The sequence below is a fragment of the Meleagris gallopavo genome, chromosome 5 (genome assembly GCF_905368555.1).
Source record: "Meleagris gallopavo chromosome 5, MGAL_WU_HG_1.1, whole genome shotgun sequence".
Lineage (NCBI taxonomy): Eukaryota > Metazoa > Chordata > Aves > Galliformes > Phasianidae > Meleagris > Meleagris gallopavo.
This window is the reverse complement of record NC_139408.1, coordinates 31441481-31513569: the sequence shown is the minus strand read 5'-3', so window position 1 is coordinate 31513569 and position 72089 is coordinate 31441481.

Genomic DNA, 72089 nt, shown 5'->3' with positions numbered 1-72089 from the left:
TATAGGGTGTGCGCGCACACACACGTATTTATACTCAATAAAAAGAAATACGTTTTTAAAAGTATAGTTACGCTTCCAGGACTATCAGAAAGACAATAAAAAGTGTACTAAAAACTCTGCAACCAAGTTTAGGTTAGGACTAGGGTTACAGCAGGGAGAGGCAGAAAGCCAGGGCTCTTTGGGAGTGCGGGGCTCTTAAGAGGCTGCTGAAATAAAGCATGAGTTTCTACAAGAAATACTGTGCACCCAGGTCTTCCCTGTGTATTTGATACCACCTGTGGCAAAAGTTTCCTGCAAAGCTCTGGGCTACAGCTAGAACAAAATAGTCAGGACGCAGAACTCCCTGCCACTGATAGGAGAGACTTGTTTTAAGAAGCTTCAACTGGCTTTGGAGTTCTCCAGAGATGATCTGGAAGTTGCAACAAGACTTTCTACTTCTGCTTCAATACGAATTCACCAGAAGGTCTCATTTTTGGCTTATGTCTGGATTGTGTTGCAGCTAGTCTATGGTAATGCCTAGCCTGGTCTCGTGCCCTTTTGATCTGGACTCTGACCCTGACTTACAAGCTAACTGTCTTAAGTACTATAGGACTGAAACATTCTGTGAGTGGGGCCACAGCCTCTGCCTGCCTTGCCCTGATGCTTGGCTCCCACATCCCTGCCACTGCACACTAAGCAGCAACTGCTGATGTTATCTGGCCAGCAGGTCAAGGGAAGTGATCCTCCTCCTGTACTCTGTCCTGGTGAGGCCACATTTAGACTACTGTGTCCAGTTCTGAGTTCCCGAGTTCAAAAAAAGACAGGGGTCTCTCAAGAGTCCAAGAGGGAGTCACAAAGATGAAAAAAGGCCTGGAGCACCTCCCATATGAGGACAGACTGAGTAACCTAGGTCTGCTCAGCCTGGGGAAGAGAAAACAGAGAGGGGATTTAATAAATGTTTATAAATATCTAAAAGGAGGTAGGAGGTAAATGGCTGAGTCAAGACTCTTCTTGACGGCATTCGGCAATAGGACAAGGAATAATGGCCTAAAACTTGAATATAGGAAGCACAATACTAGTTTGCAGAAGAACTTTATGGTAAGGGTGATGGAGCACTGGAACAGGTTGCCGAGACAGGTTGTGGAGTCTACTTCTATGGAGGTATTCAAGACCTATCTTGACGCCTACCTTATTGTATGCAATCTATTATAGGGTACCTGCTTTAGCAGGGGGATTGGACTTGCTGATCTCAAGGTCCCTTCCAACCCCTGCAGTTCTGTTATATGAGACCCACAGCAAGAGTGTGGCTGCAAAGAGACTAAGGGCTTCTATTAAAAACTCTCCCGCTTGCATCCTTCTCACTAGGGTCTTCAACATGTCCCACCGTAGAATAGTCAATCCATACATAGGGTTAAGCATGGGGATTAGGGTTAGGAAATAAAAGATTTCAGACCCACAGAAAGAATGAGGCTGCAAAGAATTTCCTAAAACATACCAGCAGCATGGGCCACTGTGGTAACTTTCTCCACTTGTATTTTCAGCTTCAGTCTATCCCTCTACAGAAATTTCTGTCCCAGACTTAGGTCTTGGACTAGATTTATGAGCAGAAGAATCAGATATATCATTCTTAGACAAAAGCTTTAAAGCTTAGCTGTACACTTAGTTGTTTTATCCCATGTTTTGAAAAATTATCCAAGTAGATCCAGGTAAACTTTTCAATTCAAATTAAAACATGCTCATATGGAAATCCTCAGTGAAGTGAGGGCTTCCTATCTTAACTGCTGTTTGAATATCCTACATGAATTAGAAAATGCTTTGGGGACTATTTTTTTAGTATGTATTTGTAAAGTTTATAACTTGATATTTATAATAAAAAATGATTTAGCAGAAACTCAATAAAGAGTAACTATAGCTCTGATTCTCATTCTTGTATTACGGGAAGACTGCCATTCATGGCTTGAAAAAATATTGATATATCATCTTATCTAAGCTTGATACTATAATTTTGACAAACCCATTCCAGAATCATTTCAAAGCTGACTGCATGCCTTTCCTCCTGTCTTGTTTCTTCTCTTTCCTTTGATTGTTTGTTTTCATGTGATTTCTCCATTTCAGTTAGAAATTTTAGAATTGCAGTAGCATTAGGTCTAAGTGAAATTTAGCCATTAATCAAGAATGCTTGCAAGGAATTTCAACAACTCATGTTGGACATAACTGTTTATTTTAAATTTGATCTTAATTATTGTGAGATCCTAGGCTCTGCAAAAAAAAAAACAATGACAATGTAAATCCTAATATTAGTCAATAGAGAAGGTTAAATGATTAATCTTGGAGGAGAACTACCATTCAGTAATTGACGCTCGTTATTCTCATTGACACCTCAATAAAGAAAGAAAAAAAAGTCAAGATACTAAACGGGGCAAAGACAACAACTACCTTACTTTTTGGGATGTTTAAGACATCCCATTCATCCAGGTCATCCCTTTTTAGCCTATTAAAAGGTAGATTAACTTCATATTGAAATAGACATCTTGCATAAGAAAGGACTGCTGTTTTCCTATTATTTTCATGACTTAGAGTTGTTGCCAGATTTACCTGAAGAATAACAAATACAGCTGCCAAAATTGAACCACAATATTACTGTCAGAAGATTGTTGTAGGTGTTAGGTCTGTATTTTTTTTTTATAGTTATAGCACTGTTGACTAAATTAATATATTTTTCTTTATAGTATACTAGTAAAATGGAACTTCAGAATTGTTTTATTTCTTTAAGACAAACAAAAAATTGTTCAATGTCAGTTGGCACATTATGGAAGCATCAGGCTTAGAAAGTAAGGATGTACTGACGCGTTGGAAGCTAGACTAGCATTTTTCTATTAGAGATTTGATTTATTCTCTAAATATGTAAATATTCCTTTTTAAAAAGATAATTGCACTATTGCTTCCTTAATATATTTTTAAAAAAACTAATTTTGATGAAAAAAGATTTTCAGAGCATTATCTTCATACATGTTTTTTCTGTTTAAAAAAAAAAAAATTACACTGTCCCTGTGACTGAGCACAAGACTAAGAAGAACATCTGCTATATGTCTGGTATATAACTCTGTGAATGGGAGTATTTTAAATCAACATTCAGCCTTCTTGCTAAACTCAATCCTTCTAAGTCAGAGTTAGAAAGAGTGCTAGAGATTCCTACAAAGGAGGAGGACATTGAGGTTACCTCTATTTTGCTTCAGACCGCCCCTCAACTGCCATTTTGTCACACAACAACAAAATGTATTGGATTACTTCCAGGAATACTCTACCATTATTTTCAGGCCACCAACATCAGCCTCTTATGTCATGGATCAACAAAACAAAATGGGAGGCACCACTTTCAGAGCAACTTTCAAATTCATAGTAACTTTTTGTCTTTCAGGGCTATTTCAATCCATTTCCTAGATGAAAAAATTTAAATCTTTTAAGTTGATAAGTTCTCTAAGTCATACTTTTTTATTAGTTATTTTCAAGGTTGTTTTTTTTTTTTTTTAAACTTAGTTTAGAGTTCATTCTTTTCAATTATGTTTTTAAGTGTTGATACTACATTTGGAGATGTGCAGGAGTCAACTCTTGCAACAATAATGCTGAAGACACAGAGTTAGACAGCTGTTTTCATTAACCTAAGTGTAATAGATCTAGTCTGTGATAGGATTTGAAGCCATATCTGTGCAAGCACTCCCACCCTCCCACCTATCATTCTCCCATCTGTCTACATAGTTCCAGAGCTTTGAGGACTGTTTTGATTTATATTGCTTTACACAGGTAAAGTGATCTCTCACTTGAAGATTTTAAGTAGCAGACTGCTGTCCTGCTTCTAGAAACTTCCCCCCTTCCCCCCCCCCCCATATTTCACCACTGTTTTCCAGTACTCAGTTCCTAACTCACACGGAAGGATAACTGGATATGTGAAATGACAATTCATTGTCAGGATCTTTATCGTAGGTTAAATAAAAAACAAATCTCATCAACTGGCTATTCTCTTCGACATGTGATCTCTGAATGCTTCAGCTTTCTGTTCAAAGAAGAGACTACATTTGTTCATAATATAAAGACGACCCTTTTATGTCATTTACTTTAGCTTAAAATATTTCAAGCTGTTATGTCAGAAATCCAAGATTAAAACATTATATTTTGCTTGCCAAGAAAAGAAAGAAAAGAATGAAGAGGAAATACTCTAAGAATTAAAAATACTGGACCTCTTTGAACATACTACCCTATGCAGTTTTCTGGAAAACATAAAAAGAAAAAAATACTTGGAAGAATGTTTTCAAAGTTGCTTTCTTACAGCAAAAGTGCCAGTATTTACATTGTTGACAAACTAAGTTTGCATTCATTTTAACTAACCTCTTTTCCTGCTGATTTATTTGGGGTGTTTTCCAGAAATTAACTGATGATATCCAAATATGATACTTCTCCTGTTCTATTCCAGACAGGACTTTCAAAGAAACACATGGAAGTGCTAACATTGAGTGGTTACAGAATAAGGCCGAAGAGAAAGAGGAAGTTGTATATCCTGACAGTTCTGCAATCCACCAAGTCTGTTATTTCTGTTCTGTCTTTATAATGGCTATAAAATATGAGCTGGGAGTATGATGTCAATGCATCCACTTTCAATAATTGATATGATGAATAATCTCAACCTTCTGACACCTCCTGTATCTCCCCTCATCTCAAGAAACTTCATTCATCAGCCACATTTGAAATGTTTAAGTAATCTCAGTGATGTATGAAGCACTGAAACTCCCTTGTTAGAAATCTATGCTACTAACATTCTATCAAATTAAAAAGCCACTGAGCTCTTGTGCATAAAATTATCATAAATTATTTCTGAAGGTTCACTGCTGTTTGGAATGTTTAATTGCTCACTCAGCTGAACTTCAGCAGCTCTGGATTATTAATCAATTTTTGAGAAGGTTTCTCATAATGTCTTCATGCTGCAGAGAACCTCTGCAAAAGAGTTTTATGCAGCAAACCAATAGCAGACATCCATATCTTTAACAACATTTCTATATTTAAGAATATGTTGATTGTTCACTTATCAGAAGATTGCAAAATTGTAAGTAACTCAGACTAATTTATTTGAATGAGAAAATAGATTCTTCAAAACAATATTTATAAGTAAGAATGAAGGTAGATAAGACAGACATTTGAAGAATTTAATCCAGGTCTTGCTGTGGCATCAACAAAGGTCTTTTGAAAAAAAAAAAAAAAAAAAAAACAACCCTAAATTATGCATTTCTTCATCCAGTTTTCTTACTGGAAAATGCATCTTTTAAATTTTTTTTTTTTTTCCATGAGGGAATTTGATTTTTATGAGCTATCAAAATAAAGGTTTTAACCTTAATTGAAATGTGTTTCATTATAAATTTTAAAATGCATTAATTATTAAAAAAGAAATCATGTTGTATGAATTCATCCTCTTACAGTTTCCTTTCCTTTTTTTTCTTAACACGTTAAATGAAATGTGTACAGTAACTTATGAGAGGGCTGGTAATAGTTCTATTTCTAATTTTTTTTTTCTCTACCAGATTTTTTTTTTTTCCAGCACCACAAATATAGAGGATTCTAGATTCAAATATTTTGTAGTAATATACGTAAGGGTCTTTAAGTCACTTTTCTTAAGCTAAAACGTCACAGAATAGGAATAGAAACATTCAAAAATCTTTCCTGCTTCATGAAGAATCATCATACTCTTTCCTATGCATGTAGAAAGGTAGAGGATGAGTGCTATCGCATAGATATTTGAAATTTATCAACTATCTGAAATTAGATAGTTGGAAAATACAGCACAATAGTGACATGGTATTTCCATCAAAAATTGAAAGTGAGCCATAGCATCAGTATCTTTTGGTCAAGTTCCTTTCATAGAATATATAAGGAATATGCTCAAAACTAGCACTTTTTTCCTGCAAGTACTCTCACTACGAGCCTTCAAAGCCTTTCTTACAGCATATTAACTCCATTAGCAGATGATAGAATTGGAAACAAAACACCAGTAATAAATATAGTGCATCTCTATTCTTTCTGGTATCTGAGGATATCAAAGCACATCACAACAAATGCACAACTCCTCATTGAAATTTCACTGTTACTCACCTCTACTGTACAGAACCTCTAGCACCAAAATATTTAGATTGTCATTATCATTGGTGCTGAATCAAATCCAAAATGATGCATTGAAGATCATGTATGAAATCTTTTGAGGAAATTGAAAAAGCAACCAGATCTTCAGATTCCCAATAATGTCTGAATGCATTAATACTTCCTTCATCACCCTCTTCTGAACAGTGATGCCTTATAGACTTTCTAAACTGTGACCAGATAGATCACAAACTTCTCAGAATTTTAGTCTTTTGTCCTTTTCACTATACAAATTTGTCATATTGTATATTACAATAAGAAAATATAGCACTGAGCAGTATGGATATGAAAATAAAGTGCACTTTATATAGGACAAATAAACAATTCTACAAATTTTCAGTTCGTAAAATAAGAATACATAAAGAGTGTATGTTCTTTTTACTTCCATCTTTTTATCTGTTCACTTATTACTTCATATCAGATTGGATGTGAAAACAGTATTATTTATGGTCCCAAACCTACAAATTTTTGGCTCTAGTTATCTCATGAGCTTTGTGAAAATAAAGTCATCAGTAAGAATCAAGATTGTTGTCACTATTTCAAGAAATGAATTTGAGTAACAGATAACAGTTCTGTATTTTACAAAAAAGGTTATGCATCTTGAGTCACGTACAGTGAAAAATAAAGTGTTGCTGTAATTGGCTCATCAATAAATCAATGGAAATGTGATAAGTAATGTAGTTTGGGTGTCAGTGAACCAGAAACATACGTGTGTAGTAAAATAAAGAGTAAGAAGACAAATATTAAGTCAGTCTTCAGCTTTACTTATTTTCATAGTCTGTTTCTTTTCCTTTCGTAGCTACATCCCTTTCCTCATTTATACTTGAAAGTAAGAATGACTTCTATCATCATTTAGCCATTTAGACTGACTTCCTGGTGGTTAGGTTTCTTCATCATCCATATCAACTTTGAGCCTGAATCAGAAATTCTAGGGATGTAGGTGTCTGTCTTGCCCAAAATACAGGTAAGGATTGTTGGTGCAGATTACACCTTTGCATGTGTCAAAGCATCTAAAAATCACATAGTAACGCTTGCTTGCATATCAAAAAGTGTATTAGACTTTGATGTCACTGCCAGTACACGACTCATGAATTTAATAGTTTATAACACTCTACTGTGTTAATCCATCTATGACATTTAGGTTACTGTATGCATGAAAGTATCTTATGAAATGTTTACTTGAATAAACTTTCTGTATCTAAACAAAATCAATTGTAAATTATATTCTGTGATAATTTTACATATTAAAATTATTTTTGGTCATGAATATGTATATACTTTATATCTAAAGGGAATAATTTCTTTGGTCTGTGAATTGAAATCCTGAAAAATCATATTTTAACTGAAGATAGTGAGTTACTGTCATGGTTTTATGTTTTAGGTTATCAATAGTCCACATCATAACATCATGTAGTCCACTGGGAGTTAAAGAGTTAATGCTCCAGGTCTGGGTACCTGTCCCAGAAGAGAACTACATTCCCCAGAAGACTGCTTGCTGTTCTGTTCCATTCCTGCCCAGAGAGAAGACATATAAGGCCTCAGTAGGTCACCTGATGTCCCTCTTTTCAATCATCAGGCTCTCCTCGCTGCTGCTCGACTTGACTACACATCTCACCTCAGTGTATGGTGAGGCCTTCAGTTCTCAGACACTTTCTCTCTTATTATATTTGATTAATTTGCTTCAATTCTAATTATATAGAATTATATATATATATAGTGTGTTATCTCATATTCAGATACCATATTTGATGAATTAGTTTGTCTCTCCTCAGATTGTTGCTGATGTTTTTAATTATTTGGGGGTCTCCTGTTTCCCCTTTTCAGAGGCACAAATCTGTGGATCCCTCTGCCCCGCTATCACAGAACTGGGCTGAACCAGACCCTAAACTGTTGACGTTCTTGGTGGAGAAACCACATTGAGATTGAGGTAAGATACACACTCAGACATCAATTTTATTTTGTGTCAGTAGTTATCGTAGTGTTGAATGAATAATTTAAGTTAAATAGGATTTATTTCCCTTTCTCTGTAACATTCTAGAGTAAACAATTTTGTTTTAACTGACTTTTGAGTATTAATTGTGCAAAATCAATTAAAATTACTTCTTGCACATAAACATTAAGGAAAGTTTTTTAATAGTCTGAAGAAAGGCAGTGATTACCACATATAAGGAAAAGCAACAACAGATATTATCCACCTCTAAATCACTCAATAAAAGGGTGAAAGTCACAATTCAGTCATAGATAAACAAAAATTTAATTACCTGTCCCAAGGATGAGGGCTTAACAAATACTCCAAAAGAAAGGATATCAAGGTAGAGAACCTTTCTAGGCAGCAGACAGCCCTTAAATGAGGCTTAGGGTTCCACCCCTTCCAGTGGCACAGGTGAATTACTTTCACCTGTGCTCCCAGGGCTGGCTGTGTACCTTCACCAGGTGCTCAATGATTGGTTCAGGCTGTGACTTAACAATTCCTATATACCAACGCTCACCTTATGCTATAGTAGTTTTATTTGCATTGTCACCATTTCATAATTTTTTTGTCTGTTATAATTTCTAAAGAGATCCTTACCACATCATGAAGGAGATTTCTATGTGCTGCCTTTGAGGTTAGTCAGAGCCAGCATGACAGTACATTTTGAATCATTCTAACATTGGGAGTGTTTTAACCTTCAGGTATCAGCCAACAAAATACATTACTTATTTGCACTATCTTAGAAAGCTTTGATAATCAGTATAGTGAAACTTTCATCAATAAATACATGATTTTAGAATGTTGAGTATTTGATGGATTGAAGCCATCTGAATCAAATAGATAATTGAACATTCAGTAATTTCTGTCCATGTGTATACCAATGAATAATGACTTTAACTGAGAAAGAATAAATTGTGATCACATAAAAACTTGTTAAGAAGAATTCAATTCTCATCTCATTCCTTCTCTTTCAAAATATTCTGCACAAGTACACTCAGAAGACTCAGAAACAATCTATGCATTTCAGAATCTTGAATTTGTATAGTCCCAATGAAAATTCCAGCCTGTTTTGGGAACTATGAGCCTTACCTTACACTGGTACTGTGCTGTGGCTGCAAGGGTAGCAGCTGTCTCACTGACAACTAAACAAAAGCTTGCACTGTAGTTCAGGTTTCAGTATTAGTTGTTTTAGATTCATAAGTTTAGTTGAGTTAGGAAAAATAAGGTGTGTTTCCTATGAGACTGAAAGATGTAAGACTTGATGTATTGGTAAAGAAAGTGTTTATTGTGCACATAGGACTCACAAAAGAATGAATCTTTGTGCTGATATTTTTCCTATCAAGACCCACAGAAGAAACATATTTTCTAAAGCAAATTTCTAATACTGCTTTTGTTATTGATTTTGTCATTTTTTCTCAAAAACCACTAACAAATTAAGCTAAACATTTTTTTTTAAATGTAATATTAAAGGTAGTAGCAAAGAAGCAAATTGTAGGTGTTGCTTAAACACTACATTGTAAGAATAAATTAATGTGTTGAATACAAGAGACCAGATTCATTAAGATAGATCTCTTTAGATGATGCAAATCATCCAGAAAAGGACACAAAGTGTTATTCCTGTGTTTTTTTTTACACTTAACTGAGAAATGTTACTCACCTGAAATCTTTAGAGACCTTACTTTGGTCATTTACCACTTTGCCATCTTTTCTCTTTGAATCCTGTGTAATGCACAGCAGATTAAAATGATCATTCCTTCACCAGAGTCCCTTAGGAAAGGATGCAAGTGAAAGAAATATTTGCATGTAGAAAACTGCTACTATGTAATAAATCTCATGCCTAAAAGTGTGGTTCTTCTGAAGCATTCTAGTGATTTAAAAACCTTTTTTTTTACAAAAAATAGTGCAAAAGATAAGCAGACATATATAGTTGCATTCTGTGTCTAAAAGCATTTCAAGCATTCATTTTCACTTACATGTTTAAGAACAAAGGCTTTATCTTTGTGGGTTTCTATAATGTCACTGCAGGCTACTCATGCTTATCTTGATGGCTAGAATGGTACTCAATCTTTAGTAGTTAACATAAGGCTGTTTAGGCAGTTGGAGACATTTTCATAATAAATAAATAAATAAACATAGATATATTTAGGGGATGAGAATTCTTCCAGAGCTTGTGCTTCTTGTGAACAAGATATCCTAATATCCAGGAGTGATGTGACAGATATAAACACAATCTTCTCACATCAGTTGGGTTCCATTGCATTCATACTATAAAATTTGCAGGAATAGCACAGATGGATAATTAATTGTGACACCTGAACAAAATGTTTTGTGACTTTTACCGCTTCTTTTTTACTTATCTGATAATAGCTGATACAAAGATGGTCCATACAAGCAAAAGTAAAACTCACTCATCTCTTTTGTCATCCCCCGATTATCTCCTCCTACTCCCAGAACGTACAAGTAAACAACAGCGGTCTTTAAGCAAAACTGATGAAACCAATCATCTGAAAGTCATGCCTGAAAGATGATAGTGGTTGAGGACATACAGTTGATAATGCTGGTTTAACAGAAAGGCGGTCAGGCTATAAATATAATTGATTCAAGCTTCCACACCTTTAAAGAAATAATATGGTGCCAGTACTATTTTCTGTGAAGCTACCAGCAGTAGGTCTTCAGCCTGGTTGTGTTCCTCATGGACTTTGTAGCTCAGCTGTTCTGGCAGTTCAGTACATTGTATCACTGTGATACAGTCTGCTAATAATGAATGTAGGAAATTTCTTGTCATATCTGAACGGCTCTAGAAGCTACCAAAACTACAACAAGTAAGGGATTTGATTTTATAAAATGTTGTTTTCTGAAACCTTAACTGTCCTGCTACTCTTAAATATTTTTGAGAGAAAAAAATTGGCCAGAAGCACTAGTTAGACAACTTATTCTTGACATCGTACCACATAATCAGACATTAGTGTGGAAAGAATCCAATCTTTCTTCTGCAGCTTATGTTGATACATCCTTTGATTTACCCAAGGAATGTTTTGCTTCACTTAACATTTCTGATTGACTCCATGAGCTAAGCAGTACAGAGAATGTATCGAAATGTATTCTCATGTATCGAAATGTATTCTCATTGTATGTGGATGTTGAATCTAATAATGTCAACCATAAAAATAAATAATTTTTAATGTATGCCAGAAATAAATTTTTTATTACTTCAATTCAAAACTTATTTTTCTTTCAGGTCAAGTAGTATAAAGATTGCTTACTGAACATTTTAAAATGGTCAATATAACTAGTCTATACAGAAATACATTTGTCAATGTTCAGTAAGCTGAGTTAAAATTTCTTATTATTATCATTGAAATATATCTGTTTGCTAATTAGAAATTTTTTAGACTGCTCTTTATAGTTATTTTGGACATTCCTGAAAATTCTGCTGTATGAAGCATTCTGTGGCCCTGCTTCACTGCTGGTGTGAGTCATTGGGCTTACAAGACAAGCTTATTACAGACACAGTATGCTCAATACTTTTATGCAGAAGTTACTAATAGTTACTGTTACAGTAATACTATATACAACTACTTCAGTCAGTTACATATATCTGCAAACAGTGTACATATTATAATATTACTTAAAAAAAAATGATTATAAACATCTTTGCTTCCACTCATTTTCCTAAAAAGGGAGATATTCATTTGAAATAGGTTAATATCCTTAAAGAAATGGGATCCTATAGTCATGTACACAGTACAAATTATCTTTTAACTAGTACAAATAGACCTTCCTGTCCTGAGGGCTCACTTTAAATAAATAAATAACTAAAAAGACAGAATTTATATCATTTGATAGCCTGGATGCATGATTCATGCTTTTAATTCTTGATTTATTTATTTATTTATTTAATGAGAAAATAGGAAAGTTCCATCAATAACAAGCTTGATCACTGACATGAATAATATAGAAAAAATAGTTCTAGAAAAGCAAAACATTCATCATAGCTAGACAATTAGTAATTTATTAAGAGATATGAGTGTGTTTCTACAGTTATAAACCTTAATATTTTTGTAGCTGGCTGGTTGTGTTTACATACAAAGAAAGGCACCCAAGTGAATATGACTGTCAAACAAGGAAGAGGGAATATTTGAGTTATTCTGTTTAAGGTTCTTCTGTTATTAACTAAGGAAATAATTTATTTTACAATTTATTTCTAGCTGTTACTCAGTCTGGTTATATCATAAAGAAAAATTATTTAACAGTACACTTAGGAAAACTAAAGTTCTTAGGAAGACACTGCATAAGTACAGTAATAGTTTTGGTAATCTGCAGTAGAAAAAGAGGAGAAATATTGGATCTTGAAAGTCCTTGAAAACAAGAAAACTTTTAATCTAGTAAAATACAATATGACTGCCATCTGATATATAATAATTAGTGAAGTAGTTAGAGTAATTGAAACATTTAACATCAATATTTTGTATTGATATAAGTATGCACATGAAAGCTGGAAAAAAATATTAAGATGAAATAGATTCTGATTTAAGGATTACATTTGCAATTAAGGAATTACATTTGCAAAAGGTACAGTCAATATGTAAGGAAAGGCAGAATTATGATGACAACTATGGCTTTATCAAACAGAAAAAGTTCTAACTTAGGGAATATGCCAGTGGGAAGTATATTAAAAGCAATTACAATAATAGTATCAGAAAGACGAAGTGGAATTTTGACTACTCAATCTTCAGTACTAGGAAAACTTTGAGACAAAAAATAGCAAGGGGAATTTAAATTTGTTTTATTTCAAAGCAATACTTTCTTTTTGTAATATTTTCACTTATAAATATATTCACTGAATAAAACAATGTTCTACATTTTTGTTTTTGAAGCTCATAATATAATTGTCTAGAATTACAACATAATATGGTCTACAGGAAATAATTATTCTCTCATTTACTTTCTTCCATTAAATGAAGGTTATGTAACATTAAGGTGTAGAGATTTAGTAGATGTAGGTTTTCTGTTTGTTTGTTTGTTTGGGATTTTTTTTTTGTTTTTTGTTTTTTTGTGTGTGTGTGGTTGTTTTTTTTTTTTGTTGTTTAAATTAAGCACACAGGCTTATTCTTTGATTTTCTTAATTTTTCCTTGAATACAAATGAAACCTGCTGCAAACAGTATGTAGTTTTCTTCTGAGCAACACAAAATCCCAAAGTATGTTGCCTTTTGACAACTGTAAGCATATTCTGAAACTTGACAGAAAAGATAATTACATCTCTGTTCTATGCAATGCAAAATACATGTTAATTCTGTTCTTTTACTGTCACAAAGTAGAATGTGACACCATAGCTGTTACACTAAGAAGCACAGGTTAACCTGATGAAAGGTTAGTGCTGTAACCTGGAGTTTATTTTGAGTTATTCAGCCATAACTGCAATTTGCCTTCATTATGTTCTTATTAGAAAGGCATATATAGAAATACACTGGACACAGTAATTGTTAAAAGAGCACAGAATTGGAGCTTGTTCATTCCAGGAAGAAATTTTCAGTGTTTTATTTTCCACAAAAAGGAAGAACTTTATGCAGTGGAAGAATTTAAGACGTCATACAGAAACTGTGTTAAAATAATTGCATTTAACGCTGCCTTTTCTTTCTTACTTTTTTTTTCTTTTTCATTTTGAGAATAGTGACTGTGCAGGTACATAATCTTATTGTCCATACAAAAGTCCTCTTCTTTTTTACAGTTTCTTCCGGTAGTGATTTCTGCAGCCTAGCTGTAAAGATGTACATAAAAAAGTACCGTTGTTCAGTTTAGTCATGTGCTAGTACTGCTGAACAAACTCGTTCATGGAATTACATAGCTTTTTCTCTCTCTGCCTTTCTCATTCAGATTGCTGGGGAACAGTGAGGGACACAGAGTTGGGAGATAAAGGTGACACCTCGTGGGCCATGTCCTAACATATAGAGCAGAGCTAAGGTTGATAACAGGGACAAGCAGACCTTGGTATAATGAGGGGATAAACCAGGTCCAGTGTCCATCCACAGAGTCTATGCAGGAGCAGAAGATAAGACTGAGTGCTATAGGAGTCCAGGAAGACCATCCTGCAGGCAGGTTGCTGGCAGGTCTGAAGGCTGGTGCAGCTCGGGCAGGGGTAGGTGCAAAGGCCAGAGCTGCACCAGATTCTTGCCTCGGCAGGGCCCTGAGGGGGAGGCCCCCACAAAGGTCCAGTGGTGCACTCGTTCTTTTTGAAGGAACCGTGTAAAAATCAGGCAATGTTAAGGACAGTGAAACATTCAAATATCTGTGACTGGAAAAAAAAAAAGCTTTTGTGTTTCAATGACATACAGACTATCTGGTATAAAAACATAGAAAGAAGAGCTTCAGTGCTTCATTTGAAGCATTGCATTATCATATACATTTTATATTGAATGTTTTTAAAGGTGAAAATATAGACAAATAATGCTTACTCTTCCTTGTGTATTTCACTTCTGTAATTTCTGAGACTTCTGAGAATTTCTCTGCAGGGTGCTTCTTTCTTACTCTTAAGTTTTAAACAGAAATACAGAATAAGCTGGGCTTCTAATGTGATGAATGCACAAGTACGAATCCATAAATTTCACCGAAATGTTCTTCCAGGGATTTAGCAATACAGTGTGTTGTGGTGTAATGAACAATTCCTAAGTTAAGTGTAAATAAATGATCTTTAGATTGAAATGATGATGACAATCACACAAGACTCTGCAGGGCTAATCCCATGATTGAGGGAGAATTTCTTGAGGTGTTCATTAGTCAGGTTCTTCTGAGTGCACAGAAAGATTTTTTGTGTAATTCCACTGGACATTTCTCAGGTAATGGGATGATGGAACAAAACAGAACATTGTCTGAACATTCCTTTTATGTCCTGAGATCATGATTTCATGCAAAGGATAAATAATATACATGATCTTGGGGGAAAAAAAAAAAGGTATAGCCCTGTGAAATTGGTTCTTTGCTATCAACTGTCAACTGTTAGCTGGTTCTTTGCTTGTCATTTGTAACATCACTCAGAAGAAAGTTTATGTCTTAGTGACTGCTTTAGTGAAGGCAAGCAGAAGATAACACCTCCATTCTTCATGGCTAGAAAAAAGATTTCTCATAACTGTTGATGCAGAAAAATGCAGTAGAAAGACACAAAAACAATAATCTAAATTTAACCTTCACTGCAATGTTACAAATGCAAATATGTCTTTGTCAGACTGAGGCCAAAAATCTCAGTAAACTCTTAACATTGCTCACTGGCACAGAGCATTTAGTGGCTCAGTTGCAGCAACATTATAGTTAAAAGAAGCAAATAATTTTCTACTATAAACTCAAGCCTTGATGCCCTAAGTATCCAGCTGTTACATGAAGTTTACATTAATAAAATGTTTGTCTGTACCCAAGGGCTTTCTGAGTAGTCTGTATAAAAAGCTCCGGAAAAAATGAAGAGTAGATTTGTTCCTAGTAGGCAGGAAGGAAGTTGTCAGGCGGAAAGAGGATATGGACCTGTTTGCATGCAAGGGTCAGTATTTGGTTGCTGGATATTTCCTCTGTGTCCACACGACAAGAAAACCCTTAGTTTCCTGCACTGGACAAATAGCAGGAAAGGGCGTGAGAGTTACTGAATGACATTGTCATCTTATAGCCTCATCAGTGAGGAAGGCTGCTTATCAAACCTAATAGCAAAGAACTAAATTAGCAGATAAAAGCTGAAATTGTTAAAGGTTTCTTCTTTCACTTCTTCACACATGCTGTACCATGTTTTTCTATAACTTCATTAGTTTCTGCCAGCGTTTTACTCAAGTGTTTAAGCTGGGTATGGAAAATATTTACAGAATAAAATGTTAATAACTGTGTTTCAAACAGGGAAAAAACAAACAAACAAACATTTTAAATGAAATCAGTCTTCTTTTTGTTGTTATTTGTGATTTGTGTTTTTTGCTGGGTGTTTTTTGTTGTTTTTTGTTGTTTTTTGTTGTTTTTGTTTTGTTTTTGTTTTGTTTTTGAACTAAAATTCTTAAAATGTTAAAGACTGGTAGGAATCTAATCCATTTGCTCTGATAAGTGTTAAGACTCAACAGACAATAAATAAAACAGCTTCAAAATATGAAACTGATTCTGGACGTACTCAATTCCACGTTAAGTACTTAGAATTTGACTCACTGGACTCAAACCATAGAAGTTACTTCTTCCAGATAGATTTTTTTTTTCTTGAAAGAAGATCATTAATTAAACTTTCCTCCAATACTCACTTAAGTAAGAAAATTATTTTTAATAGAATTTAGTACACAGTCCTTTCCAGAAAGTTCTCGTATTTATTTTCACATAAGAATTTAAATGTAAAATACATTTAAATGTAAAATACAATGACTCACAACTGAACATAACTGGCTGCTAGTAAAAGTCATCCAAGAAAAGACCTGAAGAAATCCAAGTCTAAAAATTAGATTAGATTTTTCAATCTTATCATGTATGAGTTGGTGGTAATATGTATGTAACATGAAGCTATAAATCTGATTTTAATTATTAAATCCAAAAGACAGTGTAAGCTAGTATCTACTGTTTAGAATTTTTGTTAAAAATTTTATTCAATTCAATGGAACATAGGTACAACATTTCAGTGTGATACTGGAGAGCCATTTGTACTTACTAATTTGTACTAAATTAGGGATTCTGCATTTAATTGATTGTGGAACATCACAATGTACTCTGTAAATGCATTTTTTTCACACGTACATGTGTATTTATTGCATTACTCTGCATAATGGCAAACAACCTTCAGAAAGTTGTAGCAGAGGTCATTCAATTACAGCAGATGAGATAAAGCAGGAACATTATGAATTGGTTTCTGGGCCTTGAATTGCAGGAATAAAGTATCCTCTGGCCTACATTGGGAATCTAGTTCAAAAGAAAAAAAAGAGCAAGAGGGATGATGAAAGAAAATGTATTCCTTTCTTTGTTAGAATCGTAGAATCATGAAAGGGTTTGGGTTGGAAGGGACCTTTCATATCATCTAGTTCCAGCACTCCTGCTATAGGCAGGGATACACCCCACTAACCAGGTTGCTCAAAGCTGCATCCAATGTGGCCTTGAACGCTTTCAGGAAGGGGACATTCACAACTTTTCTGTGCAACCTGTTCCAGTGTCTCACCACCCTCATAGTAAATTATTTCTTCCTGATATCTATTCTAAATCTACCCTCTTCCAGCTTAAAACCATTTTCTCTTGTTCCGTTGCTACCTGCTCTTATAAACAGTTCTCCCCAGCTTTTCTGTAAGCCCCTTTCAGGTACTTTCAGGTACTGGAAGGCTGCTAAAAGGTCTGCTTGGAGCCTTCTCTTCTCCAGGCTGGAGAGCCCCAGCCCTCTCAGCCTGTGCTCGCAGGGGAGGTGCTCCAGCCTTCTGATCATCTTTGTATCTCTCCTCTAGACCTGCTCCAACAGCTCCATGTCGTTCTTACATTGGGGGCTCCAGAACTTGATGCAGTTCTCCAGATGGGGGTCTCATGAAAGCAGAGTAGAGGTGGATTTTCTTCAGTTATTTCAAGTGATCTAGCATCACATGTAGTTTACAAAATTCATTATTGAGTCATGGCCAACAACATTCATGTTCTTAGCCAGTATTAAATATTATTAGCATGACATATGATGGAATTGTTTCATTGATGATTATTAAGAGGTTATCTATGTTTTTCTGTGCTTTATTATTGCATATATATGTTAAGATAACGTGTCCCTTTTTGCCACCAAAATACTAGGCAATTTAGTTAATGAGGATTTCATTTACAGCACAAGTCTTTCACAGCACAGAAATTTCATAAAACCCCATCATACATAACTGCTATATTCAGGGGAAATTAATTATTTCCTCAGATTATTAAACAGAAAACGCTATGCAATGAATAGTAGATACAAGTACTATCCATAGTATTGCTGTAGCAGCAATGTTATTTCATTTAGGTGTAAATCCTCACACAGGCAGTAGGGAATCTGTCCCAAAGTCTCAGGGAAAAGATAGAATTTGTGAATAGAGGGGGAAATCTCTAGCTCTTTGATATTTACCATCTTGAATTGTATCACAACCTTGCTTCCTCCCCACCCTCACAAATACAGTGGATAAACAGAAGATTTGGTATATCAAAGAGGCAGCAGTCGAACACAATCATTGCAACTTTAAACTTGCACATGCTTCCTTTCAAAGCTGATAGCCTCCAAAGAATCAAGAGAGGCACAATGTTATCTTCACTGCTACTCTGAAAATTTAATGTGTTTTTTTTCATGAAGGCCTGATAGGAAAAAATGTAGCGACTATGAGAGAGATTCTTCCTACTCTGCTTGGAAAAAAACTGTAACAGATTAAAATCAAGGTAACCCCTGCAGCTAGACCTGATCCTTTGAACACCGACACAAATCATATCAATTTTGTTGTGTTCTGACTTAAGTAGAAGGCAAACTGTTTCTTTCCAGACTAAGTTGTGATCATAACGATTATAGAAATTCTTGCCAAGGGCTCAAGACAGTGACAGAGTCTGAACAACAACAAAAATAACAACAACAACAACAACAACAACAAAGGAAAGAAGAAGACATAAAACCATCTTAAATACAGAAAAGATGGACAAACTTGCATTAGATGCATGAGAGTAGTACTAGCATGGAAAATAAAAACAAAGACAACTGGTCAACCACTTTAAATAAGGAATTTTTGCAAACAGAAACGTGCAAAGAAGAAAAGCTTGGCCTTCTAGAAAAAAAAAAAAAAAAAATGGAGAACTCTTCTCAGGAAATGAGTAAAAGCTCATGGACTCCTCTTGTTCCAGGGCTGTAACTCAGAATATCTGAATTGAATTTCATGTGAGTTGTGGATAAAATCTTAAGTTTATTAATGGTATCAAAGCATAATTATTCAGATCACTGAATTCTAGAGCAGTGAAAGAGCTCAGCTTTCTTCATTTAAGCACTGTGATTTCTCACTAATGAAAAAGAATATTTTATGTTTTAGTGGTCTTTACTTTCCCACAAGAAAGTAATGTTCCCATTGTTTATCTCTGTCATTTCTTCTTAAAGCATAATGTCTAATTGCTCTTATTCTACAGATGAAGATACTCAGGCACAGATAATTTTCTTACAAAAACAGGCATTTTTGAAATAGGAAACCAGGCTTGGAACCTGAGTTCCCTCATTTCTAGAAAAACAATATATTCAGTGGGCCACATTTCTTCCTATAGTTGACAATCCACACAGCTGCTATAGAATGTCAGTTGGTGTTTTATTTTTCATTAGTTTGCATGCCATCTGTCCTGTGAGTGAAAAACAAGAAGCTATTTAAACATTCCTCTGCAGTGATCTCTTTCCTTCCTTCCGTCCACCAATGGGCTGGGGAGCAGAATGGTTTTTAAAACTGCAGTTTACATGGATGCATAGATATACACATAACTTAAAACAGTGTTTCCAGTGAATCCTATGACCACTTTGGAGAAATCCTTTTTTCTCCCTTTTTCCCTCTTTTCAAATAAAATTTTGTCATGCTATCTTCGTAATCATGGCACTCCTGGGAAGTTACTGAAATGATTACATTCTCCTACATTATTGCATGCACTTGGGTAATGTGCATCTTTCTTAACCTCCCCTCTCCTCTTCCTTCCTTCCTCTTCTCCTTTTGCTCTTCTCTCCTTCTCTATTTCTCTCTCTCCATTTCTTCCACTTTTTTTCCTTCTCTGGCAATGAATGTAGCAACAGACATACAAAGGAACTTTACCCAATTCACTGCAGAATCTTTAGATCGCAAGCTTACTCTTGGGCCTTTGTCAGACAGACTCTGTTCATTCTTACTATGACAACTTCTGAGTCAGCACTGGTTGCCTTATCCCTATTTCTGCTAGAGGATAGGGACTGAAAACATTAAAAGAAGGAATATATGCTTTAGCATGGACATGAGAAAAGGCAGTTGAGATAAACACAAACTGAGCTGTGGTTATGTTGCTGCTTGCTTACTCTACTACAGAGGCCACTGTAAACTCTAGCAGAGGAGTGGGTAAAATCTTACACCACCCCAGAAAGACCTGCAGAGTCCATCTGACATTGATCCTAGATGCTTTGGGCCTTTTTCTTCTGCACTACACTGGCAAGTCCAGTGGATTCAGAACAGATGTATCATTTTTCTGGGCTAGCCAAGTATCTGTAGAGGCCCTCTCTTGTGGGCCCTTGTCTTGAGGTCAAATATCAGGTAGGTAGAGGGCTGGTTTTTTTGTGTTATCATCCATTCACATAATAAGCAGCACAGATAAAAGAGATTTCTTTTTATAAACCTCAGTTGAATACTGAATGTAGGTTAAGTGCAGTCAAGAAGAAATGCTGCTCTGGCTGCATATTCTTAACGAGGATGCAAGGGTGCTCCAACCCTATTTATCCTCGATATCTCTTGGGAGCTGCTGATGTAAAAGGTTTCCCTTTCTTTAATCAAGATCATACATTTTCAGTAATGCTTTGTCAAAGACCTGCCTTATGTTTTGGAAAAATGATCTGTTTTTATTGGAAATATCCACCTTCTGCTGGATATCTGGCAAGATCTGACTCTTTCTTAAAGCATTTTGTTTAGAAATGCACATTAAAAAGTTTAGGTTTAAGGGAGAAAGAAGTGGTCCAGAATTTTCTGTATTTAAATGTGTCATCTTTTGAAATAGAGTTCATGGTAAATGTCTGATAAACAGTTATTGTTCCGTAACTAATAAATGCACTGTTAATGACTAATTTTCAGGGATCTGGACGCCTCATCTCCTAAGGACGTGAACTGTTTCTCTGCTCCCTACAGAGCATTTTAGACTATTGTATTTTTAACAGGAGTCTTGTGATAAAAGCATGCAAATCATGAGGCAAATGGCTGCCTTGTACATACCAAATTCTCATGAATTTTGATTTCCATTTAGAATGGCATAATTAATGTTAACATATCCCATATCCTTGGTAGCAATGGGAATATTGTGTTTGACTTCCAACTTTTATATTTGCTTTATTAGAAGGAAAGAGAACCTCTGGTCTCCTTCAGATATCATAAGACATACATCAAAGATGTATTTCAGCCATTTGCGTAAAATAACAGTACCAAGAAACAATGTAACTAGTCGTGTTGGGAATCATCAGAAGACATTAATTATTTCTGGTTTTCACATTCCTTTTAGCTGACCATATAACCTGCTAGATTTTGGAGAAATACCTGTTATCTGTAAAGTAAATACTTTCATCTCCAAGCCCACATTTTACTGCAATATCTAAAAGTATAAGGTCAGATTACTTGCAAGCAATTACCATTTTTAATATATCCTTGGATTCAAAGATATCTATCTATACTATATCTATCTATAATGAGAACTGTTCAGTAACTCTGATCCTTTTTCAAATTTCAAATCAGAACTTGTAAAAAAGTTTGTGATTCTCTTCTAACTTTTTGCAGTACCCTTACCTGTAAGATGCAATTACTATCACCATTTAAATGAAGAGCAAAACTGAAATACTTTAAGCTTTTTTTTTTTCCCTAGGATATTTTGATCAATTTCCCTTTGACAGTTTCCTCTTCACAAGGTTATGCATATACTTTCAGCCAAAATATAAAGCTTTTGTCTGACTTTGGTGCTGATGTCCAAAGAGAAAATTTTGGCTGGCAAGGAAGAGGATTTAGATTCCACAGTATTTGCTTGTCTGGAAGATTGCACTAAGGGGAAACAGTCTAGACGTACAAACTCTTCTTGCCAGGTCTAATCTTCCTTCCCAGGCTCTATGTGTGGCCTCTTTACTACTTTCCATTTTTGAATCTTTAATCTTTCTCTCAAGTCAAGTGACTATGCATTATGCGATGTCATTCTCAGACCTTGTCTGAGTGTGTCACTTAAAAGACTATGGCTTGAGCAATACACATTGTTAAGAGCTTCTTCCCTTTCCAGATGAAATAGGCAAATTTATATAATTTCTTCATCTCCTTCAAGGGTAAGTATATTGCAGAGGAAACCTCCCAGCATAAATCATAATTGAATCATTTCAGTTTAGTTGCTAGAGTCTTGGGTGGTCCTCTGGTTTTCAGGTCAAGATATTAGCACATCCTCAGTGTGATAAGAGATGTATAAACAGCTACACCCACTCTGTCCAGGAGTGATTCATTTTACAGAGGGGAGGGTACTTTTTCACAGCTGTCCTCTTCAGGGGATGTACAACAGAAACACAAACTTAATCACCACTGGGAATTCCATGGAAGATCTATGGCTGGAAGTTGCAAAAGAGACATCTGAATAAGTGTGTCCCTAGCTGCCCCTGTCTATATTCCTTTAAACATTGAGCCCTACTGGACCATGCTAGCACTCTCTGTCTCTTGGGGTTACTGGTTGTAGGGGATCTTTGCTTCTGAAGACCTTCTCAAGGAAAGCTCCTTTTGCCTCCAATTATCAGATGTTTGGCATAAAACCAAAACGAGTATGATTCTTCTGCTAATTAGAAGGTGCTCAGATGTTACTAGTGCTGTTTGTTCCAGTTCTTGATGATCAATGAATGAAAATGATAACAAAAACATAGTAGAGATGTGACAGGGATAATTCCCTTGATGAAGACTTGACAGATATGTAAAGAACATAAAAACATGAAATTTAAAATAATTAAGCTCTTTAACTAAACAAACAATCAATCAAATTGCTCTTTTTTTCTTTCACCCATAGTAATTTTAAAACAACAGCTGATTTAGACTGTTGAATGACTAATAATATACATAGAGGAGTGTTTCAGCTAAACTAATACTCATAATAGTACAACTGGTAGTCAACAAATTTTAAAGATAAAGAAATCCTCAAAAAAAGCACAGTTGTATTGGGATTATCAACAGTTTTCAATCTGATAAGGCTAAATCTTTAACACCTTCTATCTCTTGCTTTTTTTGTTCATTCTACATCACAGAGTAATTATACAGTGTAGAATAGCTAAGGACAGAGCTCACAGGGAAGTACATAACCTGCAATTTATAGTTTGTCTGTTATCTGTCCTATGAACCCTAAGGTCTACTTTTAAGCATAGACAAATAGAAGAGAGGAAAATCTGAGGAACACTATTTCATGACAGCATTCTTTGTGTTTCAAGGGTAAAAATACTGATAGAAGGCAAGTAATTGGATTAATAACCTTTATTAACTCTTAATTTTTTGGCAAGTATTGGAAAAAAAGTGGTGGCAAGTTTTGGCGAATAGATGGCAAAAAATTCCTATGGTCTGTTTTGCCTATGAACTATTGCTCCTGTTCTCTTTGCAGTTCCTTTCCTCCTAAAGAAAAGGTGTGACTGTAAATCTGCCTAGAAGCCAAAGTCTTTAGAATTAAGTCTTCTGTTCTGTACTTTAATAAGGAAAGTGTAGATTTTGATCTCTTATCAAAAGCCTCATCCTATTGTGAAGAAAATTCTCATGCACACAAGTTGCATAGGAATCTGGCTCTGTTTCAGTGAACTCTTTCCTGCTTAAACTTAAGCAAAATTAAGGATCTGGTTACTGATTCTAAAACAAATATTCCTCTTCTTCTGTTTGAAAATTTTTCGTTATTACATTTTACACTTGACAAGTTTGTGCAAATGAATACTAAAAGAAAACAGTATCACAACTTCTGTGATCATAGAGAGTACAAAAGGTTAAGAATAAAAATACTATAGAAAATGGGAAGAGTACACTGGCTTGGAGAGACACCTCACCAACCACATAGTCCTCAGAACCTTATCAATGGAAAACTAGAAAAATGTTATGTGTACTTTCATATTTAGTGTGAAACTGAGGGTGTCACTTTTCATATTGTGTGAACGGTATGGAAAAAAATAAGATTTGTTTAAGTGAAGGACTACAACAACTACTATCATTTGATGTTCGTAGCAGAAAATATTTGTGACTGCATGATCAGGAAAGGAAGCAGCAGTGATAATCCTGTTAAGCGTTTAGATATTAAGTTTACCTGAATACTGTGTCATCAGAATTTGGATTTCAACTACACCACAGAGAGAATGCCTACAAGACAAAATGAATGTATATCAGCTCTTCTTAGCTATTTCTGGTTACTAGATTCTGATGATTCCCGTGACATCAGGTTTTAAAAAGGATACATTGATATCCATCTAGATCTGATGAGTAGAACATATACTTCTCAAGAGGAGGAGCCAGTCTTGTGGCTATGACAGTCCTACAGCCCTGGGGGAGTTTTGCAAATCCAGAGACTGAAGAAAGTTAGATGATCAGCCAGGGATGTGCAAGTTCAGGAACAGGATTAAAGTATGTCTTGTTTTGGTATCAAATCTGCTGAAAATATTAAAAATGATATTAGAAAAGCTGTAACTCTTCTCTCACGTGCACCACCCTTTCTTGAGGCATTTGTAAATTGTAAGAATTCAGTTGCTCTGACTTCTTTTTTTTTTTAGTGGTGAAAAATTTGTGGCTTTTGTCTGGAAAATATCTCCTTTTTCTTATGCCAATTCCAGATTTTGTAGCCACTTGGTAGAACAATTGCAGATAAGCCCTAAAACAATGACAAAACATAAGAAGAAATCCTTCTTCCTTTAAAGGAACAGAGGAGTAAAAAAATTAATCTCTCCCAGCCTTACACCAGGGAACTTTTCAGACACCTTTGATTTTGGGAAACACAAATACTTCTTTGTGCAGTTTGATTAGCAAAATGCAGCTGAAAACCAAACAGAAATCAAATCCAAAACCAAACAAAAAAGCCCAGATAGTGGTAAAAATGTGACTGTGTTGCAGCAGTAAACCTTTTTAAATGAATCCTCACTGGCAATTCTAATGCAGTGAATTCATCTCTTAATGCTGGGTATGCTTTCAGGGCTAAATAGAGTAAGCAAGGACTATAGCCTGCAGGGGCTGCTGTCATGCAAGAATAATTATACCAGGATGGAACAAACAATCAAATTCTAAGGACAGATGTTTGGTTTTGTTTTATGTTGAGGGCTAAGTTTATGTTACACATTAACAGAAACAGTATCTTTTTGTGGAAGTCATGGGATAGTTTCCAGAACTGAATAAGAACTGAATAAGAACTGAGGCATATACTTATCAACATGTTGGGATCTCCTATCTGAGAGGATGTCCTGTTTACATTTTGTGCTCTAGCTAAGTAATTATGCTGCAGGAGTGCTCCAGAAATGAGGTGAAATATAAGAGGAGAAGATGGCTTGAAATGGATTTTCACATAAGATTTAAAAATGACACTTGCATGACCCCTGTCATCAAATCATTTGGGATTAGTCCTACCAAGGTATATATTTAACAAGAATAGGCACTCAAAAGGGAGAGGCCTTGGTATCCATGGAATGTTTTTTTCATGATTTAAACCCTTTTTCATCTTTTCAAAAAACGGAAGAAAAAAAAAGTAGGGAGTGGCTGACAATGTGGCTAGCAGCCAGTCTTGTTTTATGAAATGACCTGTGTAGGTAACCAAACACTGGTGAATTTAATACTAGCATAAAGCCACATCAAGGTATAATGTAGCTAATAAAACAAGGGGGCGGATTTTATTTACATCAGCTGTTTGAGACATAAAGACTTTCTAAATCAGAATGGTAACATATTACACAGGGTTTACATTACATAGTATGAAAGGCAGTAGAAAATCTTATTGTTTCAAGGTTGGAATTAATTTTTGTATGGAGGTGGCAATTATTTTTTTGGTGGGTGGCAGAAACAGCTTGTAATCAAAAGAGGGGTACCAAAGTGGTAAATTTAGAGATTTGTTTGAAGTGATTCTAGTATTAGCGTAAATCTTAAGTGTTGCTTTTACAAAGCAAATGCCGTAGTATCTTATGTTTTCTGTTGCTGAGGTATTAATCAAGAGTGTTATAACAGTGTATGGGTGAGGCTCTATGATGTCTCTTGAAGTTCACAAACCTTCATTCTCTTGTTAAACTGCTTTCTAACCAGTAGGAAAACTGACACATAAATCCAAGAAAGGCTAGAAAGAAACCATGTTGATTTAACACACATTGTTCATTTAAATATTTGTCTGTATTACCAGAATATGTAGAAATTGCTCCTGTGTTCACATCATAAATCCAGTCAAATTGTTAGCATTTTAGATAATACTTAAACATAGAGAAAAGGTTTCCGTTTTCCCCCACTTCCCAAACTAAAATTTCAATTTTGAGCATAGGCAAAACATAGCAGGCTAATGGGAAATTACCTAAAAAATTGTAATAGTAAATATGGTATGTAATGCTTCTGCACACCCACAGCTTAACTGCTGTCAAGATTTGGTAGACTTCCAGGAAAAGGAAAAAATTAAAGCATGGTTTGATAAAGTGTTAATTTTTCAAATGTTTATGGGGAGCTTTTCAACCCTGTTCAAGGGATACTGATGGGCACACTTCTGTTCTCACTGTGACCTCCTGAAGCTAACTAAAAGTAACAAATTTTCATCCCACCATCCGGGACTAGCCCCCTCTCTTTCTACATAGATAGAAACAAATCTCTTAAGAATTTTTATGTTATGCATGTTATCCAGGGCCAAATCCTGCCATTTTTATTCATCTGGGTTTCCACTTACCCTGATGTTTCTCGCATTCACTGTGATTGTATGCTATAAGTCCTTGTGTATAAATGCAAGTAAAATAAAGACCATTGATGTGCAACTGTTTGAGCCCTGAATAGTCAAAAAAATTTTTCCTTGGAATTAAGCCTGAGGAAAAGGTAAGGGTTCTGCCTAAAATAATAGGATCATTGTATCTATTATATACCGAGCCTTATTAATTTGACATTCACATTATATCTAATTAAAAAATTCAGAAATTTAGATCTCTGAGTTTTTTGTGGTGCCCACCATCCCTGCTTCTGAGAAAATAATAGTTCAGTATATTTAATTTGAGGTCTTTCAGTGTCATATCCGAAATATTGGAACTGGAGTTACAATATAGTGCACTATGAAGCTCTCAAAGCACTTGATTCTATATTTACATCTCTGAACAAGCTCACTTTGTCTCAAAGCTCCTTAATTAGAGGCATAGTTGCTTTCTTTTCTGTAGGGCATTTTTTTACCCTCACAATACAAGCACACATTTGGTAACTAATACCAGCAATTAGCCTCATCTGCTATGTAAATGAGTGTGATTGCAATTAAATACTTTAGAGGGCCCAAAGGGATAGCATGCAATCATTACAAAGTAAGTAGGAGTACTTGGTAAAGGGACTTCAGTAGTATTACCAGAAGTGCCTTTTTCCCAGTGATGACTAAGGTCCTTTCCATTGTTAGTTACTTCTTGGCTGTTCAGGACCTGGTTCAGAAAGTATTTTTTTTCATTGAGAAATGTGAAAACCACGGAGCAAAGAATGACATGTCTGATAAAGAAAAGAAAAATTATCTCCAGGGTGTTCACAGGATTTTGTGTTGAACATCTGAGTGCCGCAAAACAGGATATCAGAAACAACACTGGGAAGTTCCTGGATTGGGTTCATTGTCAAAGATCTGTTGAAATGAATGGCTATGACAGTTTTACATCAACTAAATATTTGTGTCACTGAATATGTCTACATTATTTTCTGTCTTCCACAAGAGCTGTCACTAGTATACTTTCAGGCAGCCTGTCTGGGTGGTTTCTGGTGGTATGCTAAACACAGCATGGACATACCAGTACAGCTCAACTCACATAACTTGGGCTTGACGTCTGAACAAACTGCAAAAGTGATCTTGAGTGCATCTTTTTGAAAGTATATAGATGCAGATTAATCTCAGTGGCATAAATATCACTCAAATGTCTCATTTTAAATGTTCTATCTACGTAATTTTGCACCTGAGTTAATATGTTTCCAGTACCAAATCTTTTTTATGAAAATTATCTATAATACCTTCCATTATTAATTAAACAAACCACTGTATCTAAGTTGCCTGAAATTTCTTGGAGAAATGAAAGAACAGGTTTCCATTTATTATTTGGAAAAGCCAGAAGAGATCTTAGGAAGCCTGGCCACAGCAGCAGATCATAAAAATATCTTATTTCCCTGGCACAAATACAGCTTCATTTAGTAAAGGGCATTATTGAGTCACTCATTCTTGCCTTAAGAAGCTTTTAAGGGTGCTTGGAAATATTTACTCTTACTCTCAGATGGACACTACAGCAAGGGACTTCCACAAGCTCTAGCTTTACCACTGCGCAATGTAATGCAACTCATGGTAATTTCATTTAGAGTCTACTAGGAGAAAATACAAAAGGAAAGTCTTAAGCATAAACAACTTCTCCAAAGTTCCCACAAACTGTGCAGACTTCCAAAGTAATGCCTCCCATTTATTTCCATGGAAACTACAAAGAATTGTTCCTTATTACCCAAAAACATCCTACATTCTGCATAAGAAATTTTTGTTGATTTATAGCTTTTTTATAGCTGATTAAAGACAGACTTTCAAGAATCAATGAGACACTATTTTATAAACCCATGTATTCGTGGGGATAGAGAGTAGGAATAGAATGCGGTTATGCAGCAACATCTTTTTTAAGAATAGACTTTTTGTAGGACTCATAATTCAAAAATAATTAAAGAAAGGTTTGGGTTCACCATGTTGCTCAGATGAGTAGCCTTAGCAACTATTTCCTACTGCAGAGATTTTTGAATTTAAGATCTTTCTCTGTTTAATCTTATGCCAATTGTTGACACAACACATCCTTGGAATTAAACTTTTTTTCCAAGAAATTGAGTTTGAACAATAGTGCTGAAACAAAATTCAATGTTATCAGGTTGGGACTGTGGAACATTATTTGAAGGAATTGGAATCTAAGTCAAAAAATAGACCATCCAATTTCAGAAAATGGAATAGAAATGTCAGCCATAAGCCTTGTGCTGTCTGTTCTGTGTGAACTTGTATTCACCTTAGCCCTGCAGAGCACAAACTTTTTCCAGCCAGCTGCAATACTCAGCCTGTTTGTAACCTCCTTCTAAGTGGAATTGTTTCAGTCTTTCCCCTGCTGAAAGCAAAACATAAACATGAGATACATTAAAATGGAAACAGGATCCTGATCCTTTCTGTTTCTCAGTTTTATTTAGCAGAGACCTTTAACCCTCATTAAGATACATTGGAAAGTTTGGGACTCTTTTTTTCGCATAGCTTACTGTGGGAATATTTAGGTTTGTTATTTTGTTGTTCTCTTTTAAAGTATCTAAATGCCTTTGAATAGTTGCATAAAAAGTTAAATAATAATATACAAAATTTTATTAAAAAAATAAAAGATTACAGAGTAAATTTCATGAAATATGCACAGACTTTCATAGTGACTGCATAGAAAAAGTAAACATAGTCTCCCAGATTTTGCTCAAGAGAGCTGGCAAAGAACACCAAATCTTTGTCCAGGGCAAAGCATAGAATACTACATGCAGCAAAAAATTTTCACTTACATTAAAAATAAGTCATGCTTCCTCTGATATAAATGTGTATATGAGGAGCTATACTGAAATGTGTGATTTGCCTCCTGGAAAAAAATGAAAAATGCCACTGACTTATGTTTAAAGATCAAGGGTTTCCATAGAGTTGCTTGTCTTGCTGCTCTTCTTTTTTTGTACATAAGGATCAGCAAAAGAATACATATTGGTGACTGATTTGCAGAAAGTGCATTTCTGATTTCCATTTATTAAATGAAATAAACTCATCATTTCTCTTTGACTTGAATGGAATACCTTCTCAAGGGGTTAAAATCTCTCCATGATATTTCTTATAAAATATCTTGAAAGTTTGTTTCTGTGTTTGTCAATCACTGGAATTCTGAATTATCACCCTATAATCCTGCTAAAAAATCTCATTTGAAGAAAGCCTTTTTAGTCCACGTTTTCTAAACAGTAATCATATTCAAAATATCTCTCTAAAGTTTTCATTTTTTGCCAGTTATTTTCCTTTGTCCTTTATCGTGTCCCTTTATAATGAAGTGAACAAAAGAAGTAATATAAAAAAAACACTGGTTAAAAAATATGAATGAAAAAAGAATTAAAAACATCTTTGAGCTTTCATTTATATAACAGATAGAGGAATTGTTCTGCATTTCATTCCAGTACAAGCTTTTAGGTGGAGTCATTTTTATTAATTTGAAATGCTTTATTTTTCTGATTTCTGTAACTGTAAGATACTTTCCATGGATATGCTTTTGTCACATGGAGTTTTGTAATATATATTTGAGGTGATGAAAATCCACTGTCTTTGTTGATTTATTTGAACATTTATTTTATTATTAGAAATGTGCTTCCCATTTCCTACTTTGCTTTCAGTATGTATTTATTATCTCTTATATTTCTCCTATATTTGCATTAAATTAAGGCAAATATCAAATTGTTGATTGGAGCTTTTGGTCTGATTTATTTCTCCATTTCTTTTGTGAACAAAAACTATTAACATGCATTCAGCTATTCTGATCACAGTGAAATTGGCAGTCAGTTTGACACTGTGGGTCTAAATTTTCAGAATTAAACACTTGATGTTAAGTAGCTTCTGAAACTGATGTTCATTGGTCACAGTTTCATTTTTTTCACTAATGAGCTACAGCCTTCCAGATTAAGTACAGATCATCATAGTCTATAAATTTTATATCCATTAATGGTAGCATTTTCACTTTTAATCTCTTATGATATTTGATGGCAAAGATATAATTCTTTGCCAATGATTTTATAGGTTAAATCTACTTCAGAATGGAAAAATCAAAGCTCTGCAATACTACACTTTAAAAAAGTGACCTTGTCAAATTGAGACATTCTTGCTTCAATTAAATCCAAAGTCAGCTGGTCCCAAAGGAAATGCTGAGGTGTATAATGTTAGCAAGTACAAGAACACTTTCCAAAACTAGTTAAAACAACAACAACAAAAAAACACTTTCATGCTATGCTGTTTTTTAGGGGAAAAAAAAAAATACTTTATCTTTATATTCGTAGCCATTTATAAGGTCATTTTAGAGTGTACTCTTACATAAAACATGAGGTCAGTAAGTAAGGCTAATTAAATTTTAGCAGGAGCAAAAGTCACCAAAAGGTTTTTACTTTCATCCTACCCAGTCTAAAAAAGTGATACAGTACACCATTAATAGCCTTGGAATTGCTAATTATTTCAACATGAATAGCATACCAATGCTGTCGGTTCAATCTAGTATTCTCCCAAGGATCCCTGAAAAAATGCATGATCACTTTTATTATTTTGTAATTTTAGGAATAAACCAAAACATGCAAACACAATTCAAACATGGAAAGAGTAGTTTGAAAAACAGTACCTCTATTAGTCCTTGTTGTTTTCTATGGAAGTTTTACACTAGAAAATTTAGTTCAACTCACTTAAAGTAATTTCAGAGGAATATATCTCCTTCATTTAAGTTTTATTGGAAAGAAGCCAGCATTTTCATTTTTATTATTATATTTGAAGCACTATTTTTCAACATTTTAATCCATTTTATTGGACATATTACTGGACTGCTTTTGTATTATTGAGAAAAAATACTGTAATAAAATGTTTTAATGATCCTGAACTAGATCTTATTTTCCATATGAATTTTAAAATTTGGGAATTTTGATCAAATTTGACTTAGCAAAATCCTGGTATTCTCTTTGAATTTGACAGGTTTTTTCCCCACTAGCATAATTCAGTTTTTCACTCTCTTTATAGGAACATATAAAATTTTAAAAAACATATCTTCTAGGCCTACTGATGGTACAGCACTTGTAAAACTTGTGAAATACTCTCTCATTCTATTAAACTAAAGGGTGCGTTAGTATTTCTAAAGTCTAACTAGGCTAAAAAATTGAATCTTTAATTATAAGCCAACTGCGCTCCTCAACAGATATTCTGCCCCTTATATGAACATATCACTTCCTTACTTAGAATAGTGTGTAATTCAAAATTTTGTCAATTCTGTTTTTAATATTTCTAGAATTCTAGTTATCTGTGGCTTTAAGAGTACAGAAAAGCATTCATTATTTTGACACTCAAGATCTAAAAAGCTGATGACTTAGAGGTTATATTCTCACAGAGATACAACATAATTTTATTAAGTATATTTGGAAAAAAAAAAAGATTCTCATTTCTCACAAATGTGGTGTCCAATTAATGCTTATTTGTCCTAGTTTATTAGATTTTGCTTCATGAATTGATATGGAGCTTCAGTATTTTTTGTTGGTAGGCTATAGAAAGAGGGAAATAAAAATTATTTCCCTCATCTGCTTAAGAAAAACAAAAGAAAACAAACAAGTTGATGATTTCAATACAGGTTTTTTTTTTTCCCCCCTGAACTGCAAATAGGATCATAGGATTATATATTGGTTTGAATTGGAGAGTTCCCTCTATTCCAACCCCTCTATCATGGGCAGGGACATTTTTCAGTGGATGAAGTTACTTAAAAATCCATCCATCCTGACTTAGAACACACTTCCAGTGATGGAACATCCACAATTTCTCTGAGCAACTTGTTCAGGTGGTCATTCCCACATCATGGAAATTTTTTTCTGTATGTCCAATCTAAACCAATTCTCTTTCATTCTAGGATAAGCATAATGATGAATCTCACTAAAGGATTTATTTGTCAGCATTTGATGCTTTTACAAGAATAAGTTTAAAGCACCTTTACTTTCAGATCCACTCTACTGGACCCTATTTGATTTAGAGAAGGTAAATCATTTTGATGTGTTGATATGCAAATAGTTATGGAAGATAGTTTTTGTGAATTCAGTAAAATTTAAAAATTGACAATCAAAATCACATACTGAAAATATTAACACAAATTCTACATCCAAGAAAGCTATAACTCAATTTAATTCAGTATGGGAAAAAAGGTGCAATGAAGAATCAGCTATATATACACCCTGGGAAGATCTTTCCTAAAGATGAATTCAATCATTCTTTTTCCAACAGAACATTCACACACCAATCCACCCATGCAAACTTCATAAGAATAGCAAGATGGCTGAAATATCTACATAAAGATAACTGCTTAATTCATTACCCTGAATTGATCTCAAATATCATGTTAAGATTTTTCAGATGGTGGATTTCCACCATAGACATGAAGCATAATTAATCATAACGCACAATGAAGCATAATTAATTGATATTTTGAGTTCCCAGGGAATCTGAGTACAAAGAAAAGAAAGTACATTCATTCTAATGCAACACCTGATCTGATCATTTTCCCTAATATTTCTCAGCTCACCTCTCATCACCCACCCACACTGTGAGATGCCTAGAAGTTTGCCTGATACAGCAGTCCAGCACAGCAAAGGAAAAGGCTGTCACAGAACCATCTGGCCATTTCTTAATGTGCAACAGAAAACTATCATAATGAGAAAACTGCCTTCTTTCAGTGATCCAATGGACATCTTAAACTAGTAATCATTGCTGCTTAAAAGCAGAGTACAGTTTCTGTTGCTAGAAGTTTTTAATTTCACAGTCAAGCAACATCAGTTTTTACTATTACTTCCTTATATTTATTCATCTGCTTATGAAAATTTATATGCTGCTAATCTATTTTCAGTATTCCATACCAAAACAAATACAAAACAAACGTTACTTATATTTTACTGATATTATTATTTTCATTTTCAATTAAATTGCTATAGTCTTAAGTGAAATAGATATATTTATCTATAAAAATGTATATTTTAAGAACCACATATTTAATCATACAGTATTGTGGAAGTACTATGGAGGTATTCTGGAGGTTAATCCAAACATTTATCACTTAAGATTTTCTTTTTAACTACAGAATGAGCACTACCAGCCTACTATATGAAATATTATCCAGAAAAAGATAATGGTAAACAGTCATTTGTTATTGAAGTCAGTTTTTTTTTTTTATTTAATAATCTCATGATCAGACTATCAGTAGAGTGGAAACATGGGTCCTACCATATTAACACAATGGTTATTTGTCCTTTATGGCTTCTATTTTTCAAGCGTTTCTAGTTGATCGAAATCCTATCGTATCACAATTATATATATTTATATATTATTCCCCTCTGTCCTTTGAGTGGAAACTGGAGGTTAGCATGCAGATGTGAATAGTGAGAAAAACTGTTTGTCGGTCTTCTAGTGTTTGTTAGAGAGTCTTTACATATTCAAATTTCCCTTCTGATAAAAATAGTAATTTACCATCAGGAACCAGAAAGGTCATTATTCTATAAAACTGGTAATGCCATCAAAAGAAAAAACAAAACTATTTAATCTTCATTTTTTTTATATATAAAAATTGCAACTGCAGTTATTAAAATAGTATTTGAAGTATGCACTTAAGACTGTGACACATGAGTCTTAATGAGTTTTGTATGTTGTTTGACCAACTTCAGTTTATTTGTCATGTGAGAATATTTCAGTCACAAAGACCTTGAGAATATCCTTCTCTGTAGCTGTGGAGAAACCATCATGATTTTCAGGTTACTACATAGGCATGTCGAGGATCTGATCTGGTAGAATATTTTCATGATTGCATGTTTTAATGATGACTGGGCAAGCGCTTTGTGACTTGACGCAGCTTCTGGCAAAGTGAATGAATGCCAAAATTGCCAGGGTATCAAAAGGAAACATTTTTAATTTAAATATGCATGCTGAGATGCAGCTGTGCCAATACATGCTTATTTATCAAATCTGGCCAGGAGGTAAATGTGTAGCTAATTAAATCATAGTAGTCTTGGCAAAGTTTTGATTCTAAAGGCCTGGGTTGTCATAAGCTTAACTGAGATTATTTTGGTGGATCTAGAAGCAATTTAAAAACAAAATAACCCTAGGCAATATTGTACTTGGACACTTTGATAACCTGGTAGTCTGTTTTCAAAGAGATCAGGAAAGATTCTCTAACAGTTGGCATAGCATAGCTCAAGAAAATTGTACTCACACTGGTATTTCCATGCTTTAGTTTAGGCAGATACTGGAGGTTGCACTGGGATTTGCTACAACAAGAAGAGCTTAAGAAATGATACAAACAGTGATCTAGGATAGTTAGATTTAAAACAGAACCCAGACATCTTTCAGCATACTAGAAACTGTTAACAATTTTTTTCTCATTAACCAATACATTTCATAAATAATTCAGTCTCAAAAAGTCCACCTTCATGAAAGTAAAGGTATAGTATGTTTTTTTTTTGACTCAGTGGGACTTCTGCAATGTTGTATCGTTTTCTTTTCTGAAATGAACGTCTGTGCTCTAGAAATTGAACTGAGACTCTACTTACCCTTGGGTAGACCTGTCGTTGACCGTCAACTGCTATTCAATTTCAGGGCCAAATGTTAAACAAGTAAAAGTTTGCATTAGAGTACTTTATTATTCTTGTAATTTACTCAAGAATACAAGAATCTTTAATATGTGAGGTATGCAGTAAAAGCACCATACTGAAAATTAGAACTTGAAATATGCTTATTCTACTTATGTGTCTCAAAGCCAGGCACTTGGCTCCATCTAATTTTGGAGGGTCTGAACATTCCTAGGTAAGCAGCATCACCAACCTTAAGCTTTAAAATATTTATCATATTCTTCCTTGTCAAAGCACTGACTTTAAATTAATGAAATTTAAAAAGAAATGCATAAAAATAAAGTTATAATTATATATTGTAATTATTTTGATATTTCAGTCTTAGGGCACATTTTCTAAAAATTTAGTTTACGATGATGGGGGTAAGAAATACCATTAACAAAATAAATAAAAGGAAATTGAGTTTAGATTCTGTTTAGACATCAACACAATGATTTTAGAAACAGAAGGTGTAAGAAATGTGTAAAATCTTTCAAGACTCACAGCAAACTCAAGAGAGTTGGAAAGGCAAAGGGTAAAATATCCAACTTGAGTGAGATTTTTTTAATCCTTTCATTTGGGATCTTATCTTACCCCTTCTTCCATGGAAAATTATTAGTGGTATTATTAGTAGATTGATCACTGAGGCTTTTATCCCCCACAAGTAGGTTTTAGGGAATTATCCACACCAGATAAACTTAGTGCACAGGAATTTAACAGAGTGAAAGAAGGGCAGAAGGAAGAAGAAATATTTGAACATAAATAATACAAATAAATGCATTTTTCTGTAGCCTACTATAACCCAAACAAGACTGAATATTTTTTTCTTTCAGTTTCCCTATGAGTTTTTTTTTTTTAACTTTTTTTTTTTTAACCTTACAGCATAGTAAGCGTACTCAGAAAATGCAGTTATACAGTGAATTATTCTGAATAAAACAGTTGATTAACCAGAAAAAAAAAAATCAAACTCTGAGCACCAATATCATTCCTTCCTGGTCCCAGACTCCCAGCTTGTTTATTTAGTGTCACCCACAGTCTGTCATGACTGACCTAAAACTATCAGAAACAGCCGCAATTGCAGCCAAGCATAAACAAAAATCTGAACTGAAGGTGCAAGGGGACTGCCAGTCTAGAGATAAGATCTATTTCTATAATAGCCCTTGATTATGATGACCAAAGGAAAAAGGAAACAACAGCAAATATACAGACATACTTCTGTTTGTTTATACATGAAGAGAGAGAAGTGTATTATTCACAAAGAGGAAAACATATAGGGAATAGAGTTTCATTACATGTCAGTGTTTCTCAACAGTTTATAAAACATGATTTTGTGAACGTAGAGGTTTGCTTGTGGTCTTCTGTTTGCTTAATGACATTTTGTAAAGTGCTAAAAATCACATGGAGATAACAGAGAAAGAGAATCTGCCAGATGGTTATCTGTTCGTAGAGTGTTTTTCACTCTTCCTTCCACCTACAGCACAGAAGCTTTGGTTTTACACTGAAAACAGATTTGCATTAAGGAATACCACATATGAATACAAGTCCAATATATTACACTTCAGGTGCACGAAAGATATATAAATTGCTGGTGACACAGGAAAGAAAGGCACATATATATCACAAAATTTGACCTGTTATTTGAAAAAGAGTTACATCAGACTTTTTGGTCTTTATGGTGTAATTTTGAGACAATTTTTAGTTTTCCTTTCCATCAGATTGCTTGAAATTATTGGGAGAAATTGCTTGCACTCCTCCAGAGCCATGCCAAGGGTTGGTCAGCCTGCCATTTTAAAGGTAAATTTCCTATATTTAGTTGTAGAGTTACAAAATTTTTCTTGTTATTGTTTACATCAATGTAGTCTTCAAAGTTCAAAACATGGTTATTAGCACGTTTGCACTTATTAAAAAAGTTGTACATCAAGTTAAAGGAGGAAGGAAAGGAACTAAATGACTATACTAGTTTTTTATTTTTGAAATCTTTAAATTTATAAGTAAACAACTGTTCTGAGAAATTTTGAATGTATTTTTTTCAGAAACACGTTTGATTTGACTAATATCTTAAACACTCCTGAAGATGTACCTCCTTGGTTTTTTTTTTTTATGGTAAACTTAACCTTAAATATGTTGTGGTTCAAGCAGCACAGGTGATTGAGTGGCATCACATGGCAACTCTTACAAGAGTAGGGTACTATTCATTATAGATAACCTCTCACATATTAGTAAGCAATTTAAATGCTGATTTTGAGGATATACTTCATATATGAAGGGTTCAGCCACTACAGAACAACTCTAACTTTCACTAATAACCACAATTAAAAATTGCTAGTTTGCTCTGTCACCAGATCCTAGAATCATAGAACCACCAATGTTAGACAAGATCTCCAAGACTACACAGTCTGACTGTCTACCTACTAACAATATTTACCCACTAAACCATGTCCCTTAGTACAATATCTAAACATTTCTTGAAAATCTCCATGGATGGTGTCTCAACCACTTCCCTTGGGCAACTTATTCCAGTGCCTAACTACCTTTCTGGAGAAAAAAATGTTTCCTATTATCCAACTTGAATCTTCTCTGGTGTAAATGGAGGCTGTTCCCTCTATTGCTTGTCCTATTGCTAGTTATGTGGAAAAAGAGGCCAACACTCACTTCACCACAACATCCTTTCAGGTAGTTTTAGAGAGCAATATGGTGTGCCTCCTTCAGTCTAAACAATCCCAGTTTTGTTAGCAGCTCCTCGTAAGAATTGTGCTCTATGCCCCTCACCAGCTTCACTGCCCTTCTCTGAAGATGCTCTAGGACCTTAATGTTTTTCTTGTAGTGAGAGACTCAAACTGAACATAGTTCTTCAGGTGCAGCCTCACCACTGCTGAATACAGAGAGACAATCACTTCCTTGCTCTTGCTGGCAGCATCCATTCTAAGATGAGCCAGGATGCCATTGGCCTTCTTGGCCACCCAGGCACATTCCTGCCTCATGTTCAGCAGAGACAGGTCCGTTCACCCCCACATCCATTTCTTCCACACAGTCTTTCAGCCACTCTGCCCAAGCCTATAGTGTTGCCTGGGGTTGTTGTGGCCAAAGTGCAGGACCTGGCACTTGGTCTTGTTCAACTTCATCCCACTGGCCTCATCCCAACTATCCAGCCTGTTCTGATCCCTCTGTAGAGCCTTCCTACACCCTTGCAGATTGACATTTCCTCCTAACTTGGTGTCATTTACAAAGTTACTGAGAGTATACTCAAACTCCTTGTCCAGGTCATCAATAAAGATACTGAACAGGACAGGCCCAAATACTGACCCCTGAGAAACACCATTCATGATCAGTTGCCAGCTGGATTTAACTTCATTCACCACCATTCTCTGGGTCTGGCCTTCCAGGCAGTACTTTAGCCAGCAAAGAGTGTAGTTGCCCAAGTCATGGGCTGCCAGCTTCTCTAGGAGAATACTGTGGGAGACAGTGTCAAAAGTTTTTCTGAAGTCTAGGTAAACTACATCAACAGCTTTTCCTTCATCCACTAGGCAGGTCACTCAATCATAGACAATCAGGCTGGTTGAGCAGGACCAGCCTTTCATAAACACATGCTTGCTTGGCTTGATCCTCCAGTTGTCCTGCACATGCTGAGTGATCTCACTCAAGATGATCTGCTTCATAATCTCTCCTTGCCCAAAGTCAGACTAATGGTCCTGTAGTTCCCTGGATCTTCCTTATGACCCTTCTTGTAGATGGGAGTCACACTGGCAAACCTCCACTTCTCTGGAACCTCTCTGGTTGGCTAGAAGTGCTGATAAACCGTGGAAAGTGGCTTGGCAATTAATTCCACCAGCTCCATCAGCACCCTTGGGTGGATCCCATCTGGCCTCACAGACATGTTACTGTCCAGGTAGAGTAGTAAGTCTCTGTTTCCACCTGAAACATGAGGGCTTTATCCTGCTCCCCATTCCAGACTTCCATGTCAAGGGGTAGAGTACTCCAAGGACAATTGATCTGCTTTTAAAGATAGATGTAAAGAAGGTATTGAGAACCTTAGCCTTTTCCTCATCCTCAGCGATCATTTTCCCCACTGCATCCAGTAAAGGATGGAGATTTGCCTTTCTCTTACTGTTCATATATGTGTAAAAAGTTTTTTGTTCTATTTTATTCCAGTGGCCAAATTGAGTTCAAGCTGGACTTGTGCATTCCTAATTTTCTCCCTGCATATCCTAGCAACTTCTTTGTACTCTTTCTGAGTTGCCTGTCCCTTCTTCAAGAGCAGGAGAAATAGAATCTTCCTCGAGTCTCAGGAAAATTCACTGTTTATTGATGCTGGTCTCCTCTCCAGCTCATCTTATGGCACAGAAAGACATTCTGCTTCTGTGCATGTAAGACTTCCTTATTGAGGACTGACCAAACACTTTACTCTTCAGGACTAACTCTCAAGGGAACGTCAGAACAGGAAATCACTCCTATCTGATCCTTCTGTTTGACTGGAAAGAACTGTGGTGCTGTTGTGTGCTTTGATTATGAGAAAAGTAGAAAGATTAAGCACGTTCTTAAAAGAGATCTTCTGGTTAAAAAAAAAAAAATCAGTAAAACCTTTACATAAATAAAGAGAATAGTATATCCTATTTGCTTGGGAATTTTTCATTTGCCAATTACACATATATGTGAAAGAACATTTTGTTCCTGGCCTTTAAAACAAAATGCATGCAGATGTGCTGTTTTTTTATGAAAAAAATGGATATTGAGAAGGGAGTACCAACCACTTAATGGAACTTTAAAATTCACAATTCTTAATCTTTTGCCAGGAAGAACTTTAAGGAAATTTCTCCTAAAATAACATACCAGTGGTGAATGCATGGTCAGAGATAAATTTACATGGAATGAATTTGCAAGGATTTTAAGATCCTTAAGCAGAATATGTAAGGAAAGTGGGCTTTTTGTTGTTCATTTTTTTAATATATTTCATTCTATGAGAATATTTGCTTGCTTGGTAAAAAACATACAGCATTTATTTGTTAAATTTCTCACACATATAATGAAATATTCTCTATACAGCATCTATACTGTAGATGCTGGGGGCCTAATTCTTACTATAGTATATTTGCTGCCAGGAAAAATATTTTCTTGAACTTATTTTGTTTTGACAGCCCAGAGCTAGATTCTGCTTCTTTTGTAAATTAAATGAGTAAGAAAGTGAATTTATACTGGCAGGGTAGGGTCCCTTTTGCAAACCTACCTAGGGCTGATATCAATCTCACTAGGTGAGCTGCAAGCTGACTGCAGAAACTCGGTGCTTCTCTCTGAATGATCTTACACTGTAACTGGTAGCAGTTTAGCCCTTACTAGGAGATTTCTTGCAGCAAGTTATAAATCTACCTGAACATTGAACAGTGCACGGGGTAGCTGTAGTCTTGAGAGTCCTGTTGAATGCAAAAAGATCAAAAGGAATTTGGTTGTCAGGGTATTTAGAGTGATTACCTTCAGTTTAATACTGTGAGACTGCATGGAAAAGCACATATAACCTAAGCCTTATCATCTTTCTATTGCTAAAAATACAAGCTTCATTGAAGACAGGCAAATGCTTTCTGAGCATAAAAGCCACTGCTAGCATATTCTATAGGAGGAGATGTGAATATTCGTTATTCCAGCTTCTAACTTTGGCATTTTAGTGTGCTGTCTTCTGAGTACAGATATTTGTGAACCTAAAAAATACTTGAAGTAGAAATTAGACATACAAAGCTCACTGTGCAGATACGAAGTGAAAGCTTTCAACAATGCAAAGCCACTTTTCTATATTATAATTGAAAGCTGATCATTCTTAAAAGGTTTCCAGAAACGAGGCTGAAGTATCTTAGTCAGTATCTAGTGAGAAAGTACCAGTAGCATTAAAATTGCATTCACATTCCACAATTCTTTTGTCTTTCTGAACAGCCACAAGAGTTTTTACCAAAAATTATTTTGCTGTGATACAAAATAAGTTATTTTGGGAGTAAAATAAAATGATACATTGGAAACTAACTCTATGCTGTAATTTGTAAAAATGCCTTATAGTCAATCAGTCAATAGTAAGTAGCTTGGGATAATAATTGAATATTATTGAATAATTATGCCCTATTATTTTAATAACTGTATGATAATGTCATTGCTCAACTTATGAAGTATGATTAGGTCTGCCACTCCAGTGCAGTACATATTTAGTATGTTCTCAGATGTTCTTTTGTTTGTTTTTAAATCACTAGTATTTATGTGTTTCAAATTGTGATTTTTCAAATATCTTTGACTAAAAAGGCAGGGGCTGATCAATCTGTGTTGATGTGTCTCCTTGTTTCTGCTGCTTTCTTAAAATAAAAAAAAATCGAGAATACATTATTCATTATTGTAATGGTGAATTTTTTTCAAGCAAGTAGCTGTTGAAAATGCCACAAATAATTGCAAATGGAAAGGAAGGAGTTCACTGTTATCAGTGGTTTATAACTGAGCCTAGAACATTCTTTACAGTCAAATTTTCAGATGATGAGAAAGCATTTAATTCCATACTTCAAGATACTTAGATTGTTTTAGTATATTCAAATACTGTTATAAATCATAAGGCAACCTAATTAGAATGGAATACCTCTTCATACAAATTTTCTCAGAAGTCTAGCACAGTTTAACAGGCAGATTTTTTTAGTTCAGGAAGCTGCCACTACCTGGTCAAAAAGGAACTTCTATGAACATAAAAATCTAATGCATTTCTATTTTTCTATTTCTATTGAAGTAATCATTAGAATCCTCACTGACTTCAGCTTTCACGTATAGACTTGCATTCTTATTTGCTACAAGGATTTTTTCAGATGTAAGCTAATGAACACTTCCTTAATATCTACTGAACATAAAGTAAATAATACATTAAAACTTTCTTTCTTGGAGAAATAATTACATTTTTGGAACCCTGGTCTGTCATTAATAGCAAAAATTGGTTATTATGCTGCACTGGTTATGATGAAGGAAGTTAATAAATCATTATGAAGATACCAGAATAATCAGCATATTTGATAGACACTAAGTATTAATTTGTACAGATAAATTGGAGCTAGACTTTTATGTCTAGTTTGCAATCAGTATACAGATAAGAATTGGAAACATGTTGTCTCTATACATTGTCTCTGTCTCAGATTTTCCTCACTTCCATCTTGAAAGCATATTCATGCAATACATTTTTATCAATGCAAGAGCTAGTGCAGATTCCATCTTTGCACAGCTTCATAAACATGGATAAACTTTCAGTCAACTGAACTTTTGTTAAACAGTGGAAATGTAGTCCTTGCTATGGTTAATTGCAAAACTTTCATAAGTAGGGCATCCACTCATAAGAAAAGTAGCATGTGCCTGAGCAGTCTTTGAAGACAGAAACCTGGGAAACTATTCATCATAATATTCTCATTGTATTTTAATAGCAGCTGGTAACCAAGCAGATTGTGTCAAATATTATTCTGTTTTCTTTAAGTCTATGTGCACTACTATCAGTATGTAATAATTTCTGATCCTGATTCATATCTTTCAAAATCATTTTCTTTATAATTAATATCTGGTGTGAGGTGCTGCTTGTACTCTGTTTATTTCGTATCTCATTACAGAGAAGTTTTAATTCTTTAAAAATTTAAACTCTTTCACATTTTGTCTCTACACCACCTTTTTTTGTTTTTTGACTTTTAATTACAGTGCCTGGGCTGTGCATAATTGTTGGTAGCTTTTCAATATTTGCTTATACTTAATTATGAACATGAGAGATTTTTTCCACATGTAGAAATCACATTTCTTTTGCTCTTGTTATTCACCATGCAATGTCATGTTCTCATGTCATTGTTTTATGATTTTTGGTTATCTGTATTCCACATCATAACATCATGTAGTGCACTGGGAGTTAAACTGTTAATGATCCAGATCCAGGAACCTGTCCCAAAGAGAAGAATTACATTCCCTAGGGGGCTTTATGGTCAGAAAGGAGATACAACTGCTGGCAAGGTCTGTGATGTGCTCTTCTTTGTCAGGTTCTCCTCTCTGCTGCTCAACCAGACTGTGCATCTCACCTCAGCTTTATGGTGAGGCCTATCCACTTTTTGGACACTCTCTCTCATTACATTTGATTTATTGGCTTCAATTCTAATTATATTGTATTATAGTACGTTATCTTGCATTCCAATACTATATTTAGTAAATTAGTTTGTTTCTCCTCAGATCATTGCTGCTATTTTTAATTATTTTGGGGACCCCTGTTTCCCTTTTCCAGAGGTGTGGATTTTATGAAATCCCTCCACTCTGCTAGTCACGGAACCAGGCCAAACTAGCCCATAAACTTTTGATTTCTAACATCACAACAGGTTATGCATGATGTTAGACTAAAGAACTGGATAACTAAACCACTCTCCTCCTACTAAGTGCTCTGCCTTCTGTTCTTGACATTCACAACTTTGGCTTCTTTAATTAGCGATACTAAATTATCTCAGTCACTATTGAGTGTCATGTCTGTATTAATTTACTTTAAGTACAATTAACTCTAAATAGACTGGATCTATAGCCTCAGATTTAAAGTAATTTTGGAATCTCTTGAAAAGTGATGACATGCCAAGTTCCACCATCACCAAGAATACGCTTCAGCAAGGCATTTAACCACGTTTGTCTCAAACATGTAACTTAGTGCCTGGCCATGAACTGATTTCAAACTAGCTTGCTGAGTTGCAGCTTTAAGTTCTGTAGCTTAAAGAGGAAATCCATTTTATTTCTTCAAATTCTACCAAATTTTGATAGCTTAAGTGTATGGTAGAACCCCGCAGAAATACTTTCTGCAAATAAATGATACAGCACATTGATTTTTTCAGATAGCACTACTTAGTACATGGAGTTTTCCCATTCTCCTGTTCTGTTGTATGAATCTTGTACATGTATTCATCCACATGGACATGCAAACACGCATAATTCTTGGAAAAGAAACTTCAATTTTAACTGAATATTGCTCTTCTAAATATTGGGCAAACAAATATAAAGAAAATGGTTTAATGTTAATAAATCAAACCAGATTCAGGTCTTAATAATCACTTAACAACATATTCAACGTCAACACATAAGGACTTTCACTCTGTTTGCTCTATTAACAATGTTTAACTGTTAGTCAATCTTTTGGAAAAACATTCACATTAAAACTCTTCTACTCTCTATAAAAAAGAAATATTAAAAAGGATATTACTTCATTTATTTCAAGGAAGCATCCTAAGCAAATAATATTTAAAACCTTCATGAATCATGACAAAATGATGAATGACAAAATTTGTGGTTCGAGCCTTTGATTTGATTTTGCTTTTGCATTTGAACCCAATGTTGAGAACGGCAGATGAATTTTGATGCTTATCAGTGTAGCAATTAGATCAATACAATGGAAAGAGGTGTTTCACCAGAAGTACAATGACAGAAGAACTGGCATGATAGAAAGGTGCTATAAGGGAATAAGATTGCTCACCTGCATCAGAAGATTCCAGGTTTGCAGAGGAAGAAATCCTTCCCTAGTGGTAGTCAGCCCTTAAATAGGGTCTAAGAGAGGTGCAGCCAGGCTCCACTCCTTCTAATCACACTCATGAATTGCCTTCACCTGTGCTCCCAGGGCTGACCTGGTCCTTTCCCCAGGTGCTCAATCAGTGGTTCAGGCCATGACTCAACAGTTACCATACACTCAAACAAGCTATTTCCTTGAAAACATTTACCATAAATCTGACACATTTTGAAAAAAAAAAAAAAAAAAAAAAAAAAAAAGATAGTGGTTTTCCCAGGTCTGCTTCCCTTGCAAGTCACTTTCTAAACAAAACCCATGAAAAAAAGTAAGAATTTATATTAAAAATATCATTCATCATCATATGAAGCTCTTTCCTAACATATCAAAGTTTCATTCAGGCTGCAATCACTATAAATATTTCTCTCCCCTTCTGCTCCCTCCTTTCTCCCAACTTTGGGTGTTTTCTATGATTCTGTGTCATGTGAGGTAAAATGTCAATATGTGTAATGACACAGCACAGTGAAAACAGATATTTTAATATTCATGTAAACTCATGTAATTGTAAATTAAGCTGCACCACCCGCTATCATAACATACTTCATGTGAAAAGATGCTAAATTTACTTGACCTACTTTCATCTTCATGTTTAGGAAACAGGGTATAAGAAATAAACAAAGTAGTTGTGCTTCATGCAGGAGATGATTATTGTTTGAATTTATGATTCATGCCTTGAGCAAGATTTTGTTTGTGGCCTCATTTGCAACCATAATTTACAACTTTACTAGGGATATACTGTGTATTTGGGAGGCTATATATTAGTCATGCTTTGTTCTGGAACTGTTTTCTAGCTTTAGGTGTAATATTTTCTAAGTTATTTTTTCGTTTTTTTTTTTTTTTTTTTAGCTATAAAATTTCTTGGCATAACATTTACTGTAGTAAATATGGATATATATATCTTTTAAAATTGCAATTCCCCTTAGGGATGTCCTCTTGTATTTACATCAATGCTCTTGTTACAGCCAAATCTAAAATGTGTTTAAGGGAGTTTTTAATTCTACAAACAAGCCAAAATGCAAGAAGAATTTATTCTTTCCAGTATTTCCAAATCATTGTTCAGCATTTAATAACGACAGTATAATTTTAGTTAAGCTCAATTTTTAGCTTAGAATAACTGATATAGCTTCTATCTGATAGATTTATGGAGCCTAACAAAGTCATCTTTTCTGGTAAAGATGATAATTACAGAATTATTATATGGTAAATTATGTTGATCTACTTCAGGTCTAAGATCCATTAGGGATGATGTTTTTGTGAGGGACTTAAAATAACGTTGGGCAAGATAATAGGTTGTCTACTATGTGCAGAGTATAATCATGCACTGCAAAGAAATGGTCATTACAAACTGGACTTTCCTGTCTTTAATGTTTATGAATCTATTATTCTCCTTGGATCACTGATTTACTGTGACATTCCTGTGACTCATCAGATAAATTCATAACTAGTAGAATCATAGATTATATGCCTGATCTTTATTCTTTTTGTAAAGCACGTGTCTTTCCAAATCCAGACTGTTTACAAATAATATGTATTTCTGAGTCACATAAATACTGTACTAACCCTTAGGTGATAGGAGTGCAGTAATTTCATCTTTGTGTATTGTCTTTCTAAAAGTTGTAATTCCTAACCATACCATGGGAAACACTTTTTGTTGTTGTTGTTTTAATTATATACGGGACATCCATAGGAATCTGTGCTCCTGGAACACCACACACAGATCCTCTCCAGTGCAAAGACCCTGCCCTGGTCTTCCCGGGGTCACTGTCTTCTCCAGCACGTACTTCCTAAATAAATGCTATGCTGGAGCTGACCCTGGGCTCCTTTTCCTTGCCTGGGTAAAGGTATTAAAATCTAATACGAGTAAATTGTGCTTATGTTCGGAAAACTGATAGCTCAATCATCATTCATGCATTTATTTCATTCTTCTGCTGTGTTTATGGACTTTCAACTTCATAAAATGTTTAAAGAGATGCTGCTCACTTGAATCTGAGAAGAATGTAACAAATATCTCCAAACTCCATTTTATTGTCTATTCTCTTTAATCCCAGGGAAGAGAAAAAAAAATAATAAAAAATAAAATAAAAAAAACCCAAACCAACAAAAAACAGAGTATCTAGTATCTACTGGGAAGGGAGGATTCCTTGTAGTAATTCCAATTATACACTCCATTGCCATGGCATCACATCTGATGATGATAACGGTGGAGCTGATGGCCCTACTTATTCTCAGTGGCAAATCCTAAATTAGTAATGACCATTTTTCCAGTTTTACTATCTTCCTGAAAAGAAATAAAAAACACCAATAAAAAGTTTTTCAGCTTTTTTTTTTTTTTTTGTCCAAACAAACTCGTGGAACTTAAAGACAATGATACATGGGAGATTATACTCTTATTGACTAGATTTAGAGTCTTATGGAATACATCAAATCACTTTTCAAAGACAGAATCATTTCACCTATTTGTGAGAGGTAAAATTCAAGAATATTAAATGGGAGAAAATTACTGAATGATAGGAAACTGCCATCATAATATGTGCTGCTTAGTGCTTGAACATTCTAACTATAAAGCTAATTCTATTAAGAAAAAGGGAGTAATATAACATCATTTAATATTCACAATATGCACGTATTGAATGGAAGTATATGTAGAATGTAAGGCCCTATTTCAGCATAAATGAAATTTTAATCACAGTATTCCTATTGATTTTAATAGGATAATTCTTCTTTTCACATTTATGCATGTGCATAATAAGTAATATACTAATGAATATATTTTAAAATAACCTTGATATTACTTCCACAAAAAAATTAATGAATATCTTTTAGATTTCCTAAGTGCTACATATTCTAGCTTTCTTAAGCGCTTCCTCCTCACCTTGTGGGACTGTTCCTCCAAACCAAGTTGCCTACAAAAATCTATTTTATTCTGTTAGCTGTGTCAGGTCCTCTGCTTTGTTATTAGGGCTTTGTGAAAATAAGCGAGAGCAAATTTTTTTTTAATTAGCATTTTCCCAAGGATTGTAAATTTTATGCTGATGTAGAAATTAGTACTTAGACAGGAAGGAAGGAAATTTCAGGAAACTCTAGAATTGGCTACATCACAGATTCGTGTTTGAGATTTACAAATAGAAAGAAAACACTGACTTGAGGGCATGACAAAGAGAGGAAAATATGAAGAAAACCACAGGATCTTAATACGCCTGCCATGGTCTACCTAAGGTTTCGTCTCAGACTTCTCTCAGTTCTTGTTTTTACATTGCAGCCACAAGGTTGATTGGTAGATTAGGTGAGGAATCTTTCCGTTTTGGTTTGTTGTTGTTTTTTGTCTGTGTATTTGCTTTGTTTTGTTTTTAATAAGAGTAGAAATGTAAAACAATTAAGAAACTACTTTCTTCCAGCTGAGTGAATTAACTTCTTAGGACTGTGGAAATGAGGAGGGAGAGAGCTCACCAGGAATGAAAATAGAATAGTTACACTAATCAATTGTATAAAAATATATAATGCTTAAAAGTAAACACCAAGGCCAATTGTAGGTGTAAATACATATGCTTATTTTAGAAATTAATTTTCTAGACTATTAATGATGTTTTAGTAGTAAGTGGTAATATAAGGAGTGTGTCATGAAGATATTTGAAAATATTAGGCCTAATCACCCATGTTTCTCCCATAGCATTGGAAAATGGTGCCAATACCTTAAAAATGACAGGTATAAATATCTGCAACAGCAGTGTAAATTTTTTTTTATTTCAGTAAGCATTTTCAATGTTACTGCCTTTACATAATTGTACCTTAATGTGAGGGGAAAAAAAGAGGCCTATCGTGATCCATTGCTCTTTGTGTGCACTTTAATGGAAAAAAAAAAAAAAAATAAAAATCTTTCTATAAAAACACTGCTTAGCTTTAATTGAGCAAAAGGGTAGATATGGGGTCTGGACTTTCAGCTTGTAATTTCTGTAGACAGGTTAGGTTGCTGTGTGATGATCCTAATTAAATTATATAAAGCATTGGGCTAGATAAACCAAAGTAACTGCTCCATCAGTTCACCGGGTGAATCAACCATATGAAGGAGTCTGAAATTGTTCATACATTCCTGCTCTTTTTATTTTTTTATTTTTTTTCCTGTTATGTGTGCCACACGGTACGATTCTGGGAAGCTGATGTTGTCACTTTTGGTCCATAGGTGGCAGCATTGTAAGGTTTTGTAGCTTCTTAAGCTTCACTGAAGATTTTTGATCTCTTCAAACCTCCCCCATTCACCCACGCTATGTGATCAGGCCTGAGTTAACATCATTACATACTCACGTCAGGTAAAATAAAATGGAATGAAATGTTCAGCCTAAAAATTATGCTCCCATTGAGCTTTCTCTTTTCTTTTTCCTTTTCTTCTTCTTTCCTCTTCCCTCCTTTCCCCTCCCCCTTGAAACGTACATGCTAAGGAATTCAGAATCTTTCAGGCTTGAAATCACTTCCTTATTTTTCATATATGTGCTTATTTCGCTCAAGATGATTTTTTGTTTACTTTTGAGGTTGCAGCAATCCTAGGCATTGAATGATTCTGGTTTCCAGTGGGCTTCTAGACAAACTATCAAGAAGTGAGAGAACTATGTTTCATAATGACTTAGTATATAGAAACACCTTGGCACTGAGGACTCACTTCCCTAGCTCTTACATAAGCTAGTTCTATTTATTTCAACTCTTAAAGTTAGTGGTAATACTTATATGAGCAGTGGACATTGAATGGAAGATTAGACAAAGATTACAGATTACTTTTTGGTTACGTTATTTTTTTTAATCTATTTTTTTCATTGTGTTGTATGTTGCATATCATCCTTTCTACTGTCACAAATAAAGATATCATGAGGTCATACATTTTTTAGTCTTCATTCCTTTATCCGTTTTTCCTTCAGTTACCCAAGGGAAAGATATTCTGAAGTAGAGATTGAAAGAATTGTTAAAGTATTATTGAAAATACAAACAAAAATTGTTTCTTTAATAAATATAATTAGCTGTATATATTGCATTTTTCGGAGCTAGCACCGATGTTAGGACCAGCTCTTTAAATAAAATAGGACCTCTGTAGTCTCTGGAGAGAACATGCATAAAGCAAAGTAAATGATTTTCTGTCAACACTAAGTAGACAGGTGCTTACATTGAACAGCATTCTAATATGTCTCTGAATATTTATGCCTTCTTTTTCAAATGCGTTGCCCATGAATGTCACAGCTGTCAAGCGTCTGTATACAAGAAGATAAAAAATGAAATTAATAAAAGGCATATCTACATTTCATTTGTTTAGGCCAGTTTTTTCCTATTGCGTTTTGCAGAGTTTAGCAATGTTAAGATGCTTGGACATACTGGTATATTCTAAGGGGCTGAGTGAAAGACAAAGCAATTTGTTGCATTTTGTGTAGGCACAGGTACACTTCCCATTATTTAAACTAGACATAATCAATGAAAACAATGATTAAAAGTGCTACAGGGTTTTCCTTTATTTTATCTTTTTGCTTCACAGTTGAGAAACCTTGGAAGAGAGGTTTAACAGTTCAGTGCTGCCCCAAATAACAATCAATTCAGGATTGGGTGGTGGGGCACTGGAACAGGTTGCTCTGAAAAGCTACGGATGACCCACCTCTGGAGGTGTTCAAGACCAGGTTGGAGGGGGCCTGGAGCAATGTAATCTACTAGGCAACAAACCTGCTCACAGCAAGGGGGACTGGAAATAGATGATCTCTTCCAACCCAAGCTACTCTATGATTCTATGACTCAATGAGTTGTAAATTAAAAGGTTTTTTTGATGAGGTAAGCTTGTCTCTGCAAATTCTAAACCAAACTATGCTATGTGCAAGCACAAGTGAGACATCACCCTCATGTGAAAACAGGCAATGGAGAACAGGTTTGCTTCAAAAGTAGTTCTAGAAGTCTGAAGGCTACACATATTAACATAATACATAAGGTGAAGAAGATGCACAGATGCACCTTTGTGTGAAACATACTGACAATAACATGACTTCCATTTTATACATTACAGAATTGTGAGACCTTTCCTATGAGGAAAGGTTGAGGGAACTGGGTTTGTTTACCTTGGAGAAGAGAAGGCTCTGGGAAGACCTCATTGTGGACTTCCAGTCTTCGAAGGGAGCATATAGATAGGAGGGGGCATGGCTGTTTACATGGGTGGATAGTGACACGACAAGGGGGAATGTTTTTAAACTAAGACAGGAGATATTTAGGTTATATATTAGGAGGAAGTTTTTCACCCAGAGGGTGGTAACGCAGTGGAACAGGTTGCCCAGAGAGGTTGTGGATGCCTCATCCCTGGAGTCATTCAAGACAAGGCTGGATGTGACACTGGGAAGCCTGGTCTAGTGGTTGGCGACCCTGCACATAGCAAGGGGTTTGATCATTGTGGTTCTTTTCAACCCAGGCCGTTCTATGATTCTATGATTATATAACCTTTCCCAAATTGACTTAACTCAGCATTATTCACCTAGCATGCAATTAAAGTTTCTTAATATGGGTTTTTTCATTGTATCTGTTCTCTATCCACTACGCACTTGAACTGCTCCTCAACATTAGTGAGGCTTTCCACGCAGGCTACTTGGTACACACATGCAAATGTAGGTGTCAGTTATGGTGCAGCCTCTTGTCCTTAGTAAACGCATTAAGTCTGAGATTAACATTGAGGTGCTCAAGACTTACTTACCATCTCCCCATGAGCTCAGGAGACAGACCTGTTCCCATTAAATTAATCAACATACCATTCAAACAGAATGATTCAAGCTATTGCAAAACAAATTGGCAATGATCCCAAAAATTTAAATGACGCACAATTACTGTGAAATCAGTAATATTTATATGTTTTCTCACGATACCTGATAAGAAGTGATACATTTCCCCAAATATCAAAGTTTCCAAGATGTATAAATAACATACAGTATAAGCCTCCACACAACAGGAAGTCCAGATAGCGGCTCTGTAGTCAGGTATGTGCACATTCTTAAATGGAGAATATACCCATAGCAAAAACTGTATTGTGCTTTTATGATCAATTTTCTGTCAGACAGTAAATCACCTTGTGGCACTTCCTCTCTCAGAAAATTTGTCCCAACTAATCAGCAACAGAGAAGACAGCAGGCAGTACCTTTTGAACCAGGACAGAGTTCCAGAACTAAGGACACCAGGGATTATGATGTAATGGGATCATCAGCAATGATGTTGGCTGGAATTTTTCAGACAAACTGATGTGTAGGGGAAAATACTGATACTTCAAAAACAATGTTTCTTAAAAGCACATCTCTTGACAGACTCCAGCAAGCCTGTTTTTCCTGTAAGGTGTAGAAAACACTGTATCCGGAAATATCTGGAAATCTTTAGTTCTCAAATGCACTACCCATAGAGATACAATGCTTACTTCCCATTCTAGCTCCAAATACTTGGAGAAGATAACATTTGGAGAAGAGCACATTGTGAAAGTGCAAACTTCCAAATTAGATTGCAATTCCTAACAGTATATGTCCAGAAAAGTGGTAGAGGTGTCCCTGTTTTCTCCTTAAAAAAATGCATAGATCACAAAAAAGCAGATGTGATATATAATTAGCATTGATACCAACTTTGAAAGATTCAGGAATTCATAAAAGTAGTGTCTCCTATAGAATTATGTTAGCCCACAACATCAGAGGCGGATGTTGCTGATAAGGCAGTAGAGACTGAATTTTCCTGCCACTATTTTGCTACATTTTGTTGCCGTATAAGGGCAGGAGAGGAGCAATCTGTCAGGAAGGTATCTGACATAGAAGTGAGTTTGAAGCAAAGATGTAACACTGAATTCCTCCATGTGAAAAAAATGGCACCCACTGATGTTCATTGACACTTGCTGAGCTTTTATGGTGACCGAGTAGTGGGTGTGAGCATGGTGGGGTGTGGCTGATACATATCAGCAGTGACACAAAAAACAAACCACGTTTGCAAATTTTTATGAGCATGGCATGAAGGTGCTTGTTCATTGCTGGTGAAAATTCATACTTAACAGTGGCAACAATGTTGAGGAACATTATTTTGTAGCTGAGAATTTGCTCTGTTAAATAGTATTATTGTGCAGTTTGTATAAGTTTCCATGGAAATAAATAGGAGGCATTACTTTAGGTGTAACTTATGTATATCCACACATTTAACTAGTTACTATAATACAATTTAAAAGAAACTACAATCTAGTAGAAGAAAGCATGAAACTACTGTACTCTGATTCTTTCTGGAATAGCAACTCTTAGAATGTGATGCTTCTGTTGCCGCTGGCAAACAAGGTCAAAGTAGAAATGATTAAATCTGAGAACAGAAAAGATCTGGTTTTCTTTCATGCTAAGTTGAATCATGGTTTAGAAAATGGAAATGGGCTGACGTGATCAGAAAGATATCTGAAATATAGGAACGAGGAAAATATCCTACAAATAATCTCTCATGTTTTAAAGTGAACAAATAACATTTTTTAAGATAGCTTCTTCAAAACTTAAAAATTACACAGTTTCACTTCAGACTTTTTCATTCATGATTATTTTTTAGGGATATATGTTGGTTGTATGTATCTGTTGTGGCTATATTCTAATTTATTTTTGATCTGGTTACATGGCATATCTAGTAGTGAAAAAATGGCATTAGGTGGCAGAGATCGGACATGGAATGCGCTTGTGCTAAAACATGAAGGTCCTGATATGTACTCTCATTGCGTTACAAAGATGGTGAAGGCTCTCGAGGGGAAGATGTCTTAGGAGTGGGTAAATACCTTGGTTTGTCCAGCCAGAAAAGAAGACTCTGAGGGGAGGCCCAATCATGGCCTACTGCTCCTCACAAGGGTCAGGTTGGATATCAGGAAAAGGTTCCTCACCAGAAGGTGGTTGTGCACTGGAACAGTCTCTTCAGGGCAATGGTCATGGCACCAAGCTGCTGGAGTTCAAGAAGGATCTGTACAATGCTCTCAGACATACGGTCTGATTTTTGGGTGGTCCTTTATGGAGAAATAGGAGGAAAATCATTTTTACTTTGAGGATGACAGAGCACTGGAACAAGTTGCGCAAAGATGCTGTGGAATTTTCTTCTCTGGAGATACTCAAAACCCACCCAGATGCTTTCCTATGCAACCTACTCTAGGGAACCTGCTTTAGTAGGTGGGTTGGACTAGAAGATCTATGGAGGTCCCTTCCAATCCCTAAGATTCTGAGATTCTTTGAATTGTAAGGTTGGGTGGTTGTTTTTTTTTTCCCATTTTTTTTAATGTTTACTTTCTTACCAGCACTTGAAAGAGAGAGAACCATTTGCTGATTTGCTTTCTGAATATATTTTTGATGAAATCTGTGCTATAAGACTGATATAATATAGAATTGTTTTAAAATAACAAACTCTGTTGTTAGTCTGGGCCTGAATTTCTCTGGATCAGCAGTTCATTTATATTTTCACATCTAACTGCCTTCAGCTATAAACTTCAGGTCCCTAGAAAAGGAAGGCTGGTGTCAGCTGACTGCATACCCTAACCATTGCTATGCTTTAACTGCCATTAGGCCCATTGTGGTGTCCTGTGTCTCAGTACAACAGAGGAAAACTCTGACTTCACCAAATTTGAGTATTTCTTTGCTATTTACATTAATAGAGTTTTGTATGGTTAGAACTGGAGCTGTGTGGGAACATTTCACCTTTTAGGCCTTATTTAAATAAAAGCTTGAGAAGAGTCCAAGGGGTTTCCGCTTTCCAGCAGTACCACGACTTCAGGGGAAATTGTCTCTCATTTCAGCTGGATGGCAAGGCAAGCGTCCGCCTCATCTTTCAGATTAGGCTTCAGTCCTTGGCCAGGTATTTTCCCTGTTGCCACAAAATTGCAAATAATCCACAGAGAGCATTTCATTGCCTACTGAAACCGTTTGTACATCAGTCAATGCAAAAGTAACACCTCCTATTTATTTCCATGGAAATTACAACAGATGTAAAAGTACAATAACACTATTTATAAAGAGAACTTTCAGCTACAAAACTTTCAGCATAGACACCATGATTAGACGTGCATTTTCACCAGAAATGAACAAGAGCCTGCATGTATGTCACGCTCATAAAAATATGCACCAGCAGAGGTGACCTACTGTCACTGCTGCTGAAAAACACCATCCACTGCCTCTCTGCGCTCACATCCATAAATATCCATATAGTTTCCATAAATGTTCAGAAAGCTATGATAAATGTCAATGGGTACATGGAGGAATTCAACTGCATACCTTTGCTCGGAAAATATTCCATGTCAGACGCCATTTTGTCAGAGTTCCCCTCAGATGCCATATGTTGCATGGCAACAAAATGTAACAGAATACAGGCAGAAAGGTTCAGCCTTTACTGCCGTACCACCAACATCCACCTCTGATGTTGTGCCAAAACTATAAGATAAGAGGCATTTTGAAGCAGCCATTGTAGATTCATATTCTATTTATTTAAATAATAGATTCATCAGTCATTGTAAATATGTGAATCTCAAAAGTTTCAGTGGACCATTAAATTGAAAAAGAATCAAAATGCAATGTTTAATTTAAAAAGAATTTTTTTTTTTTTAAGACATTTCTTAAATTAAATTTCTTCTGCAGGTAATTTGGCAAAAAAATTAATTTTAGTTTTCATTAATCTAGACGTTAGACAATGATTTTGGTAAAAAAAAAAAAGTCAACTTTATTTAGAACATAGGTGCTGTTAATATGGAAACTTTCAATAGTTCTGGACAGGATATGAAAATAGAATTAAAGTATTTGAAAGAGTAGAAAGAGAGTAGGTACAAATATAATTACATGAATTGGAATTTGACAGGCTCTTTAGAACCAGAAAATGTCAACATGCTCTTTAGCAAGATAGTTCTATTTAATCAAATAGATTAAACAAATAAATAAATATATATATAGCGGCAAACCTTCATTCTTTACCACTGTGATCTCATATTTCCTATTGGGATCTATATATGGGATGTAGATTCCTATAGGATCTCCATATCCTATTAGGAGGGATAACCTCCTCTTTCAAAGGATTTTTTAAAACTTGTCTATTTCTGAAACAGAACAATGATGCTGGTAATCTTCACTCTTTTTCCCCAGTAACTTTCCTGTTCAGAAACAACTCTGCTGTGAGAACAAATTCCCCTGCATTAAAAATCCATATAATTTTCTTTTCAGTTTTCAAGAAAAATTCAAATATGTAATATATTTACAGTGCATTTATATTCAAATTTTATTTTACCATGCAAATATATATTGAACCAATTACAATAAACTGTAATTTTACAATATTATTACAACCTGGCATATTATATAAAGTGCACAAACATCTCCAGTGACAGAATCTCTTCCTTAATGCATTTTCTCACAGTAGTTTCTACTAGGTTCTAAAAGATCCATAACCATTAAAAATTCTGGGATAATTGGTATCCAGAATTATGCTTCCAGCACAGTGTCTACTAGTAATTCTGTATAAATATATAAGATTTATTTTAACATGTAACATACCATTCTTTCGACTTACTCAGAGCACAGTATCATGGAAAGGAATTCTGCATGCTGGTGGCACTGTGTAACTTTCTTTATGAGAAATGGTATGATACCCCATTTTCCGAAGGTTTAAAAAGCATTAGTATCATCTTAAATATTGCTGTTAAAATATGAAATGTTTTTATGTTATACAAATATGTAGTTTAGGCTCATTTGAGCAAGTATCAAGAGGTGCAGGAGAAGATTTGTATGTAAGGAACATTACACTTATTCCTCTTGGGTGGTTGACAATTAGTATCAAAATCCATTTACATTACTAGACAGATGGAAGTATTTGAGTTGTTCAATGAAAAAAATAACAAGGCTCATTATTCACTTCTCCCATTTCCCAGGACTATCTTTGGTTTAATTTTCAATTTAAAATCTTAGTATTTCATACAACTTTCTTAAGTTTAGTATGGAATTGGACCTGTTAAATTCCTATCAGTAAAGATTATGGTACGTTTGAGTTAGTTTATTTTAGTAAACATTCTACCTAAACAAACATACATATGCAAAACCAGGAGGTGTTTCTTAAATCTACTCTCCATTTTATATCATAAGCCTGGATTATAGGTTTACAGCACTGTCCCTCAGAAGTTTGTCAAATAAAAGGACACAGAAAAATCAAGGAAAAATCAATGTGAATCTGCCATCAGAGTTTGTTAATGATGAAAGCATTTCAAGGTTGCTGAAAGTCTGCTATGGTATGCTTCAAATTTTGTTTACTCTAAGCCATGAAAAACTACAATTGTGAGTAGAGAATGTAAAAGCTAAGCACTGATGGTTTCAGCAAAAGTTAACCTGTGTATAAGTACATAAGCTTTTGCATATAAAAATGCATAGAAGTCTATGATTTCTCTGTGAAATATTGAATTGTCATCAACTCATAGGCAAATCTAATAAAATACACTTGTATGATCAAACAAATGAAGAATATTCCTACCATCTGTCGATTTTAGTAGTAGGTTAAACCAAGAACAATAAAAAGACATGACTAGCAGAAAAAGAGTTAAGAGGTTTTATCTACACCAATGGCCCTTTCTTGATCTTTCTGCCATGTTTTCAGTTTGCAAATACACAACCTAATAACATAACACTACAAAGGCTGCTAATCCCAGGCACTTTGAGAAAAAGGAATACTCAGAAATGATATTTTTACAATAAGGGAAAAATAAAATTACTGTTCTGGAAAACATAATATACAAGAAAATGGAGTAGATTTTTTTGAAATAATAGCTTTCTGCTTTTGTGTAACAATTTGAGGTTTGGGGGGGAACAGCTAGGTGGTACTGCTATGTGGTTTGTGGTGTCTTTAAACACCACAAAGGCTTCAACGGACTGATAGAATTCTTTGACTCTCAGAAGGCTAGCCATAGACAAGAGTATGAGCACATCTGTCAAACAGCAGAAACAAGATTCAGTAGGTACATGCATGTAACTGGGACAATAATAGATTCTGCATTTAAACACTGATATGAAAATAATAGACCATGAATACATATCATTATAATTATCTTTGATTCATTTAGGAGAAAATTAATATTTGATATAACAGTTAAAGAAAAAAACATCTAAATTCCCCAAACCACCAAGTGCATAAAAAACTGTTTGGTAGAATTTAACTCCATTAAAGATATTATCAAATATGCGGATAAGCAAATTTTAATCAATCCACACATACTTAACAAAACCTTTGTAACTAACTAATAAAAAGAGGCTATAGCTCTGTGGTTGCTTTTCTCCAAGGTGATGTTTTTCTTTTAATGTTGTATGTTGCCTGTTACACGAAAATATTTGGCTAATTGTACAAAAACTCCATCATGTTTAGTGCTATTCAAATAAAATCATTCTTGCCCAGGCAAGACCTTACATTTTTTCATAGTGAGGAAAACAACAGAAGAGGACAGCATTGAAATGCTCTCTGGACATGCATAGATAAGATCAAGTAGAACTAGATGATATTTGAAGTCCCTTCTAATATAAGCCATTCTATCATTCTGTTTTTTTCCTGAGTTTCAGGGCAGAAACTTTTTCTCATACAGAATGACGTAGGACTTTTATTAGCCACACTGAAAAAAAACGGCAATGCTTTTAAAATGTCTTAGTTCAGTTCTACATGAATTTGCCATGGTACTTGAACACTGATAACCTGAACCAGCTTGGGCAAGACAAACTTCTGCTTCCAGGACATGTAAATATTTTTATTTACAAATCTGGAACAGGAAAGTCAGCATTTCTGTGAAACACTGCATTCAATTGATTATAGAACTCCTAGATTATTTTTTTTGCGGGGAAGGGGGGGTTGTGAGTGGGGACGGGAGGGGGGACAAAGGTCATGAGTACAGGGTGTGGTAGTGAAAGAGGTAAGAAAGAAAATTACAGAAAGGCTGTGAAAATATGAAGGGAAAGTTAATATTCTCCTCTCACTAAAAAACAGCCAGATTGAAGTTTATTTTCTTCAGAAAATGTAATTTGCACGTTTCTCAAGTTCCAGCTAGGGCACTGCCATAATTCATCTCTGCTTTTTGGAATGCTAACCTTTCTCCTCCCAAATCATCTTTTATTTTTTAAAAAGGACATATACATTTCCTGTGTTTCAGTTCCGCAACATGTCAGAAAAGCTGTTTGGGTTTTAACTGATTTATTCCAAGTGATTTGGGTTTTTGTGGTGTTGGTGCTTTAACATAGAACAGTTTCTTCTTGAAGATGTTTTGTATGTTCATGAGAATGATTTCTTATATCTGAGTTTTTAAATTTTTACAGAACCTAACTTACATGTGTCCTCAGAACTGCCACATGTACGTTTCTTGATCTGGTTCCTGGTAACTGATTAAGGGTGCTCTGAAAAGCTGGAATAATTCTCATCAGCTTCTATGGATAATGGAGTCTACAAGAATTGCTCTAGATACAGAGCAACTTTGGCAAATCTCATTGTTTTAAAGTTATATTGCAACATAAATTTAGCTGGAAAGTACTGTTCAATTTAAGACAGAAGTACTGCAGTGCAGTACTGAAGAAGAAAAGCAATAAAGCTTCGTACTTTTCTTCTCATAATTGATGATTTTCTAATGAAGAAAACAAACATATAGAATGATCTTTAAAATGGATGAATAATTCAAAGAATGAAACATTTGTGCTCTATATATTTCAGATTATGACACTTTCTAATATTTTGCAGAGACGTGGATGTCTTGAAAGATGTCTCAATTTTCTAACAAAAGGAGTAATTTTGACTTAGAAGTAGATTTAGCTCTTGTAAGCTAGGGAAACTTTCATTCAAACTTAAAAATATGATGTATTTATTTATTTGTTGTTTGTTACATGGTAAAAAATTTTATAGATTTTCTTTGGGCTAATTTTCTTTCAGATGTTGTATGCATTAGTTTGCTGATCTGGTTCCATTGCTATTTGTAAGTGACCAAAATAAATTCTGGTTTGTTAGCTAGTCTTTGATACTAAAAATGCCTCTGTGTGTTAAAGACATGTATTTGGATACTTTAAAATTACTGAGAGATAAATGATACTTCATGATTCTCTGAGATATATTAATTTCTTGTTGTACTATAAAAGATGATTCTAATTTTGAATATTTTTCAAATTCTTAGTTCTGATGGGAAAAGATGAATTACAGTCATAGTAAAAACTGCTCAGAATAGGAGGACAGATTAAAAGACAGTAAAGGAGCATGTCCAAGAAATATGAAGACAAAGGAAAAAAAAACAACGAATCTTTAAAAAAAAAAAAAAAATCTGGTCTGAGAGAGAAATCCCTGTTAACCAAGTAGTGCATCTAGCACAAAGGCCAAATTATGCAAGAGTGATCTAATTTAAAGAACCTTACGGAGGAGAATAGAGCATTAAATTTTATAAAAAACAATCTGTATCCTACAATAGAGATACTGATGTTGGCATCTATAGATGGCACTGAACCACTGGAGGATGTTTCATCCTGGAGAACACAGAATGAAAAACCATTCAAGTAGAGTAACTAGCTGACTAAACTCTGTACTTTACAGTCTATAAAAAGTGTTAAATGTCATACAGACAAGGACTTCCAATAAATAAGTTAATGTAATCATTCTTTCTCTGCTTTATTTAACTCAAAAGACTATAAAGTTTCAGCTGAGCAGTGCAATACTGCTCAGTGAAGAAGAGGTGCCTTTAACGTGTCAGCTTCAGCAGAGTTCAGGTCAGAATAGGACATTGTTTCTTTAAGATTGTCTTGTTCTAATACCACCACTCTCCCTTTGGAAAATATTGGTGAGAAGTGGAGAGAGAGCCTAATAAAGACAGTGGTAGATTTAAGTGTCACCACCAGCAGCCATGTTTATTTTTGCATATTTGATATAGGTATGCTGCACCCTTCTAGATGTTTCTGCTAGAGAAGGTAGAAAATCTTGGCTGTGCACTTCCTGTTCTTTGTGATGAAACTGTTGACTTACCCGTGTAATTTTAAGGGAAGAAGCTGGATTCTTCATCTCTTTTGCTCTTAGCAGTGGACCTAAAGATAGAGAGATGTTAAGATAGCTTTTATTTTATAGTAAAGAGCCCTTTGATTTCTGACCAGAAGAGTACATTACACTAATTTGACTGTTAATTTTTAGTGAGGCCATCACAGCAATTTGTAAGGTATCAAGAATTAAATGTAATATGCCCCCTCAACCAAAAAGCATTTATTAATGTTTATCAGGAAGCATTCAGACAGACAATTCAAATCTCTCTCATCTAGTACCAGTATAAAGAAAAAGGTTTTTTTGAAAAAAAGTTTGTCAGATGCATAGACAGGTCATGTATTGAAGAGTTTAGATAGATGTTATGAAGTAGTGTTTACTTTTCAGTGCACACAAATGCCTCCCTAATTTACCCTCAACATCAAATCCCACTAAACTACTATGGAGTTTTAAGGATTCTCTCTCTTCTCTTTTGTGATGGTAATTCAGGCCCATCATGGGCAGCAAAGTTATAAGTATAGTCATTTGAACTAGCTCATGGGATTTTTAGTAAGCCCTCTAAAAGCTAGATTCAAGCCTTTTAAAAACAACTCTGTTGTGCACTGCCAGGCTATGGAAGGCATGGTGAGGTAGACAAATATAAAAATAAATAGTGAAAAGAGTCTGTGTGGCTTAAAGGTTTCATCATCACTTAACTTACAGAGACAACTAAACAAGTTACCTGATGGTATTTTCCCCATTGCTCTGGATAGCTCAACATGACCTGTACCTAAAACTAGCAATAATCCTCATTCACTAAAATGAATTCACTCAGACTTTATGTACTTCTACATAAATATAAATGTAAGCAATAATGTAGCTATAAAAAGGGCAGATTTCCCACCTTTTGAATTCTTGTATTGAATACTACTTCTGTAGAAAAATATTTTCTTGTATTCCACAAATTTTATGTAGAAAAATATATGCCAAAAACCTTAAAACTTATCTTTGAGATTTCTGTATTGATACTAATGGAGAAAAAAATCCTCACCACTTGCACACTTTTTATTATGTAGCTAGATAACCAAGCAAAAAATATATTATTTTTTCTGGATTTATATTGATTCACCCTGCTATGAAAACAAATTATAGGATATGACATTAAGATAATAAGACAAAAAAAAAAGAAAAGAAAAACAGGGAGAAAACTTCTTTGTTTGCAAATATGAAGCATTAATTGTGTTCCTGCGAGGCAATCTGGACGAAGCTTCTGCTAAGCAAATTAGATATAAACTGAAGGTGAGGGCAAAGGGGTTGCCACAGCGAGGGAGCATCGAGTGACAGGCACTGGGACCTCCGATGCATGGCTTGTAGAGCAGATGTTCACAAGGATGCAGTGATTATTGAACTGGTAATAAAAAAGCATCAGCTTACAGGCAGCCACGATGGATGCTGGTAATTATAAAGTATCCCCTGGGAGGAAAATGACACAAGTCAGCCGCATCTCTGCAATCACAGGGGCATAATTAAAGCTCTAGTAACAGTTGTTAATAGGGTGCAAATAAAACAGGGAGAAAATTTAAACACAGTCTTTTTCTTTTTTAAAGAGACGGCAAAGGACAATGTAATTACAGAGATTGCATGCTTTTTAATTTCACGATGCAGTAAACAAAAGACCTTTAATGTATTTTATACATGCATCTACACACCATATCAAAAAAAACAAGACGTTGACTGTATGATGTGATGGAAGAATAAAATTTTTCTTTTTTTTTTTTTTACAAGAATAATTATATTTTAATTTTTAAAATAAGAAAAACAAAGAAAACGTAAAGTGTATAATTATTGAGCCATTTAATTCTTGCAGGAGAGGAACAGCATCAATAGATATGGTTAGCTATTATGTGTGGTGTTATTGTAGACATGATAATATTAAGGTACTAGGAAAGCAGGTTGTATAAGTCAAGGTATTACCTCTTATTAATGTCAGTGGAAAAAAAACAGTATTTCCCCATTTTTACACTCTTCAGATGTTTTCAGGTAATTTAAAGTATATATTTTTAAATCAAATAGTATAATTTATGGGCTTAGTGATTTATGAACTGTTTGTGCATTTCACATCTAAAACTCTAAGGGTTTTATAATCAATTTTAGGAGAAATCCCTATGAGATAACTAAAAATAATTTAAAATCTAGCTGTCATATATTCAAACTACTAATCAAATCACATTTTGGTACAGAGTGAAGGAAGTATCTTTGGTTTAAATCTTTCTAAATTCAAATATTTTCATCTAATACTATAATTAGTCAAAAAAACATCTATATTTCTCAGAAAATTTTGACAAAGTTTTTGGAATCTCTCTCATCCTCTAATATTCTTCACAAACTTTATTTTCATATTGTTGGTGTATTAACTGGAGTATCATTTTTGCACAGTGGAATTTATCCCAAAAGCAGATCCTACTCAAGAAGACCGCAATTCTTTAATACTAGACTTGAACATGTTTCTGAATCTAAGCTTTGTCATCTTATATTTATTTGTACTTTTGTTTCTTTCATTGTCATGCAGAATGTTTAGTAGTGAACACTCTCAGGGTTCTTTCTTCCTACAGTTTATGCAACATAGAACAGTATAGTTTGACAGCCTCAAGCTCAATTTGTTGTCAGATATTCAAGAACCTTTCTATTGTTTCTGTTTGCATCCAATACATATACCAGTGAGGCCTATTGAGATATTTTTAGTTACTGTTCAATCTGTTTGTTAAAGACAAACAAATTTACCTTTTGTGACCACAATGTAAACAAACACTGAGAAAAAGTTTTTTGTTCTTCACTGACAACACACGCACGTAAGAGGAACTTTCCTTTTCCTAACTCTTACGAGAGCCGAATCTACTTTGTCTCTTGCAGTGTCTCACACTTCCTGGTTCCTTGAAAATACACCTGAATCACCAGAGGTGCAATCCAAATCCTATTGAATCCCTTTGTAATCAATGGATCTCCTATTTCACAATCCGAAAGATTTAGCATACTGATCTATAGCTGAAGTTTGGTTTGCAATTATTAAACAAGGGAGTATTTCACTTTTTTTTTTTGTAGGAATAAATTAACAATTTCCAGTGAGAACTGTGATTAATAGCCACCATTGCTATCTCCAGCATATCAACACTAAGATATTAGAAATCACTGCTAATTATCAATGTTTTATATTGAAAATACAGCTAATATTAATTACAGCAGACAAAAAGTATGTGTAATGTAAAACACTCATGCAGCATTTAATGAAGGAAACCTGGAGACACTTTAATCAGATGCCAGACATTGTGCATGGATATAAAATATTCCTTATTAAAGGATATGAAAGAATCAACACCAGTCATATTATCCTAGGCTTATATTATTTAAATGATCAAAACGTTAAAAATTATGAAGTGTACCATATTCTGATAAACCACTGAAAAAGCATTGAAAGAATAGCATTATTGACTACTTACTAGTTCCCATATGCAAAAAGCTTCTCTTTACTTATGCTTTATAGAAAAAAGAAATAAAAAATCCTTCATTTGAAATACTTTGCTGATTCAGAATGACACTTGAACTTCTGATAATATCAGGTATTAAAAAAAAAATCAAATGACATTATTATCGATTTGTAAATACAGTAAGATTTCTATCCTGAAAATCCAAGTATTTTAAAAGTAGTCACAAGAGGATTTTTCACATGTGGTTATTTACCCCCCAAAAAACTTAGTTAAATGCTGAATAATAAATAGAAGGAACAATTGGACTAAGAAAAGTTAAAGATTTAGCTCCTTGATATATTTGGCTTAGATGCAGAACATGAAACTGATTACATTCTGAATTTATGCTAACTTTAATACAGTAAATTCTACATAGCTCTTTTTTAGCCTGTTCATGTTGCATATGTGTAAGAACTGCTTACATTCTATCCCTGCATCTGACAGAAGACATAAATCCCATTAGATAACAAAGGATTAATAGATTAAATATCCAGCATAAAGAGCACCCCTATAGGTTATGAGTGTGCCCAGTTCTATTGGAATAGCACCTTAAAGATGAAAGGCTAAACAGAGAACATACTGTGTAATTCAGCAGTGTTTCAACACTACTGAAATGGTCTTGCTTATATAGAAATAGAACCTAATATACACAGTATTAGTATATTAACAAAACTGAAGTGTAATGAGTTTTATAGTATGACTACTATCAGATATGCTACCAGACATTAATAAGATTTCCTCCCTGCTGCATAATTATTTGCAAATGACAGAATTATCTGCCTGCAGAAATTTGTGCAATTATTATCAGTCAAATAATAGACTCTATATTCAGGAAATTCACTCACTTTAAGAAGTTTGCCACTAAGTGAAGGAAGGACTATCCTTGCAAATTCCGTAACACCTACTTGATCAAATTTCTCTTTTCAGTGGTACGTGGAGACAGGACGAGGGGAAACGGACATAAGCTGCAGCATAGGAAGTTTCGCATGAATGTGCGTAAGAACTTCTTCACGGTGAGGGTGACAGAGCACTGGAACAGGCTTCCCAGGGGGGTTGTGGAGTCTCCTTCTCTGGAGATATTCAAGTCTTGCCTGGATGCCTACCTGTGCGACCTGGTGTAGGGAACCTGCTTTGGCAGGGGGGTTGGTCTCGATCTCTAGAGGTCCCTTCCAACCCCTACAATTCTGTGATTCTGTGAAATTTCTGTCTAATTCCTGCCCTCTGAGGAAGAAGTAGCAACATCAGAGAAAAGCTCATAGAAGATGATGACTCCACATAACCATTGGATGCTCTCATTCAAAGAAAGTTTGTGAGATAAATACTTGAAATGTAGTAGATAGTACAAGAGCATTTATTTTATTCTTGCTAGCTTTCCTTTCTTCAGAAAGGTGATGATGAGAGTCAGTGCTGCCAATTTAGGCACTTGAATCAGCTATTTTGTAAATCCAAGTTCCTGGTCAGTTTTAATTTTGAACCTGCAGATAAACCTAGGAAAAATGGGCAGTCTTGTTTTCTCTTCCAAATCTTTAGGGGCTTCTTTTTCAGGATTTTTGTTGTACCTGCTCAAAGAGGCGCATCTGTGTCAACAGCTTACAGGCTGGTTTGGTCCAGTTCTGTGACTATGCCAAGAATTTTATCTCCTCAGAACGAAAAGTCCTCTGGGGGGAGAACCTCTTGCACTACATGATGTTATGATACCAATAACCAAAAAATTATAAAACAATGACAATCTGTTCTAAGGATTTCTAGCTCTTATCTCCTACAGAAACAGTAATATGGCCTATTTAAGGATAGCTGGTGACTCCACACACCATGAGTTTGGACTGTGTTGTTGGCTGCAGTTAAAGCTGGTATCTGCCAAAACTAGCTGTGTTTATGCTGAAGCATTTATTGATAGTCATTATATTTTTTACACCATTTGCTGAGATTTTCAATAGAAAAATGCAGGTCTATATTTACACTACTATACTGACATTGACATTCAACATCTTATGATGTCTTTACTTCTGAAACAGCTACCAATTGCTAGATTAATGTTACCGTCTCCAAAACTTCCTAAGATTGCAAGCCAAATTCACATCCAGTTATATTTTATTACTATTACTTACAACAGTCTTGGTACCTGTCATCTTCATCGAGAAAAATGCCTGCTCCAACAGATTATTTTACAACAACCTATATACTACTGAATTTTTTTTATAATTATTTCATGTAATTTGCTACATTTTTCATTCTCTCAGTGGAATCACTACGATTAATTAATTCTTATGTCAATTAGCACCACAGCTTGTTGCATCATCTCCTTTGAGGTAGTCCTTGCTATCAACAAATATCGAAGTTTTCATCTGCAACTCATGAGACTGGATTCCTTTAAGATCAAAGAGGTTGTTTGGTTTTTGTGTTTACAGAGATTTGATGAAAATCTTTTGTTAAATGTTATTTATAATAACTATATGACTCTGAGATATACAGATAAGTACAGAGTATTTCTGCTGTTAAACTATGCAAAAGTACAACAAAAGATTTCCCCTTAATAGTTAGTATCAGTAATTTATTTTAAATATTTTTCTTGGTGTAGATGCACTATAGGCTTGTATCTGTTAATGCAGTTACTTTACAGTAACTGCAATAAAAAGGGAGTAAATGGAAATCCTTACAACAGCTAATTTTTCTTTTATGGTTCTTGACCTGAAGTATTTTGTGCATTCTACAGCAATTGTATTTAGAAGTTGATTTTGACCAGCATCACTGAAGGCCCTGTATCCCATTATTTATATTTGAGGGTTTATATTTGAAGATGATTCCAGACATTATACAACCATAAACTCATCTGTATTCAAAAAAATGTCACCTGATCTTAGTTGTGTCAAAATTTATTCTTCCAAAAAATTGGAAATCTAGGGCATATTTTACTTGTAGACATTCATTTAATGAGGAATGGTAATCATTTTCAAGACTGTATCTCACAAGGTTTACACAGTAGCTTCAATCCACTTCAAGAGTAGAAATAATCATTCTGTCATGGCCTGCAGCTATTTTATCGTTTTGCCAAATGCTTAGTCACAGCAGAAGCCCCTCTACAACTTTTACTTCATAGGAATTCTTGGTGTGACAGTTCTAATTTCAGCAACATCAAATTATCTCCAATTTGTTTTGTTTGATTTCCCTTTCATGAATGGCTCTGTGTTTCAGATAGCTCAATTTCTGTATGTTAACCCACAGCAGGAGGGCAGATGTCACAGGGTGACTTTACTACCTGTACTTTTTCCTCTCTGATAGAACTAGTTCACATGCCAGTTTTAAATAGCCTCCCCAAAATGTGTAATAACTACCACCCACTGAGATCTAAGTCAGCCCTTGCTCACTTGGAGCTTGGCCAAAACAGCACTGCTGTGATGCAGAGCGTGTCACACTGCTGCTCCCTCTGATGCGGAAATTGAACTTTAACAGTCAGCAAATCTCCTTAATTTGAGCCTCTCCATTGTGGAATATTGGTGGAATTTTCACTTAAAATTCCAACAGACAGCAAAAAACAGCAGAAAGCCTCTTTCTGGTTTTCTGTCTAATCCTTTTTTAAACTTCCAAAGTTACATAAAGTCAAGACTGCAGAAAAGTAGACGGAAGCAGCAATAACACAAACAGTCAGTTTGCTCAGGAAAAAAATGCATCCACCATTAGTTCTTTTTCAAGACAGCATCATAAGTAGCCTCTCTGACTCCTTAAGCCTCTAATTTGCTAATCTGTACTTCTGAAACACTTATCATTGTAGCTTTGCAAAGGACAAGAATCTTACTAAGACTTATGCTAATATATTGCTCACATTTAATATTTATGGTCGCTTAAATTGCTTAGATTTAACCAGATGCAGTATGTTCTCACTGCATATTATGCTGCAGCAAGGATGCACATCACATTTATGCACACCCAAATGTGCATATTTATCTCAGATTAAATAGGGTAATATTTGGACATGATCTTGTCAAAGAGTTCTAACGAGCTTCACATTTTGCAGTAAACCTGATTATAAACAGAACGAGGTGAGGTGTGATAAAAAGTAAATGAAGAGGCCCAGGGATAAATTAGGTGAGAGTTAGCAAGTTGGCAGTCATAATGTTATTGCTGCTAGTTTACAGGTTTGTTGGGACATAGAATATGTGATGAATACTGATGGAAGCAAACAGAAAACTGATTCATCAACTTCTCTTACTATAATTTCCTTCAAAGCTAACTCTTCCTCCTTTCCAATAGAAGCATGTCTCAAGAAGAAGCAACAATTATACTTTATGAAATGGAGAAGAAATGGCTTATATAGAAGTGGTTTGAAACTTACAGCTTGCCACAGAAGACATGGTGACTGCTGCACAGCTTTAGAGACCCTCTGCTTCACCAAAATCAGCAAGGCTGTATGAAAGTGCACCATTCAGATCACAGTAGCACACACGTGAGTTGAACTGCTTCAAATAGGCAGGAGCATGTAAGGCAGATGCCCACAAATTAGAGAACTAACTGCAGAGCAAAAGCCTCCTTTTCTTTCTCTCTCTTCTTTTTTTTTTTTTCCTCCTGTAAAGTAGACAGAATCTCAGTAGAAGTAGTATTCAGGAATGCTTAGCATAATTCCAGAAGCAAACAAGTACTCCTGAGAAAGTATTAGAACAGATTTTAAACAACAGTTGCAGAGTTCTTAATGAAGTTACCTTTTGAAGTTACCTTGCAGTACTTGCTATAAGTACTGCTGCTACCCGAGTTCACTTACTCTGATCAAATATTTGATAAAAATACCAGAGAAATAAGATTGCCTTGCTAGAATAAGTGAGTTTGTGCTACTCCATTCTAGAGGAATGATTAATAAAACAGTGATTTGCTGAGATTGCATGCAGACAGCTTGTGCCACTGCTGTAGTCACAAACATGATGCAGCATCCACCTAGCACTGGCAGAGAATTACTTTGCTATTGTTTTACCTTAAGGAAAAACAAAACACTACATATTCAGGGCCCAGTACTTGTTACTGTGAATGAAGAGGTGATTTCTGAGTCAACAGCAAGCCACCAAAGAGACCAACCAGCAAACAGCTAGCAAAATCTTCATTTTATCCTTGCCTTTGCTCCGCTTTTGGCTATGCCATATAATCACAGAATCACAGAATCATAAGGCTTGGAAGGGACCTCCAGAGATCATCGAGTCCAACCCCCCTGCCAAAGCAGGTTCCCTACATCAGGTCGCAAGTAGGTGTCCAGGCGGGTTTTGAATATCTCCAGAGAAGGAGACTCCACAACCTCCCTGGGCAGCCTGTTCCAGTGCTCCGTCACCTCACCATAAAGAAGTTCTTGCACACATTTGTGTGGAACTTCCTATGCTGCAGTTTCTGGCCGTTTCCCCTTGTCCTGTCTCCACACACTGCTGAAAAGAGTCTGGCCTCGTCACTCTGCCCCCCACGCCTTAGATAGACCTAGATCAGGTCCCCTCTCAGTCGTCTTTTCTTAAGGCTAAACTGACCCAGTTCACTTAGCCTTTCTTCCTAGAGTAGATGCTACAGGCCCTTCACCATCTTTGTGGCCCTCCGCTGGACTCTTTCCAAGAGATCCCTGTCTTTTTTGTACTAGGGAGCCCAGAACTGGACACAGTACTCCAGATGAGGCCTTACCAGGGCAGAGTAGAAGGGGAGGATCACCTCCCTCAACCTGCTGGCCACGCTCTTTTTAACACACCCCAGAATGCCATTGGCTTTTTTGGCCACAAGGGCACACTGCTGGCTCATGGCCAACCCGTCGGCCACTAGGACATCCAGGTCCCTCTCCGCAGAGCTCCTCTCCAGCAGCTCATCCCCCAACCTGTACCGGTGCATGCAATTATTCCTCCCTAGATGCAAGATTCTACACTTGCTTTTGTTAAACCTCATCTGGTTTCTTACTGCCCAGCTCTCCAGCCTGTCCAGGTCTCGCTGAATAGCAGCACAGCCTTCAGGTGTGTTAGCCCAACTTCAGATCATCAGCAATCTTGCTGAGGGCGGCCACTATATAATGACATGTATGGCTTGGGTTCACATATCCGCAAGTGAGAGATAACAATCAGTGTACTTTTCTTCTTAATTTCATTCATCAAATTGAACAATGAAAAAAATATTTTACAACTTTTAACTTATCTTGTTTTTATACTTGATATCACAGAAATTCCCCAGATGTATTTTATTTAAAACCAATGAGAGTTTCATTTAATTTTATATATTTTTTTCTTAAATTCCAATTTTCGAAAACAATCCTACATACAGTGTCTTATAATATACAGTTCTCAATGCAAGCAATTATATAAACCGAGCTTGAATTCAGAAGCAGTGTCAATCCACCTGAATCTACATTTCCAGTAAATAAAATGTTTGACTGGAAAGCTTTGAGCAACTCTAGAGATACTTTTGACCTTGTTCACAGAGTTGTGAGGAGCTTCAGATTTGTGAAAGCACCCTGAAATTTCTTATTGCATTTGCTAGATAAATGTAAGGATTTTTTAATAAGCATGTAATAAAATCCGCTATATTCCTATTATCCTAAGTTTTGACTTAATATAACGTGAAAGAATAGTCTTGCTTACCAAGAACAGAGTCATTTCAATGTTACTGCCTTATGGTTTACCAAAATACCTCAGGAAAATTAATCTCTTCAAAGAAACACTCAATGCGAAGTTTGAAATTAAATTGTTTATATATCTGTAGATAAGCAGTTTTTGTGGTGATAAGTATTTCCACCATTACTTTCTCACACACCTTTCTAAAAATGAATCTGTGTTGTTTTTACTCAGATTTTACTGTCAAAAACAGCCTTCATCACCAGACTGGGGCCCTCCGTTCAGCATTTTTAGAGCAGTCAGGGGTGAGTGTATGAAAGTCCTATGCCAACATTAATAAATAGCCATTTGCCTCTGCTGTAGTATACACAGCTCTCTGTGCAGCAACAGATCATAGACTGATAGTAAATCAGATGCAGTATGTTTTCCTAATTTTAGTTTTCGGCTAATCTATCTAATAGTCAAAACATCTGGTCTAGTTTTTCTTTTAGTCTGATCTATACAGCAGGAACCTGCTCACCAAGGGATCAACGGAGTCACAGAAGGTCAAGTTCTGTGCTTTGGTAGAATTAATGGAAGATGTATGTGAATAATAAAAGATAGCTTTGTGTTTATATCATTTTTATAGGTGAAACATTAATAATAAAATCATAACAGTACAATAGATTTAAGCAATAAATTCCAGATTAGCGAAAGACATTGTCTGAAATAATTAAGATAAAAAGAATCTAGGCATGTGATAGAAAAATTATTTTGGGTTACTCACTAAAAAAGTTCAGAGACTGGTTACATCCAGTCATGTACAACATGAACATTCGGTCATGTACAAACAAAAACATCTATTTAAAAAAATGTAACAATTATGACAATTTTTCTTGATAAATTCTTAGCTGGTTATTAACTGACATAGTAACATGTAGAAATCTAACTCTAGTCCCAGGAAGAAAAGATAGTAAGTGGAAGACATTTAATTTATATTCATTTCATTTCTATTCATACTTCATTTCTGCTCTCACTTGAATTTTATAATATTTCAATGTTGATTTTTTGGAAGCATATTTCAACATTTTGGAGAACTTTAATCAACATTGTAGAAATAATAT